A 72,089-nucleotide genomic window follows, 5' to 3' on the forward strand; every position below is an offset into this window, starting at 1 on the left:
ATTATTCCTAGTTAAGGCAACAACTTTTCACCACAAGGAATCATTGACATTTTCATTTTAAACAAGTAGCCTACATTCTTACTATGGTAATATTCATCCAAATGATGCCTGGGAATTGTGCATAATAAGCATATTACTGTCTCAGGAATTACACGAAATAATCAAGTCAGTGGTCCAGGTTAAGTACTCATGACCCTTATCCCTGAAAATGCATTGTCATGAAAATGAATTAGTACACTAATTTAACTATTGAGTCAGTGTTATTGAAGTCTATTCAATTTGTCATACTCAGTGATTATTATTAAAAAAAGAACAAATGTTCACACAGCTTCATAATTCATCAAGACAGAGTTGAGTACTTTGTGTCTCAACTTTATGTCTCAGCGAGACAGTTTGTCTATTTGGGAAGTTTTCAGTGAAAGCTGTGGCTTAATCTTATTACCACCCCATATGTGTTCTGTCAGGGCCCCACAAGTAGATACATACATTTGAACCAGCACTGAAAATAAATACATTTCAAAAACAAGGTGTGATTTCCCTGTTGTCAGATCTAAAGTGTGAGGCTTACAACCTTCACATTACACAAAAAGTACCTCTTGAAATACTTCCGGAAGGATTTGTCTCTGAGGCCGTATAAGATGGGGCTGAGAAACCTTGGCAAAATATGAATTATGAGATACATGATGAATTGCTTATGTGGCACATTAATGGGAGAAATGTACATGATCAAGTTCTGTAAATGAGGACCGATGTAGGTTGACATGCACAAGAGGAGTTGTGCAGCATGCAGGAGGATGGTGTTGCGTGCTTTCCTGGCATCTTTGTTCACAGCCTTGGCTGCAAACAGGATCTTAAAGTAAGTGAAGACCAGGATGAACCAGACAAACGACAGGCAGATGGCATGGGAAATGTCCCTCTTCTTCTTCATGAAAGCGTGGCGGAAAAGCTGGTCCCGGTGGCAGAGGATGGTGGACAGGAAGAACTGATTGGACTCGGTCACCAGGAGCAGAAACAGATCTGACAGGACGGAGATGGCTCCCATGGCCCAGATGATGCCGATGAGGATGTAGGTCCTACTCACGGTGCAGATCTGGGTGTGGCGCAGTGGGTTGCAGACAGCGATATAGCACTCAAAGGCCATGCCAGCCAGGTTCAGCGGGCTGTTGAGTGTTGTGAAGATGACGATTATCAGGAGAATGCAGCAGAATGAGGCATTTACTTTGAAAAAGATGTAGCTAATCACATGCAGCAAAGCACTAATGATCAACTGGATCATGTCATTGAGGACCAGATGGATGAAGAGGATGTAACGTGGGTTCTCTTTGAAGATCTCATGCCTGAAGAAGGTGTGGCCTAAGGTGCCATTGATGTAGTTGATGGTGATGCAGAGTATCACCACAATCACATTCTTGGTCACAGCAATCTCAAATGGGACCTTCACCATGGAGAAGGACATGTTCTTTTGCATGCTGCTGTCTGCTGATATGTTCATGGTTTGAGTTCCGGAATCCTGTGAAGCAACAGATACTCCATGTGTACAAACATTCTTTTTGTCTGTAAATCACACATTACAGTACGCAAAAGATAATAATTATTAATTAATATCATGTCAACAGGTTCCATGTAGCTGATTTAAGTAGCATCAACATTAATTTAGTAAACCCAACAATGTCAGTTTTCATGTTATTTGGAACCTGTTGACATAACCAGACTATGTATGTACAGTGAGTATTTAGACAGTGGTACAGTTTACAATTAGTTTTGGTCTTTGTACCCCAGCACATAGGATTTGGAATGAAAGATATATCACCTTAAAGTACAGACTATCACTGTTATGTTCCTGTGTTCTGTCTGTTCATTTATCATTGTTTATTATTGTTATTCTTGTATTATTTTTAATATTCATGTCTGGTGTTCTGTTTATATTCATTCGTCTTTGCACTCGTCTTCCCCTGTGATGTCTGAGTCTGAATGTTTACGAGCTCAAGTCACTCCCCTGTCTGTGTGCTCCACTATTCGGATGTTTACGGTAGTTCCGGAGTTCAACCTTCCTGCCAATCTTGCATTCCTTACTTCCTGCTTTCTCTCCATTTCATGTTTGTACATAGCAGTAATATACTGATCCCAACTAACATACAATTTGTACAGTAGTAATTATACTAACACACTAATATGTTTGTCAAACTAACAAACTAACATTCACTAGTTTTGGGTATTTGTAATTTAAATCACGCAACTAACTTACTAACGCATCTCCAGTTTCAATTCTGTTCTCTAACTCCGCCTCCCTATTCTATCACTGATTACTTGCTTAGTTTCAGCAAAGTATTCGCACCTGTCTCTCCATATCCCTGCATCTCCTGATTCTCTGCAATTGTCTACTCCCTAGTCCGAAGCCGTTTGTATTACATGTGTCTTTGTGAATCCAGTCTGCGTTTTAGTTTCCCCCTCGTTATTGTGCTATTACCCTTTGATGTGTCTCACCTGATGTTCAGTTGTTAGACCACCCTCACTCCCATGCCCCGCCTAGTTTGTCTCATTCCCCTGTGTGTTTATACCTGTCCTTTTCAGTTGCACCTTGCTAGTTTGTCTTGTCGTGTTTTTGAGACCTTGTTTGTTTTCCTGAGTCTTGTTTGTGTGTTCAATCGCTTCCTAAGTGTAGATATATAAGAAGGATTTTAGTAGCTAGTCTTGATTCTGGGATTTTGATTACCTTGGAAGTCTGATATTACTGTTTGTCAACACGGGAAACAGTGTAGTGCCAATAACAGTCAAGGAGGCCATTATGAGGCTCAGAAATCTGAAAAAATGTCAGAGACATAGGCCAAACAATAGGCTTACTAAAATAAGCTGTTTGGAAAATCATTAACAACTAGGAGAGTACTAGTGAGCCAATGACGACCCCTACAGTTGATGGCCAAATAATTCTCACAATAAAGAAGAACACCTGTCCAGATCAGAAACACTTTTTGGTAGGTAGGTGTGGATGTGTCAGTGTCTATTCTGTACAGAATACTTCACAAACAGATCTGGAAAAAGATCTTGTGAACAGATGACACCAACTTGTATAATATCTTATAAGAGTATAAAACAGTGTTGGCAAGAGCTAAAAGCTAAAGGGACTGCCCAAGAACCAAAGCATACCCCCACCTCAGTGAAACATGGTGGTGGGGTTGTTATAGCTGGGGCGTGTATGGTTACCACAATTACTGGCCCACTTGCCTTTATTTATAAATTAAATGCTGATAGCAAAAGCAGAATTAATTCTGAAGTGTACAGGAGAGCAAGTTCAAATGTCTTCTCTGCTCAAGTTCAAATGTCTACAAACACAGTGGATGGTGCTTCATCCCAAACATACACCCATGCTCTCTTTTTCCTTAGGAATGTTCCTAGCAGTTTCTTAGGTAAGCCTATTGTTCGGCCAATGCTGTTGACCCTTTTTCACCCTTATTTCTCAGCCTAATAATGTCTTTCTTGACTATCATTGGCACAACTCTGGTCCTAATGTTGACAAATGCAATAGAATTAATGCAAAAGCCTAGAATTAACACTAGATTACTAGCTTTTACCTGCACTAAGATAATTATTGAATACACCTACCTAATCATAAACAGCCGAGAAGCCAATTGTCCAGTTACTTTTGGTTCCTTAAAATGGGGGACTATGACTAAAAAGGGATGTAAACCCTCCATAGATCACCCGATATGGACGTAAATACCCTCAAATCCAATATTTGGACTACAGAGCCAAAAGAACAGAAATTATGCCACTATCAAAACATCTTAGAATGCACAAAATATTGAATACCCCTAGAATGCATGACATGGGTCCAAATAGACCCATATTCATTTCAGATTTCATTTGATGTATGGCTCTTTGCTGTATCTCTAAGATAAATTATTTTCATCGTGTATTGATACAGAAATTCATTGAATATCTTGTTTTGATCATAAAAGTACTAGCCTATGCTTTAGTGTGTATGCGTGTGCGTGTGTCCAATATCAGGAGGTTACAGGCTACAACCATGTTGACCTCAGAGGATATCATCGAGCTACAGTATGCCGATGATTCTGCCCTGGTTGCCCACACACCAGAGGCCTTACAAAACACCCTCTCAGCAGCTTTAACTGCACACAGGAGAATGGGACTGACCATCAACACCCAAAAAACGATAATCTATAATCTGTCAGCACACATTTGGACCCATGTTGTGCATTCTAACCTATTGATTGGTACTCAGACAGTGATGTATTAAAATTGTGTGTTTTGGAAAGGTACAGTATGGTTGCTTAAATCTGTGATACACTAATGTGTTGTAAAGACCTTTGTGTGAGAAGAATAAACATGATAACTAGACTAGTACTAGACAAAAAGCTTTCCCACAAGATCCATAAAAGAGGATCTAGCATTCTTGAAAATTGATAAGAGTCATAACTCACCTCTGTCTTTTCACCGTGAAGAAGGAGAAATGAGCATTAATACAGTAGAAAAAATAATTTCAATGGTTTGAACCTATTGTTTTATATAATTACATAGGCCAAAAAGAAACTGGGGACCAATTAGGCTAATCCGGTAAGGGAGCGGGGTCCAAGAACCAAACGCGACCAAGTTGGGTTCTTCAAGTTTCCCACAAGAGAACCACTAACATTTTCTTGGGACATCCCTAAAGACAAGGGATGCACCCCAGAGGAGGGAGGGGAAACAAGAAAGGGATAAATAACTCCCCGCTAATTAGCCAACCAATACAACAACCTTTGAAAACGGTTGAGAAGTCAAGTATACTAGCCCTAATACTAGCATACACAAACATCAACAATCTAATTCAAATTCAAGCTCTGCACTGAGAGACAACTCCAACGACCGTGTATTTAGACTTACTGAAATGCCAAAAATATTGACTAATTAATTAACAAAACCAAGACAGTGAGCATCTCGACTCCATTGTCAATGCAGAATTACTAACACACACAAAATCATTGACACTCTAAATTCCCTGATGAAACAGGATTACTTAAAAAGAGACATACATGAAAAACATTAACCTTCTAAGTCAACTTAGCAAGAAGCAGGAATATTAAATACAGATGATAGTTAACTTTGGTCACTTTTGCTCTGTTTCTTTGTTTCTTTGTTCTCAAAAAAAAAAAAGGCCCTCGTCCTTATCTTTGTTGTACAGGTAGCAGTTTAAATTGTACTTCCCTCTAGGGTCTTTCAGCAAACTTATCCCTGGTTATGGGTATGCACTTTGTTGTACGTCGCTCTGGATAAGAGCGTCTGCCAAATGCCAATAATGTAATGTAATGTAATGTAATGTAAAGGTAGGAAGTAAGACGGGCGGTCTCCCATGACCATGCATTTAGTCTCGGTGAAACCCCACACTAATAGCAAACATAAAGTAATATTGACAGAACTACAATACACTTCTCGGCTCCACTGCCAGTGTGGGAGTCCTAAGAGGAAGCACACTAAATACACAAACATCCACAAAGATCTCCCGCTAAGAACTCCGGGCTATTGGAGATTCACACCCGTGACGAGCGACAACTCCAAACTTGCGTATTTTACATTAATGTAATACATAGAAACAAACCTGCTCTAAGAAGGCAACAAAGAGCATAAGTATCTTGTGCATGACATCTGTGTGCAAGAAACCTAAATACACAATCCGCCACCGAGATCTGCCACCACAGATCCCCAGATCATCAGGGGTGCACAAGACTCTAAAAGGATGTCACCTCGAACGGCGGCATCTTGAGCCTTAGTGCTAAACACACACACACACACACACACACACACACACACAACAGACATAAACGATGACAACAACGGAAACAATGAGTATGGAAAGTGACCAAAAGAAACATCTCGCTAGACCAAAGTAAACGCAATCCGGCTGTAAAACTTAGAAACAGCTCCCTACGGGAAATGGACAGACAGCAGCGCCAAGAATAACCTCTACTTACAGATAGGGGAAACATTGATTTATCCCTTAGGCTTGATCAAAGATGAAAAAAGTCTGAGCCACTCTTAACCACTGAGAGAGGGCCTCAATACCCCTAGGTCCAGAATAGCTCAGCCTAATGCTCCTTCCTCCTAAAGATAACTTTCACAGGCGGAAATAAACTAAGTGGACGAACAGCCAAAACATGCAAAAAATGGTGCAATAAACACAAAACCCCTACACTTAGCTAAGACTGATGGGGTTGTCAACTGTTGTGTGTCTGACATTTGTGCACAAAATCAAATGTGCAGGTTAAAGTGCACTTAACTACCTTAGGGTACTATCCTCACTACCCTAAGGTAATGAAGGGTCAATCACAAACTGTCAGTCACAAACTTCACAATGGAAAAATGCAAAATAAAACAATGTGAAATGGAGAATTCAACAAACAAGCCCCGATTCATTGAGAAATGGGACTTAAATAGAAAGACACGTAGCTGACCTTCATTTGCAATCAGACCACACGTGAAAGACAATTGGACTCAATTGGAACGGATTACCTAATCACTGTTCATTGTCAAAGTGAAATTAATGACCAAATAGGCAGAAATATGACAAGGGTACCCCTTGCAAAAAGGTAGTGCCTCGAATGTCCTCAGAATAGAAGTACAGAACTGTCACAAGTGCAGAAAATAGCAGCCCAATGCATGTACACAAATCTGCACTTTTCTAAAACTGAACGGTTCTAAAAATGACAGAACTCTTGAGATTGTAACAACATCTTTTTGAAAATACATATGAGAGATTATAGAGAACTTGGTACCATTCACCAGTTTTATCTTCTTCTTTTTTCTTAAGTAGGAACAACATTTACAAGTGGTCCAGACCTGTGGTACAAATCATGTAAACAATGCATTCCAGAGAGGCTTGAAGTCATAGCTTGAAGTGCATGTCAGCCCAGCTCACCTGTGTCACAGAACTCGAATCAAACTTTCAAATTAGGCATTGCAGATCAGATATGAATCTAGATTCAGTAACAGCATTGCTTATTTCCCACCTCAAAGGTTTTCAGGAACGTATTTTAGTGTACTGTTTAGGAGGAATAAGAGAAAGTGTATCAATGGTCTGCCATGTTATGTTTTGCCAAAACCAATACCTCCTTTCTTCTTGCTAATCCCATTGGCCATCTATCTGACAGAACCCACCTAAAGCACTGTAAACAATGTACTATAATGGACCTCTTCATTTAGGACAGTTTAATGAAGTTTGTTGAATCTGACGTGGCACAGTCGTACGAGCCCTTCAAGAGAAAAAAGTAAAAGAAATTGATAAGAAAATGAATCTGCCCCAATGTTTCCAGAATTGTGCCTGAAGTCTACGATCCGGATGCTGGGTATCTTCCCTGGTGATGCTATGCCTGGTCTCTTCAGCAAACGATGCTTGTTTTGGATCATGGTCCTGCTGCATGACAAAGTGTTTTCCTTCAGATGCATTTGCTTGGATCTCTGCAGATAAGATGTTTCTGTCTCCTTAGGCATTAATCCTGCTGCTGCTGTCAGCAGTGACGTCACCAATAAGCAAAAGTGAGACAGTTCAAGGGGCCGCCATACATGGTTAAGGCATAAGACTACCTCCACCATGTTTTACCCATGAGGTGGTATGCTTTGGATCATGAGCTGTTCCTTCTTTTCTCCACATTTTCCATCATGGTGCTACAGGTTGATCTTCATCCCATCGATCTATCACACTTACTTACAGAACTCTACAGGGTTTAATGTGTGGTTTTGTAAACTGTAACCTGGCCTTCTATTCTTGAGGCTTGGCAGAGTAATGGAGTAGATGGAGTACTGGAAGGGTTCTCTCAATATGGGCGACTGATCTGACTCTGTGGGTATATCACTAAGGAAGTTAGCTGGAAGTTCACGATGTAAAACCTACCGAAACCCTTCCAAAACTGGGACCTTACACCTAAAATTAAAAACCATAAACAGCTGTTCTGGGTTTTACTCTGGATAATCCTGCTTCCTGATATGCCCCCCAGGTCTGTGGTTGCCAGCATCCCAAGTCTGCACAAACCTGCTGCACCGAGCTGCTGCTTTTGTAAGTTTCACTCGAATTACAGTTGCAGTAATATACAGTGGTGTGAAAAAGTGTTTGTCCCCTTCCTGATTTCTTATTTTTTTGCATGTTTGTCACACTTAAATGTTTCAGATCATCAAACAAATTTAAATATTAGTCAAAGACAACACAAGTAAACACAAAATGCAGTTTTAAATGAAGGTTTTTATTATTAAGGGAGAGAAAAAATGGCCCTGTGTGAAAAAGTGATTGCCCCCCCTGTTAAAACATAACTTAACTGTGGTTTATCAAACCTGAGTTCAATTTCTCTAGCCACACCCAGGCCTGATTACTGCCACACCTGTTCTCAATCAAGAAATCACTTAAATAGGACCTGCCTGACAAAGTGAAGTAGACCAAATGATCCTCAAAAGCTAGACATCATGCCGAGATCTAAAGAAATTCAGGAACAAATGAGAAAGAAAGTAATTGAGATCTATCAGTCTGGAAAAGGTTATAAAGCCATTTCTAAAGCTTTGGGACTCCAGCAAACCACAGTGAGAGCCATTACCCACAAATGGCGAAAACATGGAACAGTGGTGAACCTTCCCAGGAGTGGTCGGCCAACCAAAATTACCCCAAGAGCGCAGCGACGACTCATCCAAGAGGTCACAAAAGACTCCACAACAACATCCAAAGAACTGCAGGCCTCACTTGCCTCAGTTAAGGTCAGTGTTCATGAATCCACCATAAGAAAGAGACTGGGCAAAAATGGCCTGCATGGCAGAGTTCCAAGACGAAAACCACTGCTGAGCAAAAAGAACATTAAGGCTCGTCTCAATTTTGCCAGAAAACATCTTGATGTTCCCCAAGACTTTTGGGAAAATACTCTGTGGTCTGACGAGACAAAAGTTGAACTTTTGGAAGGTGTGTGTCCCATTACATCTGGCGTAAAAGTAACACCGCATTTCAGAAAAAGAACATCATACCAACAGTAAAATATGGTGGTGGTAGTGTGATGGTCTGGGGCTGTTTTGCTGCTTCAGGACCTGGAAGACATGCTGTGATAAATGGAACCATGAATTCTGCTGTCTACCAAAAAATCCTGAAGGAGAATGTCCGGCCATCTGTTCGTGACCTCAAGCTGAAATGAACTTGGGTTCTGCAGCAGGACAATGATCCAAAACACACCACCTCTGAATGGCTGAAGAAAAACAAAATGAAGACTTTGGAGTGGCCTAGTCAAAGTCCTGACCTGAATCCTACTGAGATGCTGTGGCATGACCTTAAAAAGGCGGTTCATGCTCGAAAACCCTCCAATGTGGCTGAATTACAACAATTCTGCAAAGATGAGTGGGACAAAATTCCTCCACAGTGCTGTAAGAGACTCATTGCAAGTTATCGCAAACGCTTGATTGCAGTTGTTGCTGCTAAGGGTGGCCCAACCAGTTATTAGGTTTAGGGGGCAATCACTTTTTCACACAGGGCCATGTAGGTTTGGATTTTTTTTCTCCCTTTATAATAAAAACCTTCATTTAAAAACTGCATTTTGTGTTTACTTGTGTTGTCTTTGACTAATATTTAAATTTGTTTGATGATCTGAAACACTTTTTCACACCACTGTGTATATATATATATATATATATATATATATATATATATATATATATATATATATATATATATATATTGTGGTAACCCGCTGGTAGAGAGAAAAAGAGAGTAGAATTGGTGGGGAAAAAAATTCATTTATTATAATAATTTTTTTTTTTTTTTTTTTCAGTGCTCGTGCCTTCAGGGTACTTCTTTAGTGTCCAGAACAAACGAAAAAAATTCCCTTCTCAAACACAGGAATATGGTCACAAAAAGGAAAAACGGCAAACTAGAAAATAAGTCCATGCTCCAAAAAATAGGGATTTCAAAAAAACGGTAAACGGCAAACTACGGGGGACTTCATGCGGCAGGGTTCCCCCGCCTGTGTCTGCTGTGGGGCCGTTAACTCTCCGTGGTGTCCCGGCCTCGGAAGTCCTCTTCCCCCACCTAGGCGTCTAGGATTTAAATGGACAGGTTAGTTGGCTTCTAGCCGGATTGATGGGCTCACGTGAATTTCACTCGCACTGGCTCTGCGTGTCTCCTCTCGTTCGCCCCTGAGCCCCGCTCTGCTCCCGAGTTTGCCCTTTTGTAGGATGTTGATCTCCCCTCCAACTCGGTGCAGCTGTGCCTGGTTAATTAGAGAGGTTAGTGGGGTGCATTCCACATGCGTTCCGGTGGTGCTAACCTTGGTGCTGATTCTTTCTGGCGCGGCTCTCTCCAAGGTGCCGGTCCCTTAAATACGTCCACGGGAAATATTCCCCGTGAATTACTTTCCCCAGCTCCTGGCGCTGTCGCACAGCCCGCTCCCCTTCAGTGGTGTACTGATCCTCGATGGGAGCGTTACTATAGAGGCTGTCGAGGACCCGGCCCTAGGCCCCCCTGATGAGAGATTAACAGGGGATGGGTTAAGAAGGAATGCATTGTTAACCCCTCGCACACGCCATTGAGGTGGTAGTAAGAACGCCCGTAAGAAGAAAAATATGTGGTTCAGAGATAATGAGCAGCCATACTTGTCAGTAGAGGAGTCTGAAGTCGGGGGACTTAGATTTAGGGTTTTAAGGAGCAAGGTTAAAGTTCTGACTGAGAATACCCCAACCCTACAGGGGAGGGGCACAATGCCTGGCTAAAGAGAAGAAAAAAAAAGGAAAACGGAAGGGATGTCAATACCGAAAGAAGATTAAGAGGCTTCAAGGGCCTTCCTGATTTTAGCACAAATAATTTATCGGATAGATTCAAAGGACTGACTGTAGAAGAGTTGGAGGATGATTTACACTCAGCTATTGGCTGGATGTCCTTTGTAGATCCCTTAAGGCACCGCAGAGAGGGGCACCTGAGGAGTGTGTTGAGATGGTGGAGGGCACTATCTTCTGGCTTGTATGAAGTCAAAGTTTGGAGAGAGTCCAAGGAGAGATTATGACAGGGAGACAAATACCAGTGATGAATAGGTTCATTAAAAAATTACATAAGAGCTAGTGTTAGCTAGCTAGTGTTTCCACTCGTATATTGAGATGGTGGAAATTCCCAACCGGAGGGGCACATGAGATAAAGTATTGGGGAAATTTCTTTTGAGGTATGAGAAAATGACAGTGAGAAAAACAGAAGTGATGAATATGGTCACTAAAAAACAAGTTGCATAAGAGATAAATGCCTTCCCGCTTGAAATATTGGGGACATTTCTTATCAAAAAGGTACACTTTTGTATGCAAAAAAGATATATAAGGAATAAGCTTTTAGACCTTAGGATGGCATCTTAGAATTTCGCTGTTGAAGATATCTATGGGCTGTTGAAGAGAGAGCAACGCAGGACAGCTGTAGTCAAGCTGGAGTGGCGCGCTCCCTCTGCGCGCCACTCCAGGATATGGATATGGAAAGAGGAGTGACGTACGCGGTGCGGACTCAGCCCAAGAGTTGTGGCAGCGGGACTGATGTCGAAGAGGTGTTCATGCGCATCCCTCATCATACAGAAAAGCTGGTGAAAGAGTTAAAGGGCTTTTACGACATGCTTGGAGCCGTGAACTGCACCTGGAGGCCAACAGATGGGACACGGGGTTCCTCCACGCTACAGAACACCTTCCTGCTGGACCCACGCAAGAACCTGAAGCCTCCCCCCCTAACCTCAGTGTCAGTGAGGAGAGGCATATGCTGCGGCTGCACTGCAAAACCCCCGACGTGTTCGAAGACATACCAGTGCACATCCCATACAACAGGCAGGAGAAATACGAAGTGCAAAGTCACGTCTTTCGAAAGTCTGGGTCCTGATCCTGCCGCAGATTCCCAAACCAATGCAGCTGTTCAAAGAGCTCATCAACAGCAAGAAGGAAGGATCAAATCCCGCAGAAAACGAGATGGCTATATTTAGGGCATGGGTGGTAATTATAATCTATATTACTTGTAGAAGTAGGAAAAGTAATACATAGAAGTAATACATTATAAGTTTCCTTTTATTTTTATGTCTTTTATTTTTTAGTAAGATACTATATACAATATAAATAAGTAGTAGACTTTAGGGGTGTTCGTACCCATTGTATTAATGTAAGTTCAGTAGCTTTTATCTCCGTGAAGGGGGAGCCATAAGATAAGGTAAAGGCCAAAGAGGAGGATGGGTATTTGAGGGGTGTACCTTGACTTTTAAACATCATGGTGGAAAGGTAAATTAGAAAGAGCTAAAGGGGTATATGTAACTTGCATGTGATCAGCAAACTGAAAAGATGATATTTACACTGTAATCTGTATAACTCTAATCTTTTGATTGATTATAATAAAGTATATCTTACTATAATCATATGTGATAAAGATTCTTTAGAGGAATACATTGAATACAGGACATCGAATATCAGATTTGCATCACACCCTTCACTTCGAGACTGGGCTGGAAGTTCAGTAGAACTTACCAGGGCTCCAGAACGTTCGGAGTACTTGAGTTCGTCCCCGAGACACCTCCTCGTGGGGTACTGCTCGTGGGAACGTGAGGTCTGAGCTCGGCAAGGGGTCCGTGGCGCACGACAAGGCCCTCGTTCATCCTGGACAGGGCATCCGCATTCCCCTGGAGTCTCCCGGCTCGGTGCTCGACCATGAACTTAAAACCCTGCAACTCCAGGAACCACCGGGTCACCCGGGCGTTAGTGTCTTTGCACCAATACATCCACTTCAGGGGGGCGTGGTCAGTTATTAAGAGGAATTCCCTTCCTAGCAGGTAGTATTTTAGCTTACCCACTGCCCACCTGATGGCCAGGCACTCCTTTTCCACTGTGCTGTAATTCCTCTCGTGCTTCAGGAGCTTCCTGCTAATGTAGGTGACTGGGTGTTCGGTGTCATCGTAGATTTGGGACAGGACTGCTCCCAGGCCTGTCTCCGAAGCATCAGTCTATAACACGAAAGGCTTTGTAAAGTTAGGAGTGGTTAACACCAGTGCCTGACCCAGGGCCGCTCTCAGGTCTAGGAAGGCGCGCTCGGTGTCTTCCGACCACTTCACAGTGTGCGGTTGGTCTTTCTTGGTGATCTCGTGTAGGGGGGCTGCTCGAGTGGCAAAGTCGGGGATAAACTGCCGGTAGTACCACACTAACCCCAGGAATGTGCGGACTTGTCTTTTGGTGTTGGGTCGAGGCCAGTGCGTGACCCCGTCTACCTTCTGGCTCTGGGGCCGAACGCACCCCCGTCCGACGGTGTGTCCTAAGTAGTCGGCCTCTTCCAGGCCCAGGCGGCATTTAGCGGGGTTAGCTGTGAGGCCGGCCTCCCGGAGTGCCCCCAGCACAGCCTCCAGCCTCTTCAGGTGGCTCTCCCAGTCAGCACTGTGAATAACAATGTCATCTAAATAGGCGGCGGCATACTCCCTGTGGGGCCTCAGTATTTTGTCCATGAGGCGTTGGAAGGTGGCGGGGGCTCCATGGACTCCGAAGGGGAGGACCCAATACTGGAAGAGGCCGTCCGGGGTGGAAAAGGCCGTCTTCTCCCTTGCCTGTGGTGTCAGGGGTACCTGCCAGTATCCGCGGGTGAGGTCCAGGGTGCTGATGTAGCGGGCTGGGCCCAGCCGCTCAATCAGCTCATCTATACGGGGCATGGGGTAGGCATTGTACCTGGATATTTCGTTCAGCCGCCGAAAGTCGTTGCAAAAACGCCAACTTCCATCGGGTTTTGGCACGAGCACCACCGGGCTGGACCAGGCACTTTGCGACTCCTCAATCACCCCCAGCTCCAGCATCCTCGCCACCTCCTCCCGGATGGCTTGTCTTCTAGCCTCCAGGATCCGGTATTGTCGCAGCCTCACCTTCTGCCCCAGATGTCGTGCTGGATGAGCGTGGTCCGGCCTGGGAGAGGGGAAAACACGTCCTGATGTCGACTTACCCCCTCCCGGAGATCTTGGCGCTGTCGGTCCGTTAAGTGTTACCCGGTGGTCACCTCTGGCGTTCCAGTGGTGCCCCCCTGCTGTCAGACATAGGGGAGCAGAGTCGTGCACGGGTTCATGCCATTTTTTTAATAGGTTGACATGGTAGGTCTGGAGGGTATGTCTCCGCCCTACCTGCCTTAGGGTGTAATTGACCGGGCCGACTTTGGCGACCACTTCGTATGGGCCATGCCACTTAGCCAGGAATTTACACTCACTCGTGGGGACGAGTACCATTACCTTCTCTCCGGGTCGGAACTCGCGCACCTGGGCATTTCTGTTGTAGAGCCGGGCTTGCTCTGCCTGGGCCTTACTCATGTGCTCCCTCACCATCGGCCAGATTTTTGCCATTCTTTGGTCCATGTTCGCCACATGTTCCATCAGGGAGCGCTGTCGGGACGGCTGTTGTTCCCAGGCTTCTTTGGCCAGGTCCAGCAGGCCCCGGGGCCGCCTCCCGTAGAGTAGCTCGAAGGGAGCGTATCCTGTAGACGCCTGTGGAACCTTCCGGATGGAGAACAGCATGTACGGCAGTAAATGATCCCAGTCCTTACCATCGGTGGCCACCATCTTCCTCAACATGGACTTCAGGGTCTTAGTGAAGCGCTCCACCAGGCCGTCAGTCTGGGGGTGGTAGACCGATGTCCGCAGTTGTTTCACTCGCAGCAGCCGACACATTTCTTTCATCACCCCGGACATGAAGCAGGACCCCTGGTCAGTTAGTACCTCCTCGGCAATCCCAACCCTGCTGAACAGTAAAAACAGTTCTTTTGCAACATTTTTTCCTGTTGCGGCCCGCAATGGTACGGCCTCAGGGTAGCGGGTGGCATAATCTAAAATCACCAGAATATAGCGGTGGCCCCTGCTAGACTTGGGTAGGGGCCCAACGATGTCCAGGGCTATCCTGCGGAAAGGTACATTGATGATGGGGAGCGGGATTAGCGGGTTACGGTACGTTACCTTGGGCTATGCAGTTGACAAACCGAGCAATGCTGGCAATAGTCCTCCACAGCTTTTTTTATGCTCGGCCAGTCGATCGGGCCACCAGTATATATATATATATATATATATATATATATATATATATATATATATATATATATATATAAGCATTATGGCATTATTATTATATATAAGCATTATGGCATTATGGAACAACAACGGTATATTGTGGATATTGATTATTGATATTAGCTGTGCCAGTATCCACGATATACCACAGGTTCACTTCCATAATGCTTTTATACAATGGTTACCACATCTATCTTTCAAAATTTCACTACAGAAAGACAAGACAAACTTTAAATTAATGTATTTCTAATGGAACTTTGTTTTATGGTAAATGTATTATTCCACTGAACAATAGTTTATTGGTCGCTAAGCAATGGTATTCTGAATGCTAGATAGCAATAATGTGTCCACACTCCACTATCGAAGCAACGGTACCAACGTTAGCTAACCTTAATAGAAATAATGTATCCCCACGGCATTAACATTAGCTAGCTTGCTAGTTTATATTACACCTGACGACACTGACACACACAAGTAATTTGCTTTTGTTGTAGAAGTTTATCAGGACACTGCCAGATAACGTGCAGTTATTGAAATATCTCAGTGTCGTTATGAGTCATCATTTGCTTCGCCGGGGTTTGGTGGTCTTGCTGGTATTTTGGTCTGAGGTTTTTCATTCCTGCTCCTTTCAAAATCAAAGGACACTTTAAACTCACTCATTTCATTTTACTTTACTTTGGTAGGCTACTAGAGGCGATATGATGATAACGCTAACGTTCATTTCGATTACAAAGTAGTTAACTATGATCTACAAACTCGGAGTAATTTTAAAAGGTGTGCGAACATTCTATTTAGCCGTGCGTATATCGTGGATATTGGCACGGCTGGACCACAAACTGACCAATAGAGACAATGGACTGGACCTATCCGTTGTATAATAGTTCTTAATCCCACCATATTTATCCGTTTCATGTCAAACAAGACTGTCAGGCAGAAGCCATGCAGAAGAGGGATGAAAACATGAAGAATTATTATTTTAACCGATGCATTTAAAAACATGAAACGCGATCGACCAAAATGCCTGGATGTAAACTACAAGGATTTAACTTAGACTGCTGTAACAGTCTGTAACAGACAATTAAAACAGGTTTCAAGGGATCAGCTTGGCTGTGGTATGTGGTATGAACAAGCAGCTGCATGTTCATTTGCAAACACAGATATCCAAATGATCAAAGATAAAGTCTTAATAACCAAGAGTTACTGGACTGCAGTGATTTAATGTAATCTGTAGATCTGGTGTGAACCAAAAAAGCTGAAAAAAGCTCAAGCTGAACATCTACATTCTGCTTCAGTTTGTGAGATATTTGTTAAAAACTTTTTCCGTTTGTTTTTTTCTGGCTTGTTTTTTTCAGGTTGTTTTTTTTCCAGAGTTACATGCGAGACTAAGTTTGTCGGTCTTGCGAGTATCATTAAGGTCTCTTCACCGAGGCTTGGGGACCATATGACATTTCACTCTGTCCGCTGAGCCCTGTCATAGAGACACAAAACTCTCCCTGTCCACCTCTGCCCTCATTAGGGGCCAGCCACAAAGGTCAGGCATGACGTGGTGATTGTTTTGCAAACACATTTTGGCATGTGGGGGGCTTATTAAACATACTAATGAAGTTTGTCTCGTGAAAGAGCAACTCATTAAAGGACACTGCACTGGTTCTGACAGAACAGAGAGGCAAACTTTAATCTGATGCAAGACATAAAGACACAACAACCATTTTAGTTATTTTTAACCATTCATCCATGCCCATCCAAGTCAGTGTGGAACAACATGCTGCAGTCAATTTTATTTGTTGCTTTTTCAAAGCCGAGGACTGTCAAAATGAAGAAACACATTATTGGAAAATTGTGTTTATTGCATTCTGTACCAGAATACAGCAAGTCCTCAATTATTACAAAAAGGAGTATTAAAAAATATACAAAAGTACCTGTAACCAAATATAGGGATACAGATTCTATTATCAATGATGTGGCAATTTTTAAAAAATACTTAATTTTGGATAAAGGCACCTAACAGATTGTGTACATACAGCAGGCACTGCAACTTCAGCTGCAGCACTAATGGATGGAGAATACACAAATGTGGAGACATAATGGAAACAGCACAAACCTTACATGAGTTTCCAGCAATGTTGTACAACACTCACTTCAAATACAAAGCTGCATTGAATTCTGTACCAAAGGCCTGAAAAATAAACGTGGCCAAGCTGGGTAGGCTTCAATCAATAGACCAATTCATATTCCTTCAAAGTGGACAGGCAAATATGTTTGCATTTGACATCAAGTGATCATACAACACATGTTGCTGAATTCATTACCAAAGCCCAGATATGAACTTCTGACTCCTTCATTTTCAATGGATACTAGGGTTACACAACCCATCATCAACAAACACACTGAAGAAATGCACACCCTCCAAATCACAAAGAACCATGTCTTAAAAAAGATAGTGTGTCACTTGACACAGGACAGAAACAAAGAGGATAACAAAGAGGATTCAATAATTTACTTCAGAAATTTGACCAATTATTCTGGTACAAATGTGCCTTTCTCTATGAGTGATACAACCTGTGTCTAACATTAACGTATGGTCTGCTGATAATATTTTACTGTGGTACTGAAATTTCCTTACAATGATTTGGCCACTATAATCACTGTGCACATTTTCTTGATATCCTTCCGTATTTTGACCACAAAGTGTGCATCAAACATGGGGTCATGACATTCTCTTCAAATATGCACAATTACAATTTTACGAGAAGAATCCATAACGATTTATGATACAGCCTGTTAAGTAAATAGTACTCATTGGGTAGGCACACAGCTACTTGTGTAATTATTAGGTAAGTAGGGGAGACCGTGGCACAAACGGGCATGTTGAAACATGAGGGTTTTGCAAGAATGATGGGTTTGTTTTCACTAATGTTTTAGGCTATAGCAATGTGCTTCTCATATGTGATTGGCTTGAAAACTTAATCAAGAGTTAATTAACAAATTTGTGTTTTAGCACCATGAAAGTAATGTTTTTTTTAACCAAATTATTTTTAGAATAATGGATGATATGTGATCGCCACAGACTCCAAATATAACTTGTAATGTAACCTTGTATAATCCACAAATGTAAACGGTACGGAATGTTGGATTCACAAGCTTTTGACTAAATCAGCTTTTTCCAGTCCTTTTTTTGACATTTTGTTATGCCCTGGAACTGTTTAAATTTGCCCCATAGCCGGGGCATGTTGCATCAGTTTCACTGCCGCTGCTTTCGACTGAATGGTAATTGCCAGAAATGTCCGAGAACTGTACCGATGGTCTGTAGTCATAGCAAAGATCTGGATGAAAAATATTTGCTTTAATGTGTGTATATATTTTTGAATTACGCGAAAACCTAAAAGTGTTTGGTTATTCCCTGGTCTCCCCTACTTTGATTTCAGTGGGCAAGAGCACACGCACAACTTTCCACCAGCAGTCACAGTCATTGTTGACAAGTGCTCCTGGTCAATGCCAGTATCACCCAGTATTCACAAAGAAAGTACTATGTATTTAAGGGGCTGTAAAATAAAGTGTTACTTAAAACTGCAATCAATTTGATTAAATTCATAAAACTTCAATCAACAAGGCACAGATCAGAAATAGTATGATACAAGTATATATTTCCTCTTTATTCCAATCTAAAGTTGAGAATTTACTGTCTCAGAGCTAAATAACAGTGGAATATTGTCCATATTCCACTGTTACTCAGGCAATAAGTTACATTCTTGATTGATGAAAGCAAAATATTTGTTTGACTGAAATAAAATGGAACCTAAATTAAGTTTGGTGGAAGTAGTGAAATTAATGTCATTTTAGAATGTCTCAAGGGATGTGAATCAGTGATAAGCTCACAGAAATTATTTAGAACTAAACAAGCTGCACTAGAGCAATGCTGCTCTTTTCAGAGATAACTTGCCTTGATACAGACTTTGAAAATATGGTAGAAAAACAATTTTCTGATGCATATAATGATTGTACATTATAAATATAAAAATAAAAAATGTATCAAATATGTCAGACTTGGATAGAAACAAAATAGTAGCTGGTGGGGAAATAAAGGCTTTGCTTAGATGTTACCTGCACAATCTGAGAGAAGGTATAATGTCCATGGATGTATATAAATTTTTGATATGTTTAAATGGTGCTGCACGTCTACGTGCACCAATTCATCACGTTAAAATTGTGAATTACAGTACGTGAGATAAACCCTACAGGTGTAGAATATTATTACTCTTTCATTGTTTTCTGAAACAAAGCACGCTTGCATAAGATGCTCTTGAAGGAAGAAAACCTAGGAGCATCATCCTCACTTCCGAGACAGCAGCTGGTTCTCCAGGTCCTCCAGTCTGGCTGTCATCACTGAGAGTGGAAGCTGTTAAGGTGAAGTCCCAGTATTTTTCTCCAATCACACAACTTTGCTAATTAAAACTAGCTTTCAACTTTCAAAAGCTTTATTTAACTGGTCCAATATCCAATATCAGTTAACATAATAATTAGCGATGCCTCATTGTCTGGACCTTTACGATTTTAGAAGATAACAAGAATGGGATTCTAAGGCTTTTGGCTGTTTTAAGTTACATAAAAACAAACAGTTTTTAATACTTCCTATTTGGAAATATTGACCATTTATACTTTCTTTTGCAATGCATTGCTGTTCCCATGAGACTCATTTTAATACTGTCACATCTTTGTTTTAAAGTAATCATTTTTGTCTTCAATGAAACAAGCTAAGTATTGTACAATGCATTGAGCATATAAATTGCAAGCAAGAGATATTCCCTGTCTATTTAATTTTCTGATTCTCCTGGAGTTATGGATCTATGATTGAAATCACTGAGATTATTTTTCCCCATTCTGATGGTTGATGTGAACATTAACTGAAGCTGCTGCCACACAATTGGCTAATGAGATAACCGCATGAATAAGTACGTGTTCCAAATAAAGTGCCCAATGAATGTATATGTAGAATACAGACGTTCAAGGAGTTCAAGGTCTGTCAGTTACACTCTCACAGTAGTGCCACTGTGCCCCTTTCTCCTTCTCCAGATCCAGGCCTTTAAGAGAAAAATAAACAGTTGGCCTATGAAACTAAATCACTTTCCCAAGTTCCCCTTTTCTGGACAGACACACAAGTCTCTGGACTCAAGAAAACAAGGAAGCATTTTCCAAGCTGATGAGCAGGAGGAAAGGAGAGATTAGATGCCTTTTTTCAGACAGCTACTTAAGTCTCTGTTCTAAGAAACGAATTCCTTGTGACGAATGGAACAAATGTGCTCTTTATGCCAAGTGCAACTCTTTAGTAGAGATGGGCAACAAGGGACGTATCTGTTTCTGGCTTTCTTGCCAAGTTCTGGCCTGAATTATTTAATTAGACAACATTTACACCATCTGACATATTAGCTCTATTTCTTGTTTAGTGCATGAATGACAGCTGAAGACTGTTCTTGTGGCCCTATATACAATGTTTTTGATCAAATCAATGAGTGAACCAGTGTTGTTGTATATTGTACAGTCAATTAGTTCATTTAGCCACGGTGATTGGTGGAAACAAAAAACTACATACATACCTGTACTCCAGGTCCAAAAATTGCCCATCCCTTAGGGGGTCTTAAAGGGCATACAGTAGATGGAAGAAACACATGGCAGGACTTTTACTTTCTGACCCCTGGACTTTCCACCTCAGTGCAGCTGAAGCATGTGTTCTCTCATGCACTCACCCATGAGCCAGTGACTATTTTCCACATAAAACGCAAGACAGCCGGAAATGTACCTGTCCCAAACATTAGAAAGATATCTAAACAGTTAGAGGTAAACAAAGAAAAGAATTGTGAATTAAATACAGTGCAGTCCATAACTATTTGGGCAGTGGTACAATGTGGTTCTGTTCTTTCTTCTTTTGTCTCTGTATTCCAGCACATTGGTCTTGCAGTGAAGCTATACATATGAGGTTAAAATACAGACTGTCTATACAGTAATTTGAGTGTATTTACATCCATATTGGATAATCTGTATAGGAATTACATTCTTTTTTATACATAGTCCCCCCATTTTAGGGGACCAAAAGTAACTGGACTTACTTTTGTAATCGGGCCACTGGGATTCTCAGCTGTTTCTGATTAGTCAGGTACAATCGTATGCAAAAATTTGGGCACCCCTCTTCACAAAGATTTTTACAATTTCTATCTTGGTGAAGAGAAGCAAAACTGAACTGTACATGTAACAGAGTTAAAACATTTCTGCAAATTTTGAAGCTTTTTATTTTCATGTTCACTGTTTATAAATGATAAAAAAAGGAAAAGGGCCCTGTGCAAAACTTAAACAAATTCCACCAAATATTGAAATAGAAATTCTATAGGATGTTCAAAGGTCAGTCCAGACATTGAAGTTGAAGAGAGGTTGGGTATTCCATTAAGACAACGATCCCAAGCATACTATCAATCGTGCTGTACATGCAAGGAGGCTGAAGAATATTTCTGAACTAGAGGTGTTATGGTGCTGGCTCACTTGCCTTAATTGATGATGTAACTGCTGATAGCAGCTGAAAAAATAATTCTGGAGTCTCCAGAAGCATCTTATTTGCTCAAGTTCAATCAAATGTCTCCAAATTCATTGGACGGTGCTTCATTCCACAGCAAGGCAATGATACCAGCACTATTTTTCTTCTCAATGATATTCCAAACGATTTGTCCCAGTAAGCCAAGTGTTTGGCATATGTCTCTGACTGTTTTTTCTTATTTATCACCATCATTATGGCTTGACTTTCATTGGAACAACTCTTGTCCTGATGTTGACAACACAGGCAATCAAAAGCCTAGAATCAAGACTAGATACTAAAAGCTTTCTTGTATCTGCACTAAGAAGCCAACTGTCCAATTACTTCTGTTCCCATACAATGGGGGAATGATGTATAAATAGGGATGTTCCAACATTGATTGCCTTATATACATGTAAATACTTTGAAATTAAAGGTACCAGTGTGCACTTCAACTTCATACTCATTGTTTCATTTCAAATACAATCTGCTGGAGTACAAAAGAACAGAAGTTGTACCACTGTTCAAATACATATGGAATGAACTGTCGGTGACTTTGTGAGGGCAAAGGATATGTTTTTGAGTCAGGTTCTCCATAGATGTCATGGTGGCCTGCTGGAATTCCACCAAACTCTCACAAGCGCAGGGATCTTTCACCTCGATCTCCCCCTGGCTCTCCTCTGGGAAACGGCAACACAGATGAGCAAAAAGTGAGTCCTCAAATGCAATTAAATCACCACATAGCCCTGATCTACTGCCCACTGTTGTTGGTCACCTTCCTTAAAATCTATCAACATTCTATGAGCCCTGTCTAAATGTAGCACCTACATAGTTTTATATCCCTGGTTCTGCTTTTATAATTTCTTAAGACAAACATACACAACACCCGCAGAAGTTGGCACAAAATTCTGAATTGGTTCGACCCGTGTTGTGCACCCTGTCTTAAGGTAAAGACCTTAAAACATGAAAATAATTTGAATCCATGAATATATTCAAACTCTTTTAGAAAATGTTTCCTATATGTTTCATAGTACTAGGAAAAGATGGCTGAATGAAATGAATAAAAAAGCAGGCATCAGAAGCCAATAAGCATTCGAAGTATCCCTTGGAAAGAGTAGAAGTACAGAATAAGAGTGTCCTTTTCCCGGAACATGTCGGTTCACAAACCCTTTGCTCTCAACCCCTTATTACAATTGGGCGACTCTAGGTGGTGCCAGAGACCAAACTATGTTCAGGGGGTCTGCCTGGCATGTGCCCGGTACCTGCACATATGTTGAGTTTCAGGTTCTCAGCAATCTGGTTGATGGCGGTGAAGTCAGTGGTGTAGAAGAAGTGTTTGTCCAGTGGCTCTGAGGCAATCTCCCGCAGCTCATCCTCCACGGCTTTCCCGACCCCCACCGCGTACATCGTGATACCTGCGGCGTGTGCAATTCACACATGGGACGGCCATCAATTCGCTTTCACAACACCAAACGACAGCAATCGACCTTAAAATATGTGCAAACAAAAAAAAAGTTCCTTGAGCAGCACTTATGAGCCATGGAAATACACACTCGTGGCTTAACGCACGCAATAGGTGATTTCACCCCTGTAAAAAGCTGCCGACACGTCTGAATAGCATAACTATACGCACAGGAAGGGACTGGTATTAAATGTGTGAGTGTAGGGGGGTAAATATGCAATCTCGGGCAGTGGAATGGAATTAATCTCCATGTGTGTGAGTGTAGGAGGGTAAATATGGGATCTCGGGCACAGTGGAATGGTATTAACCTCCGTGTGTGTGTAGGGGGGTAAATATGCAATCTTGGGCAGTGGAATGGTATTAAACTCCATGCATGTGTGTAGGGGGGTAAATATGGGATCTCGGGCACAGTTGGCCACCTGCATCCTTGGCTTTCTTGGCCCACTCTGTGATGTCGTCCTGAGAGCGTCCGTCGGTGAACACCAGGCCGACGCGGGGGATGTTCCTTTTGGCGGGGCGAGCCCCCTCGGACTCGGCGAAGCTGTTCTCCACCATGTGCTTGAGGGCCAGGCCGGTCATGGTTCCCTTCTCCATGTACTCCACCTTCATCACGGCGCTCTTGATGTCCTCCGGGTTCTGGTAGCGGCTGAGGGGGAACTCGGTCCGGACGCGGCTGGAGTACTGGACCAGGCCTACCCGGGTGCCGTGAGCCGACACATCCAGGGAGTCCACCACCTGGTTCACAAACTGCTTCACCAGCTCAAAGTTTTGAGGCCGCACGCTCTTGGAGCCGTCAATCAGCAGCACCAGGTCGATGTTGGCTGACCTGCAGGCTGAAATAAAGGCATTTCCCACTCGGCTTTGCTGCAGTGACAGTGGTTCTGCAACATGTCTAACTTCAGTCTGAAAATACAAGTTGAGGTAATTATAATATCTGTTTTCGGGATAGTGTAGGTAAATACACCAGGATATGTTGTTCATACTTTTATTTATGAAACTTGTTACAGGAGCCAGGTGAAATAGTGGGATGAGAATGACAAATCATGTAGCCTAGCTCTCATTCTGCTGAAAAAACACACAGGCTAATAATATGAAAAAACATAGGAGCTATTTTTGTTTTAATTTACATATGTTGAGCAAGCTAGCCAGAACATGGCATTTAGTTGACTTTTCATTAAAATGATTTTCAGTAGCCTAATTATTTTGTTGTAGTTGTAGTTTTGTTTTGTAGAATTTGTCATCTCCAATGACTGTGCATCTCCAAACACACCTTTTCTTTATGGTGTGCTACTAAGACTTAGCTGGCAATGGCTTTGTAGATCAGTGAGTTAGCAGTAATGTTAGCTAATAGACCTAGCTAGCTCAGAAGGCATTGGTGTCTGAAGTGAGTGTTGCCTGTGTCGTATTAACTTACGCACGTATTTCATGTCTTAATTCATAGCTACTTCAGCTAATTTACAACCAGAGCTAGCTATCGAACTTCAAATATTTTAATGTGACGATTTTAAATTTTAACGTTAGCTAATCAACTACAGCTAGCTACATTTGCTGATCCGTTGTTACATGATGTGCCACCTAAAATGCAACTGACAACCGAAAGTGAAACATTTTCTCTTTTATTTAGAATAACACCATATAACTAGGCAGCCTGAGCCAACTAGCTAGCTAAGCTAAATTATATCTCACAAGTTACAAGTAGGCCAATGACCACTGGCACTGACAGAAACTAAACTAACAGCATTTCAAGTCATCAATATGGCGACCAGCTGTCTTGTGACGCCACATGAGATCTATGAATAGGGAAAGTGCAGTTAAAACTAAGATGGAGTGTATGGGGAAAGTGCAAGTTAAACTAAGATAGTGCCCATAGGGAAAACACAAGTAAAATGAAGATGGTGTGTACAGGGAAATCACAAGTAAAACTAAGATTGTGTGTATCAGGAAATCACAGGTAAAGCCTAGATGGTATGTACAGGGAAACACAGGTAAAATTAAGATAGGTGTATAGGGAAAACACAGGTAAAACGAAGTTGGTGTGTACAGGGAAATCACAAGTAAAAGGAAGATGGTGTGTATCAGGAAATCACAGGTAAAACCTAGATGGTGTATAGGGAAATCACAGGTTAAACTAAGGTGCCGGTGTAGTCCTTACTGCCACAGCTCTTGCCATCCTCCTGCAGAAGCTGGCCTTCGGGGCAGATGCAGAAGTAGGATCCAGGGGTGCTGACGCACTGATGATCACAGCCGTGCTCCACTGTGTTACACAGGTTGTCCGCTGAGGGGGAGAAACAGCCACTGCTCAATCTGACTGTATCACCTTTTCATTTATCACTTATAACCATCTTAAAATAATAGTAATTGGATTAAAACAAACCATACGGAAGATTCATTCATTCATAATTCATTATCCTAACCCGCTTATCCTGAACAGGGTCGCAAGGGGGCTGGAGCCTATCCCAGCATACATTGGGCGAAAGGCAGGAATACACCCTGGACAGGTCGCCAGTCCATCGCAGGGGACACACACCATTCACTCACACACGCATACCTATGGGCAATTTAGACTCTCCAGTCAGCCTATCCTGGATGTCTTGCATGTCTTTGGACCGTGGGAGGAAACCAGAGTACCCGGAGGAAACCCACACGAACACGGGGAGAACATGCAAACTCCACACAGAGAGGCCCCGGCCAACCAGGATTTGACCCAGGACCTCCTTGCTTTGAGGCGGCAGTGCTACCCACTGCACCATCCGTGCCGCCCCATACGGAAGATGGATACATGAAATGTAATGCTTAACAGTGTAATTGTGCAATGATTTAAAATGAGATGTGTATTAGAGCCTGATTCATATTGTGCAGATCACCCAGACAACAGCATTCATCTTCCCAAAAGGCAGACTGCGTCTCATCCTGCTTGTTGCTGATAGCGAGGGAATCCTTAGTGCCGATGCCGGACCAGGGAGCCACTGACATGCTGATTCATTACAAACTACCACCACATTACTTCCATCAATCACACAGATTGGACATTACGGACTGAACATGTACAAATAATTTCAAAACTGGACATTCCTGTCAAAAACCAGAGGTCTGGCAAACCTAGTTGCTGACTGTGTCTCAGCCTGTGTGTGGTTGACTGTGTCGAATCCTGTGTGCTGCGGACTGGGTCTCACCCTGTGTGTGGTTGACTGTCTAATTTTGTGTGCTGCTGACTGGGTCTTAGCCTGTGTGTGGTTGACTGTGTCTAATTTTGTGTGCTCCTGACTGGGTCTTAGCCTGTGTGTGGTTGACTGTGTCTAATTTTGTGTGCTCCTGACTGGGTCTTAGCCTGTGTGTGGTTGACTGTGTCTAATTTTGTGTGCTGCTGACTGGGTCTTAGCCTGTGTGTGGTTGACTGTGTCTAATTTTGTGTGCTGCTGACTGGGTCTTAGCCTGTGTGTGGTTGACTGTGTCTAATTTTGTGTGCTGCTGACTGGGTCTTAGCCTGTGTGTGGTTGACTGTGTCTAATTTTGTGTGTTGCTGACTGCACGTGGCTGTGGAATGTTTGTGAGTAGCCCAAGCAGGTGGGTTTTAGGAGGATTCTGCCTTGTGTGGAGTGCAGAAAGCAGATATTGGGACAAAAGGTGTTTGATCACCCTCTGGCACTAAGCAGCTGCTGGGCTCGTGGCTAAACGGATGCACTGCTGTGTATCCACTAGTAAAACAGAAACAGCCACACACCCAGAATATCCTGGTAAAGACTACTAATGTCAAAAACAATGTTTTTGCAGAAGGTCCAGGCCCATTTTATGTGTGCAGTTATCCTCATTTTACTTTCAGAGGTTATGTTCTCTATGACAGCCATTCTCTCCGTGGGAATGTTTTTACTCTCCAACACTTACACAGGCAGATTTTCCCGTCCTCCTGGAGTGTGTGTCCCTCATTACAGCGGCAGAAATAGCCGTTCAGCACACCGACACACTCGTGCTGACAGCTGTGATTCCCAAACGAACAGTAGTCGATCACTGAAGGGAAGGAAGCATGTGAAGACATTCACTAAGCAGCGCAAAGCCTTTCAGAAGGATGGACACATTGGGTCTGGTTAAGAGCTGTAATGGTTAATTGTGTTACTTTAGCATCAAAACGCTTTAATCCCAGGATGCAGTCTCAGACTACCTAATACTTTATGAATGTACAGGTCCAATACTAAAAATGATGTCATGTCATCATTGATGTTACATTTAGTTAATATTAAATCATCAGAGGCTTGTATTGTGAAGCTTGGCCACACTGAAGCTTGGTTATACAAGCTCCTCAAAATTAGTTAATTTACAGAACAAATCAAAACAGACGAATCACCGGGGCAAATCAAAACTGTCCAATCACAATGGCAAATAAAACAAACTGGATCTAAAATAGCATCCCATGATTAACTTTTGCAAAGCGTGCAAAGCATAAGCAATCAAAACAAGCACCATAAGAAAGGATTATTACAGTATTAACAAATATTGATTCATATTTGTTAATCACTACATCATCAAAAAATAATGCCCTTTTGCCTATGATTACGTATGATGGATAAATATAGCCAATCCATTCTTCAAAGCGTAAGTAATCTAAATTAATTAATATTTCATAGAATACATAGTTTGTACAATTTGTATCCCCCCACAGCGTTTCCAATATATTTTAAATTGTATTCACAGCACAATTCATTATCTAATTTTGTTACACTGCATGTGGTTGCCAATTTATCAACGCTGTTTGTGTGAAATGAACAAGAATACAAGGCTCTGCGTTCTGTTTCTGATTCAGGTCAATAAAACTGTCTTTTTGTGAAACAACAGAGATCCATGATGTGTAATTTGCAGGACATAGTCAAATAGCTCAGCTCTGGAATGCTTAGGGTCATCTCCCAGGGTGACAGGGGTCACATCTGGGACCTTCCTCTTTACAGGGAGATAAAAAAGGCATTGTCCTTAGAAAGGCTGGATGGCCTGTTTAAACTGTGGGGTCACAGACATCATAAGCTCACAGCCCTGCTTTATAGAGCTTTTGAATGCTTTAATTGCAGTACATTGTCTTCCACAATGCAGGTCTTCCCTCTAAAAGAATATGCCAGGCATTGAGATGACTATGATGTCTGTGACGAGTATGTGTGTGTGTGTGTGTGTGTGTGGGTGGGTTCTCACTTGTGCAGGTCTTCTTGTCCTCATTGAGTGTATACCCAGAGTTGCAGTCGCATGTGTAGGAACCGGGGGAACTGATACAGATCTGCTCACAGTCATGTTTTCCCTCTGCACACAGGTCAATTACTGCCAGAGAGGGGGAGAGATGAAAATGGGTGTGGGTATGTGTTTATGTGAGTCTGTATAGGAAGTAAAAGTGTGTGTGTTGTGTGTGTGAGTACGTGCATTTACTGTATGGTGTGTGTGTGTGTGTGTGTGCATGTGTATATGGTGTATGTTTGTGAGTATGCGTGTGTATGGTGTTTGTGTTTGTGTGTGTGTGTGTGTGTGTGTATGTGCATGGCACAGTGTTTCTGTGCATGGTCAGGAAGGGATGGCAAATAGACTGTTAGAGAGTGAGTGTGTGTCCGTACGTGCGTGTGCACATACTGCACGTGAGTGCGTGAATGTGTGCAGCGGCCCCCACAGCGTGCTGCTTCTCACTGACCGGCGCAGGTCTTCTTGTCCTCGTTGAGTGTGTACCCGTCGTTGCAGTCGCATGAGTAGGAGCCGGGAGAGCTCACACAGATCTGCTCACAGTCATGTTTTTCCTCTGCACACAGGTCAATTACTGCCAGAGAGAGAGGCCAAGGGCATAGCTATTAAACACACCCCACGCAGCAACATTGCATCACATTTACATCAAATCATATGGGAAAGAGTTTTTTGGTATAATTGTGCAGTTGGCTTTGGTTCTTTCAGAATATTCCTCATTACTCTGCAACCATTCTGTTATAAGCAATGTGTAAGGGAGCCATTTCAGGTCACTTTAAAACTTTAACTGAAGGCAGCTGGCAGTAGGCTACACTCTGCTTCTTAAGTAATGCATTTTCTTTACATTGAAGGCCCACACGGAAAGAGCAGTGATGTAGGTTTTTCAAAAAGTCCCTAACCCTGCCCCCAGAGCGCCCCAGAGCCCAGTGGTCAGCTCTCTGTGCTAACTTTTAGCATCGTCATCCGATAATTACGCAAAAATGTATGTCATGTCACGTTTTTTTTTTCTTGAATCAGTATGAAACACAAATCGAAAGCTCCAAGATGATATGAACATTGAAACTATGTGTGTGCATTGAGGTCACCCCCTCAGAGACAGTCAGTCTACCAGTACTAGATCATAGTAAATGAGAACTACACGGCCTGGGAAGGAATGGCAGTGTAGCATGCAGTTTGCAGAGTCTGTTTTGTAACCAGGAGATTGCAGGCTCAAATCCTGCTGTGAACATGGCACATTTTATTTTGCTTAGCTTTTATTTCTGACCATTTACACCTGGGTTAAGGTGCCTGCTAAACAGTGCATTGTTGAAGGTATTGCACACAGATCCAGAAAAAGATTCACATCATATTAATCTACATGGAATGATCTATTCACCAAAGTTACATTTACCTGACACAGTTTAAATTAATCTTCCATGCAATAAATGGCATACAATCCCATTTAATACAAATACATTTGAAATGGTACGTACAGTATATACAACTTTGATTGTAACTCATGATCAAGACTTAAACAAGAATCCCATTTTTGTTATATTTGATTTGATTATTCTGTCATCTCTTGGGTGTCTGTGACCGCTAGAGATCCATACGTTTGGAGGCAGCCCACCTGCACACGTTTTGCCGTCATCGTTGAGCCGATACCCTGGAAGGCATTCACACTGGTAGGAGTCAGGGGAGCTCTCACAGATGTGCTCACAGCCATGGTCAGACTCCAGACACAGGTCCATCCCTTCAGACATAGCAAGCTCAGAACAACTATACCATACCATACTGACAGAAATAACTACATAGTTACATTATTGGCATTTTGGCAGACGCTCTTATCCAGAGCAACGTGCAGTTGATTAGACTAAGCAGGAGACAATCCTCCCCTGGAGCAGTGCAGGGTTAAGGGCCCAACAGCTGTGCGGATCTTATTGCGGCTACACTGGGATTAGGACAACCGACCTTGTGTGTCCCAGTCGTTTACCTTAACCACTACGCTACAGGCCGCCCTAGTCCTGGAAACAAGACAAGCCATCATAGTGGTAATTATAGGCCAGTCTAACGTGCTCAATATAATGTTATGTAATAAATAATTAGTTTATATTAATTAATATGTTTATGATATTATACAATACTACTTACATACAGAATAGACAAAAATAGATTTCAAAATCGGATATTCAAAAAGCCTTTAAAATTATTGTCATCAAAACCAATTTTCTTAATTGTCTTCTGGAATTTAAATAAAACCGTGGATAACATATCTGTGCCGAATCCAATCCTGAGCAGAACAAAACATTGTGCATTGTTAGGTGTCCTAAATGTTATTGAAATAATAACATCTAGTATAAAGTTAGGAGGTGATGAACTCAAACATCAGCCGAAGTGCGGAGGCTAACAGGGCCATTTTGACCGTGGCATTATCTTACCACAGAGCTTGTCCTGGAACTGCAGGCCAAACTGGTGGATGAGGTCGAAGGACTCGACCAGGAAGACGTGGTCCTCATGGGGCGGGGAAGCCATGGCGCGCAGGGAGCCCATGTCAGCCCTGGCCACGCCCACGGCGTAGATCTCGATGCCCTTCTCCCGGGCGGCGGCCGCCACCTCAGCCACGCGGTCCTGCGGCCGGCCGTCCGTCACGATCACGGCCACGTCGGGCACCCGCGGGCGCGCGCCCTCCTCGGCGGAGAAGGCCACGTTCATGGCGTACTTGATGGCCAGGCCCGTCATGGTGCCCTGCGCCAGGGGGATGATCTCGTTGATGCCCTTCACCATGTCCTCCAGCTTGGTGAAGTCCTTGAGGGAGAAGACGTTCTGGACCTGGCTGGAGTACTGCACCACGCCCACGTGCGTGCCGTCGGGCCCCACGTCCAGCGTGTGGATGATGTCGATCATGAACTTGCGCATGGTCTCGAACTCGTGCGGCCGGACGCTGCGTGAGCCGTCGATGATGAACACCAGGTCCACCGGCCCGGCCTTGCACTTCTGCTCCAGGACACCTCAAACGTTTGTAAATTGTGATTCAAGCATTAAAACCATTGCCAGTGTAGAGCGTAGAATGTAACTACATTAAATTACAGACGGTCTTATCCAGAGTGACGTACAATGAAGTATTACAATACTAAGGTTTGCAATAAGGGATCAATGAACGGACAGAAAAAGACCAACAGAAATGCACAAAGACATCGACAGTAGACATGCAGATAAGTGATAGATTCATAAATAGATTGACAGTTTGGTATAAGATGTTAACCTGCTTGTGGCATGGCGTCAGACAGGATGCTGAGGGAGAGGAGCGACGCACAGATCAGTAGCAGTCTCATGTTCAGGGTGCCGGCTCTGGTGTCTGGTCTTGACAGATGCAAACCGAACTGCGTGGAAAACAAAACCTCCATTCAAAGCAAATTCTCTTAACGAGGCAACATTCCTGCCCGGCCCTCCCCATAAAAGGCCTAAACAGATGGCTTGGAAGCAGAGCTCCACCTAATAGATGGCCGGCGAAAGAGGATGTGCTCATGAATCATGCACAAGACTGCTGGCAAAGTTCAAAGAGATCAGGAAGTAATGACTACAAAGTAAATGTCTGACAAGTGATTCTAAATATAAATGGCCTGGCATTGTGCGTTCACACTATTTCTATTAGTTTATCAGTGACGGGCACCGAGATATGCCGGAAGGTTCCCAGGAGCAGCGGGTTTCATCATCAATTGGCTTTGTGTTGATCAGTTGATCCAAATACGCACTGGGAATTAGTCTGGAAATAACATAGCCAAGACCACCAGCGCTACAAAGGCACCATATGTTTTAAGTCTTATTGTCAGGAGCATGTGTGAGAAACCACAGCTTCGACATTACGAACAGGACTACAACCATGAAACCAGTGTGGGATGGAGAAAATATTATCTAGTAAGATATACAGAATACAGGGCAACTTATACTTTTTTTCATATACTTTTTTGGAAACCACTCCTTTTTTAAGTAATATGACTATTGTAGTTATTTACTGACCCAGGATGCTTGCACAATACTATTTAGTGGCATGAAAATTACACAGCACTAAATTGCTTTTAACAGTTTTTAACAGCTAAAGGCCCTGTGTACAGCAAACCAAAAGGTTGCCCACACAGAGTTGAGTTCAGCAGGAGGCGTCACACATAGGAGGGGTGGGGGGGGGGGCATAGGAGGGGGTGGGGAGGCTGGAGCAGAAGAGAGAGGAGGTGGGAGCAGAGAGCTCTTTGTCCCGTTTCCCCGGGGGGCCCGTGGGTCGGCACACAGACGGCGCGGGCCTAGGCCGGAGACCCCAGAAGGCTGCGGCCTCACTCAGCCTCCTCTGAGACTTTGTGCACAAGCCAGAAACTGTTTCAGGAGGTTCCTACTGAAACTAAAGCCTGGTTCCCCTTCTGTAGGGACTACAAAGAGCCCCAGTGTACCCCTGCCCCATGCGGACACTGTGCTGAAGTGGCCCTGTTCACTGCAGGCCCCTGGCTGCTATACAATGTAAACACGCACAAAAAAAGTATCCAGTACGGGCTACCGTACACTTTCGGTCCCTACTTGTAGTGCCCCCTGAACGAACGCCATGAACACTCAACGCAACCGGTTCCAGATTATTCGTGATGTAGTCACTAATTGAGAGTGAACAAAACTATAAAATAACAAATTTATTATCCATTGATAAATGATGACATAACCCATGCGATATGACAAAGAAGGCAAAATCCACATCCAATAACCACACAAAAATGAAAATCCACAGTCTTTGCCTTGTATTAGCCTTTGTTATTGCATCTTCAAATGTACCTAAATCACAGTTCTGTAAATAATTATTTGTCTCCCAAGGGTTGTGAGACAAATAATGTGCATCCAATCTCCAATAATGTATGTCCAATCTAAGTCACATGATCGGTTGTATATCACAGGTGCCTTTCACAACATGTTTCCCATTACCTTTACCAACCAAAACATTGTGTGATCCTTCACATAATCCACTCCTCCAGAATCAATGGTAACATAAGCAGCTGCAGAAGGCTACAGGCTAACCATGTTTATGTTCATAGTAGAATGGAGTTATATGAGGCGTGGAAGACCCGGGAAGTGTTCAGGCTTTGGCCTCTGAGGACTCGGTGAGGAACAGCGTGAGGCTGCAGCGTTACCATGAGAAACGACTGGGATGTCAGCGGTACTTCCTCCGGAAAGCACTGAGGTTAATGCAACTTCCATGCCTAGAGTAAACTTATCAGTTATACACTTTGAGCCAGGTTGCTCACAGACGGGCAGCACTGGCTGAATCAACAGCTCATTGTACATAGCCAAATCAGCCAAATCAACGCCTACGTTCTCTGGCACCACAATGTCCACTGTCTACTTCCATGGGACCTCGTGAAGCACGACTCAATTATCCAGCTAGAATTCTGGCTAATCGTAGCCCTGCTTTCCGCCCCTTCTCATTCGGCCTTTATCTCCAGTGCTGTTTGGAGAGGGGGCAGAGGTGTGGGAACGTTGCACCTGGGGAACAGGTGACAATCAGAAAGCAAACACGCAGAAGGACCGCTCCACACACGGACACACCTCCGCTGGACAAGATGAGAGATTAGGACAGGGAGGGGCGGACGGTAATGGGAATTCATGCTCATTCACTAGGGCAGAGACGTGGAGCCCGGAGCGATGCTCCCCAGTCCTCATCAGGTGCAACACCGGGTCAGCCGCAGGTTGGGTTAGAGACGCAGACCTCCACGAATCGGGGGTGCGACCGGATGCTGACCATGCAGGAGAGAGCGGCTGGACTCATAGTTCCAGAATTTTCTGGACTGAGCATGCAGCACCACCACAGAGGTGCCGACGACGACGGCGGCAATGGTGAGAGGCTCTGATTTTCATTTCACCACCACCTACTGGAGAGATAGTCAAGCCTGGCACTCAAGGACAGCAGCGCTGCTGGGTTTTCATTCTTCCTCTCTTAGGCCTGGTAGACCAGTTGGGTGGGAACTCTGGCCAATTGCTGACAGAGAAGCAACAGGACTACTTGAGGCCCGGATTTGAGGGTTGGTGGTCTACTGGCTCCATTAAACTGCGCATGACAAAACAATACAAATACAAGGAGAACAGAGGTGGCAAAATATGCAGCGGGCCTACACAGCTGGCATCTATATCTCAATACTGTGAGTAAAGAGAGGATGGAAGTGAGAGGAAGAGTATATGAGTCAGAAGAAAAGAGGCAGGAGAGAGAGTGAGCGAAAGAAAGAGAGACTGAGCAAGGGAGCACATAAGACAGAGAGTGAATGACTGAGAGTGGGGAAGAGTGAGTAGGAGCAGGGGGAGAGAGAAAACAACGTTTCACTTCAGTTCAGCCCACTTGAAACAGTGCAGCACAGTTATTCCCAGGACCCAAGGGAAGCTGTTTAAATGTTAATATCTCTGCCGTACCCCAGGGGATCTCAACTGGGCAATTCCTTCATAGTATAAGTATTCTACCCTGCTTAATAAGAGAGAGTGAGTGAGTGAGTGAGTGAGTGAGTGAGTGAGTGAGTTACAGTAGCTAGGGGTTGAATGACAGCTACACAGGAGACACCAGCAGCCTCTTGTCTCTAATAGATTTAAAGCAGATGTGAGCTCAGCTATTTCTGGGAGCTTTTGCACACCCATCACCAGCCAATCAGTGTACACTTTGGTGAATGAATGGATAATTATACTCAAATATAAATGTGTATTCTTTAGATTAATTTAATTTACAAATAATTCACATGTGATGTTATCTTGAGTTGCAAATTATTAGCAAAAAATGCAATTCTTCCTTAACATACATTTGTGATATTACTAAGAATACAAAACACAATTCGGCAAACCAGTTCTTATATTAAGGATGCAAGAAACTAATATTTTTCTTTCAGAAAATCTTTACAAACAGGAAGAACGCAAGTTTGGAGGTCATTGCTATATTCTTAAATATGTGGAAATCGCACTAGTAGACTACAGACTGGTTAAATCTTGAACAATTTCACAGCGGCATAAGCACGCGTAGCACAGCCTAGAGCTAAATCATATTGTTAGTGGTTGTTGGTTTAAAAATAGAAAAAACAATGTCTAATATAAGTGATGTGCAATAGTAAAGACAGGGCAATGCCTGCAACAACGTAGGTGTTATATACAATTCTTTCTAGCGACAGATCAAGCATACGTCACCATGTTAACGTTCTCACCACAATTATCGTGGGTTAATCTGCAGCACCAATCTACAGTAGTAGTCTAGGCGATTACAATAGATTAACAGTAAACCAGCAACCACAGTCAATCAAGACGTTATAGACTACGTTCAAAAATGATAACTTAATAAAAGTTTGGACAGCGGCTGCATACAGTTAGGGTTAGTATATAGGACTTCAACTGATTAAATATATATAACAAGTACTTCATCAGTTGAACGCACATATACGTAATGATATTGCGTGCAAGCGCTTCATATTTTAGAGTAAATCCTGTTAATCCTTTTTAGTGCACAAATTAAATTAAACTTGTCATAAAGAGCAAAGTCCCTTTCTCCGTATCCGTTAAACTGTACTCTCTGCTGCTAATTCCCAGTCGCTGTGCCTGCATCCCTTGACTCCGCTGATTCATATGTACCTGGGGACTCGCTCACTCACCTTGGCACTCTGCGTGGGAGAACGGAACTGTCACCACTACCTGAATGGAATAGGTAACGTACTCCGCTGCAATTGACACAAAATCCAGGGGAAATCAGTGGTATCCAACTGTGCACAACAACCCGTAGAACAGACTAGAGCCCCTTTCAAATTAAAGGAAAAGTAGCTAACAACAGTCAAAAAATACTATTGGAACGAACAATGCATTCACTTGTTTGCTGAAGTTGGGATGCTCTCTGGTGTTGTTCATCCATGGAGTGGTGGACTGGCAATTGAAGCAGGTATATAATCCAGTCAAAAGGGGTTAACTGTTTAGACCCCTCCCCCTGTGAAATAAGATCTTTTTGGAAGGGGAAAGCTCTTGTTTGGTCTCGTGGTGTTTTTGATTTATTTACATTTTCATAAGGGCGGGAGTAGCAAAGGAATTGCCTTAAAATAACCAGTCGGTCGCTGCAGCCCTCGTCAGATCGAATTTTTATTTTACATTTGAAATATTTTTTTAATTAATAATTGTAATAATTGTAGTATTAGGTCTGCAGACTGGATATTTTTAGTTGTTGGCATTTTACAAACGGCACTGAAATAACTAACAGGGATTTGAATGAAATGTCATTTCATTTTAAATGTGGTTGTGAAATAAATGAAATCAAAGCTCCATCGCCGCTCATGACCAGAACAATGATGCAGACACAGCCGCAGCGCCGCCCTCGCGCACCCTCCGTGTGAAATGCCGGTAGGTCTGAGTGCCTGACACTGTGACCCCTAGGTGGAATTCCCATCCACCCTACCCTTAGCACTGTGGTGCCAGTGGAGTCGGTATACAGGAGTAGGCATTTCAACTATTCTGTAAGTCCTGTTGTCCTATATGTTTTTACAGACTGTCGAAAATTTTATGTGCATATTCACAGCTTCATGCAATGTGATTCTCAGCATTGTCTTGGGCTATTTTAATCTTTGGCCCTACTACTATAATGGCCGCACTGGCACCTTGGTCTACAACTAACTTATTAATGATTCATGATGTCAGATTGAAAAAAACAGCTAATGGATGTTATTAACACAAAATCTGCAGCCTAAGTCAGCTAGGTCAGCTTACTGCCTATGTCTAGTGATTTCCCTGTGCTTTTGTTGTGTTAAAAATAACTTGAATTATTTGAAAGTCTGGTGATCTAACACAGCCTTTAAAGCCTACTGTTGCTGATGATTTCCCAGGACCAGAGAGCCCCTGAATCCCCTGTCTGGAATTACGAATGTTCAAGTGTTTGAATGTTTAAAATATTATGTTGCTCTCCAGGATCTTTTACCCTCTCCAGTTCTTCATGACAATTGGACTGTTGGAATATTTGAGGAAATGTTCTACATTCTATGAATAACGAGTCACATTCCAAGACTGAACCCTAATATGAAGGGTCAAAGATCACATCTACAGGCGCAATATTGTTGTGGCACTGGATTCTTTATCAGCAGATTTAAGAAATGAAGGCCACCACGTAGTTTAAAATGTAAACAGATTACATTTTAAAATGAAAAATGTATCATATATCTGCAGTATTATATCCTGTTTTTACTGAGGTGAGGGGGACTGGGGTAAGATGAACCAGGTATTTCAAACAAGCCACCGTTTCATTATTTTATTTAGTCTCAAAATAAATCACAGGTCGTCTTTCTGACTAAAGTGCCAAGGGTTTACATAGCAGGATAAGCATCACATAGATACTGTATGTATCAATGGATGGCAAACTACTTTTAATTAAATTAGTACAGTTTACAGCTTATGGCTTTATTAAAAAGTGTATTTTTAGTTCAATTTGCTATTGTTTGGTAATGAAGTAAAGGTGGATGGTGAAGCACAGTATGTGACTCCACTGAGCTTGTCTAACATTCACATGTAGATGGGTATGCTTGTCCACATTACTGGTCTTTTTCAACTAGCTTCTTATCGTTTATTTATATCTTTTATTAACATAGTGTAACTGCTTAACAGACTAACAGCTGGGGTTCTTATGCCTCACAGTCTGCAGCTGGTCCGAGATGAATTGTTCATCTCTCCTGGCTGGCTCACCAACTAAAAATAGTCTTGGGAAGTTTTTTGTTTCTTTTTTGTTTTGTTTTTTGAGATGTTTTTGCAAATTAATGTGATCATGGTTAGGAATTGACAGCTGCATTAGTTGGGTGAGGTTATCAGATTAGAATATATGGCGCCACAAGAAAATAATGGCCGCAATAAGTCTACATGATGATGGATCAACTTTCACTATGCCCAATATCATCCCTTCTATCTCCATCCCCAAGAGAAGGAACTGCCAAAAAGTTAGAGCTGCTATGCTCCATCCCTGCATTGAGATGCTTTATGAATACAGGCCTTCCGTACTAATTAAAATCCTACCTAAAAATCCTTGATTGATGACCTTGCTATCCCTCTTATCCTAACACTTAAATGTAAATAAAACCACATGTCAGCTGATTTTTCAACTCCTTGGAGAGATTAGACAACGTATCTTGGTCACCCTCAAAATGTATAATAATTTTTTTTAACTTAACATATTTTATTTTTGGACTATTCAAATCTAGTAATGAGTTGCATGTAGAATAAAGCTGTCCTATATCAAACAGCAGTATTTTGTTGGTCTTGTTCTGTAGAGGTGTCACAGACGCAGCGTTGTACATTTATTTTCATTTATGCTGTTTTTTGGGCTTTGACCGTTAAATCATGAAAGCCTGTTTACATTTCCATTTCTCTTTGATATTATGTTATTTCTGTACATTTTCAAGTTAATGGCACCACGCCATTGGCTCCAATATTTTACACACCAGTTGTTGAAGGGAGTCATAATCGTCAAGGTTCATTTTGAATTATGTGGAACGTTGAACTCCACTACAATTGTTATTTTTTTCCAGGCCGAATGTTTTCCTCAGGCTGGGTGCTGGATTTAGTGTACTGTAACTCTTGAAATGAAAACCAAATACATGGTACATGGACATTAGCCATAATGGAAATAAAAATGGAGTTAATACAGGGGGTCCCTCTTGCCTGATAGAATAACAGGTTCTTGTCTGCATCACACATTTCAGTGTGGAAATTATTTCAGGTATTTTGTTTGTATATTTTCCTTCCTTTACTTTTCCACATCTGTTACAGCATATGTGCATGCTCACACATGCTCTATTTTAGAGTACTGTAGTTGCATGGGTCGGCTTGTAGCGGCTTGTAGCGTAGTGGTTAAGGTAAATGACTGGGACAGGCAAGGTCAGGGGTTCAAATCCCAGTGTAAATGCAGTAAGATCCGCACAGCCGTTGGGCCCTTCAGCAAGGCCCTTAACCCTGCATTGCTCCAGGAGAGGATTGTCTCCTGCTTAGTCGAATCCACTGTACGTCGCTCTGGATAAGAGTGTCTGCCAAATGCCAATAATGTAATGTAATGGAATCTCCCTATGTTTTGAAGTACTGTGTTCACATCTTCTATCTGTGTCTGTTCTCCAGTAAATTACTGTTGTCCCATGTTCTATGTAGCTGGCTGATGGGGGTGCAGATCTAAACTAAGCATGGAGAAAACCTAGGATATTCTAGAAATGTTAATACTAATGCGAACAAAAATTACATCTAAACATAAAAATGACAAAAAATAATACATGCTGCAAACCTGTTTTGTGGCAGTGGCTGTCAGTGACAATTCCCTTTTCCTTCAGTAAACTGGAGCAGGGCTTGGTGCAGCAGTCTGGACTGAGCAGAGATTCTGTCTGTCAGTACCTGCAGCTTCGCCCAGACCAGACTGTTCTGATCCTGCACGCCAAGGTGGCACAGAAATCCTACGGCAATGAGAAGCGGTGAGATGCTATCCACCCCATCAAATGCCCCCAAATGTATTTATATCTTTTTATGTTTTACCTTAAACTGGCTGAGTAGCCTTGATTGAATCTAGGGACATGATCTAGGTTAAGGACAGATGCAATCAAATGAAACCTTAAGTTACTTTGTTTACTACGTTCTGGTAATTACTAGAATGATGATACTGTATGATGTGAAGTTAGTTTAAATCAGGGGTGCACAACTCCGGTCCTCGAGGGCCGGTCTGCGTACTGGTTTTTGTTCCACCCGATTGCTGATCAATAAAGGCTCATTTTCAAGCAAAGCCGAGTTCATTGAGATACAGCATTGGATTAGTCTGGAGTGCTTTATGAAATTAAACGCCCTTTAAAAGTATGTTCGATTGAATCCGGTCCTCTATCTCTGGGGTATTTGGAAAGGCAAGTTGAAGTTTGCAACATTTATTTTTGTGAAAAAATACAGTCTATTAAGCCCTACCAAGCTTGATACCAAGTGTTATATTACTGCTCTCTGGTTTGGTCATCTCGATTCACTGGCTCCAATTGAAGCCCCTCCTACAAAAGAAGACAATTAATCAGAAGAAGTATAGCATGTGCCCACTGGTTTGTTCGCAATGCCCATTCTGTGGAAATCGGGAAAACTTATCTCACAACAGACTACAGACCTGGTCAAGCTCACAGTATCGTATGAGTGACCCTATGAGCCATAACCTGCCACCCTCATTTCTGACCACTGCTGTCCAAGGCAGTGTTACTGGACGCAGGGTTTCTGCTTCTGCAGGTTTTTCTGCCCTCCACCGTGCGTGTACCTCAGTGGCCTTGGGTGGAAGCTGAGGCAGGATCGTCTGAAAGGTCAGAGTCCTCCCCGCACCAAAAACACATCAAATCGTATCACTGCAGAAAGAGCAGCCCATCAAAGGTTATTCCTACAGAAAGAGACACATAGGGTATCACTACTTCTACAAGACATCATAGGCTGACACTACAGCTATGAGACGTCACAGAGCATCGTTACAGCTATTCGTCATGATGAATTAGTAACACGAACACTGTACATTGCAACACTAAGGTGTTTTCAAAGTGTGCTGAGTCTGAATGTGTGTATTCTGTCTCAGCCAGTGGCTTAGGAGACTCATGCTGTCAGTTATATGGATACATGGGCCTGGACAACACGGGAAGTGCTCAGGTGGACACCTTTAAACTCACCTTTGAGGAACAGCCTGGTGGAAAGGTGAGAGACAGAGAGAACTCGGTAGTTACAGTAGCTAGGAGTTAGATGACAGCATCACAGATGAGAGATTTGTTATTTTGTGGTCACCTATGAACATCAGCTCTCCCAGTAGGCTCCTGTTCCCGTAGATCTAGCATCTACCATCTGTTGGTTTTCACTTCAGGCCAAATTTAAACTATCTTGACCAGCTTGGGCTGGTTTAAGCTGGAATTTTTTGCAGGGTTTTCTGACAACTTGGATAGCAATGATAGTGTAACAGAAAACCAATGAACATACAGCCCACACATATGAGGACGTGCTTTGAATTTGTCTTGCAGAAGTTTGCCTGTGCGAAGGCCCTGTACATATCCGACGCAGATAAAAGAAAGCACTTCCGTCTGGTCCTGAAGCTCTTCCTCAGCAATGGGCAGGAGATCGGCTGCTTCTACAGCAGGCTCATCAAAGTGATCTCCAAGCCGTCTCAGAAGAAGCAGTCCATGAAGAACGCTGACCGTGAGTGTGGGCCAGGCGGAGGGGTCATGGCCGCTGGGGGGCAGAGGTCTGAGGGGAGACCCTGCCGCTCCGTGTTGAGGCGGACAGCTGACCCATGGTAGCATTCCACCCGTCACATCTGCTGTCCCCTCCCATGTTAAAACAAAGCCGCCATAAACGCCCGGCAGCTGGGATCACACAGGGGCTCCTGTCGAATTTCACACATCGCCAAGGGAACGGATGCATACATACATTTCTTACATACAAAGCCATGTTCACTGAAACATCAAGTTTTTACTAATAAAGTAAAGGTTTAATAATAATAATAATAATAATAATAATACATTTCATTTATATTGTGGCTTTCACAAACCCAAGGTAACTTTACAGAGTAAAGGATACGAAGGGCAAGATTCAACAGAACAAGAAATAAAAACAATAATTACTGAGAAGCAAACCAGGGAGAGGTATTTTCTTCTGAGGAAGTGTCGCAACTTCCAGGTTGAAAAGGTTAAAGTCTTCCACAATATTTTGTTCCAACTACCTCAATTTGCTAATTAGCACGATTCTTCAGCCAGAAGGTAGAACTAATTGGTGAAATCAGCTGGTTATGGTTGGCTGAAACACATGGCAGGACTTTTACTGTCTGACCCCTGGACTTACACCTCTAGTTCAGTCTATGTGCATTATTATTTTTTGATGTAGCTCTTCAGCTCAGTTGAGTGAGTAATATATTCCCCACATAATGGACGTTGAAGGCACAGTCATTTCGTTGTGCTGCCATTCCATATTATCAAGTGTGTCATTGTGTGTGTGTGTTTGCTTGCAGTGTGTATCTCATCAGGTTCGAAGGTGTCACTGTTTAACCGGCTGCGTTCCCAGACAGTCAGCACGCGTTACCTGGCGGTTGAGGGCGGGGCCTTCGTCGCAAGCGCGAGACAGTGGGCAGCCTTCACCGTCACTCTGGGTACCACACAGCGTTCGGCTCGTCCTGTCCATGCACTCAAGATATCACAATGTTGTGACACCCTTGTTTAAGGGTGGCCTTTTGGCATATTTACAGCTCAATTCTGTCCATTGCAAATGCATTTTGATTTGTCTAAATTTGTCAGTGAATCCATACAAAGCTGGTTACAATTCCAATATCATCCACCAGAGGAAGTTGACCAAATATCTCAACAAATGATTGAAGTTTAATCATAAGGTTTAACACAAGTATAGTCATAGGTAAGTCTAATGCTGTAAATATATTAATCATATTTACAGCATTATACTTGTAATCTGTCTGTTGATAGAATGCTTATCCCAAATGCTTATGTGTGGTTTGGTGTTTATAGCACTTGTATAATATGACAATGACTGGAGAGCAGTGGATGAGTGAAAATCCCTGTGTGCAGTTGACGACCAGCAGGCAGAGCAGGGGGAGTATTCACTGCGAGAAGGCTACATCTGCTACGGCTGCGTACTCCAGCTGATCTGCACAGTCACAGGCATCGCACTGCCCCCTATGGTAAAATCACTCTCCCTAGAGCGTCACTGTCATTGGCACTGCCTTCGATGGTAAAATCACTCTCCCTAGAGCTTCACTGTTATTGGCACTGCCTTCTATGATAAAATCACTCTCCCTAGAGCTTCACTGTTATTGGCACTGCCTTCTATGGTAAAATCACTCTCCCTAGAGCTTCACTGTTATTGGCACTGCCTTCTATGATAAAATCACTCTCCCTAGAGCTTCACTGTTATTGGCACTGCCTTCTATGGTAAAATCACTCTCCATAGAGCTTCACTGTCATTGGCACTGCCTTCTATGGCAAAATCACTCTCCCTAGAGCTTCACTGTTATTGGCACTGCCTTCTATGGTAATCTCCTTGTATATATTATTATATATTTAAGATAACAATGTTTATAATATTTAAGATAATTATGTCAATGATGTAGTAGCATGTCTTTGATGTATATTTCAGAACAATGTTATGTATTGTGAGGTCAATTATACTTTGGTGCTCTGGGCTTGCACATTTTTGGAAGTAATAAATCACAGGGACAACAAGAAGTCATTTTGCAATGCTTTGATGAGACGTTCACACACCGGACTGTCCAGCATGTGGTGTAATGTTTTAGAACTGCGATCTAGGGATGTCAGGGTCAGGTCTGATTCCCAGTTGGGCTTCTGCATTTCTGCTGTTTGAGACTCTACCTCAGTTGCTCTTTTTGAAAATCCAGCTGTATAAATCAGTAACAGGATGTATGGGTTAAACAATTGAAATGATGTCCCCAGAAACGGTTGTCTGCTAATGCAAAATGCTTTATGCCACATTGCACCCTGGCCTTTATTTAAGGTGTTGTCATAACATGAGAAAGTGTCCCTATTGCAAAGTTGCAAAGGTTTCTTCTTGAAAAGCCGTGGGTTTCATGTATGAAATGACAAAATAAAAGTAAAAGGTTAACACTTTACAATAATGGTACACAACTCATGCTGAAATAATGCATAACTCATGCATGACTTATCATGATTTAATGCAAGAATTAGTGCATGATTAATGTAAGATGACTCCTGTGGATCAATAGTAATTCCTATATGTTTGCGTTGGTTGCACTTCCATTCAAAATAGCGCATTTTGAACTTAAATATCTCACCCATTTCAAAACCTCAATGCCATCTTGCAGGTCTACTACAAGGGCAACAGGCTTGCCAACTAACATCAGCCTGCTCTCCATCAAGGTATCAGCACAGATATTTGACAGCATGCTACAGCCCTGTAGTTTATATTCAGTTTGTGCAGAACAAGACTAATTTAAGCCCAATTATTTGCATAGTGTTAACATGGCAGCATATTATTATTTTGTTAAATTCAACAGATACAATATTAATTGTATATATTATATAAATTAGATATATTATATGACTTTATAACATTTGTTCCTATGGTGAAAATAAAGGTGATTTGTGCGTGACGCTTATCATTGAGTGACTGTGAATGCACAGTAGTTAGCCATAACTTATTTAATTGGTCAATTACTTTTGGACAAATATGAATAATTATGTATAGGCATTGCACATATATGTGCATACTGTAGGCTATATATCTGGTTCTATGTTTTTATCGAGAATGACATACAGTCAGCCTATATGAATGAGATCATAGCAATATAGGCTATACTCTATACTCTACAATATACACTTTAATGCAGGATCATTCAATCAATCACAATAGTTTTTAAAATTGTATGCTCCGTACTGACACGGTTTGTGGGCAAGCTATGTTGAAAGAGTGAAAAGATATATGGTCCCAAATAGGACAGATTGAACATGTTGGAAATAACGCATGCTTTAGAAAAGTGCAAAGTATATTGTGCAAAGGGCAATAACTATATTGCCTTGATCAGCCGCTTCAAAACAGGATTTCAAGTTCCCCGGTATATCTGCCATACATTGGCATTTCATATGCATAAACTATTATCTTCCCAGAATGTAAAACAACCACTCTGCATTGTGTTTTATTTTGAATGTGTTTCAACGATTTGTGATCAACCATGAAAAAATCGCAATGAGTCATACATTATTTCAACATGTGTCTATGTGTTAGAAAATACATTTTAAGAATCTTATTGGTACCTGGTCTTTCATTGACTAGCTTTGTGATAGCAATGTTCATTTGCAGTCTGATTGCTGAACATGACTAGCTCTTATTGTAGTGCTTCTGCAAAGAAGACTTTATATTCCAGGCGATGCTGATTACATATTATGTATTATGTGTACATGTATTGTACAGCTGCACAAATTGTTTTGGTTAAAGTAATTGAATTGCTGACTAGTTTGTTTTTTTGAGCTTGGGTATGTTTTAATGGCTGGAGTTAGACATGTTCTGCACCACGTTTCCTCTATTTACACACGCTGCCTGGGGCAGGGCTGTGGTCAGGGAGGAAGGAGAATTTGCTGTGGGCCCCCATGGTGCTGCGATATGGTGTCTTGCTGTAGCTTTCAATGCTGAGCACTGATATAGGCTCAGTGTCTGTCTGTGAGCTGGTCAGTTATATAGGCTCAGTGTCTGTCTGTGAGCTGGTCAGTTATATAGGCTCAGTGTCTGTCTGTGAGCTGGTCAGTTATATAGGCTCAGTGTCTGTCTGTGAGCTGGTCAGTTATATAGGCTCAGTGTCTGTTTGGTCAGTTATATAGGCTCAGTGTCTGTCTGTGAACTGGGTGATGATATAGGCCTAATGTCTGTCTGTGAGCTGGTCAGTTATATGGGCGCAGTGTCTGTCTGTGAGCTGTTTGTGATATAGGCTCAGTGTCTGTCTGTGAGCTGGTCAGTTATATAGGCTCAGTGTCTGTCTGTGAGCTGGTCAGTTATACAGGCTCAGTGTCTGTCTGTGAGCTGTTTGTGATATAGGCTCAGTGTCTGTCTGTGAGCTGAGCACTGGCACAGGCCCAATGTCTCTCTGTAAGCTGGTCAGTGATATAGGCTCAGTGTCTGTTTGGTCAGTTATATAGGCTCAGTGTCTGTCTGTGAACTGGGTGATGATATAGGCCTAATGTCTGTCTGTGAGCTGGTCAGTTATATGGGCTCAGTGTCTGTCTGTGAGCTGGTTAGTGATATAGGCTCAGTGTCTGTCTGTGAGCTGAGCACTGGCACAGGCCCAATGTCTCTCTGTAAGCTGGTTAGTGATATAGGCGCAATGTCTCTGTCTATGCGATGAGCACTGATATAGGCTCAGTGTCTGTCTGTCAGCTGGTCAGTGATATAAGCCCAGTGTCTCTGTCTGTGAGTTGTTCAGTGAAATAGGCACTGTCTCTGTCTGTGAGCTAGACAGTGATATATTGAAGTGACTGTCTGGACTTTGGGTCTCACCAACTCGGTGTGTGATGGGGACGAGAGTTAGTTAGTCTTTTGGCTGGATCAATGGTGTTGCAGCTTTTGCTTCTGATTTCTGCACAGGTGATCCGAAAGGTGAACAAGCAGCATGCGATTCTGGACGTGGATGAGCCTGTTTCTCAGCTGCACAAGTGTGCTTTCCATTTCAAGGGCAGCGACAAAATGTACCTGTGTCTCTCAAATGACAAAATCATACAGTTCCAGGTAAATATGAAGGGTTAAAAGGTTTAAACCATAAACCCACATTTGGTGGGTTCAAAACAGAAAGCAAAAGTTTAAATCTAGCCATCTAACTGAGCTTACACGAGCAATATAAGAACAAAGTGGACTCCACTAAGCTAGTTTAACACTTACAATTGAGTTCTGTATACAGGTCTACAGGGTGGTGCTTTTCTAAATAAAATGCTAGCTTGTTCTGTGAGATAGTCTTAGTCAACAGCAGTTTGAGGAACCACCTAAATGAGCAAGAGAAGTTGTCAGTTGCTCCATTCATCGCGTACTCCATGAAGCGTGGCAGAGCCGTGTGGAATCTGCTGTGGGTGGTTTCCATGGGACCGGGAGAGGAGCCGCAGGATTTTGAGCTCGGTGTGGTCTTACCAGGCAGATCCGTGCCAGAAGGATCCCAGCAGAGAGCTGCTGAATGACGGCTCCTGTTGGACCATCATCGGCACGGAGACCGTGGACTACACCTTCAGCCAGAGCCTGGCGTGCCTTCAGACCTCCGTCACACCCATCCCCGTCATCAGCGCCCTGGAGGTCAGTCCTGCCCAAACTCCTGTCAGTTTCTCAGAGTGTGTACACTCTCAGAGAAAACGATCAAAAAGTGCAGAAAAAAGTATAAATGCTTGTTGCTGGGGTGGTACCCTATATGTACATTTGGCCATTGGATAAATAATTAATTTGTAACTTTTTTGTTCGTAAAAAGTTTTTTATTTCTAGTTAACAGTATTTTACTTTCCAGGGTACATTAGGGAAATTTGGTCCTTGTACCTCTACTGTACCCTTATTTCCGAGAGTGTACCAGGAATGCTCTCAGCCAAATTGTGATTGGCTTTCGAGTCTCAGTTTTGACTGATTTTGTCTGCGCTGACAGCTTAATGGAGGTGGTCATGTGGCTATGCTGGAGATCCAAGGGGAGAACTTTGGGCCACATCTGAAGGTCTGGTTTGGAGATGTGGAGGCAGAAACCATGTTCAGGTGAGGCTTGACTGGAACTCATGCCTCACAGGACAAGAACATACAACTGGCGTGACATCACTGCTGGAAAAAACAGCTCAAGATACAGCAGGTTGAAACAGTTGACTAGTTAATTACAAACTCCATACTCAACATGGTCGAATGGTTAAATACCCTTTTCACAGCATCATTTACTATATGTTTATGTTTTCTTTTGTACGGAATCAATTGTATTTTTAGTAACTGAAAAAGTCTAGCAGTAAGACAAATGAATAATTAGCTTGTTACATGAATATTTCTCCAGGGATATATTCCGATGAATCCCAGCTCAAAGTGGCTTCCATTTGCATAATAATGCTAAACATCCTCCAGAAACATTTGCAATGTCTTCCAGCAAAAGTCAGTACCAGAACTAAACACAGCATATGAAATGTTCAAATTGACTTTTAACATTTCTCAGACACATGCCACATCTGCTGTGAATAAAGAGGTTTAACTTCTTTAAGGTCATTATGAACCAGAGGGACACCCCAGAGAAGCCCCCCATGCATGGACAGCAGAAAACTTGGGACTGGGTGAATCAATAAATCATCCTCACCAACTAAAAATATTGTCACTGTTTATCAGTTAATTTTCTCAGTCGTTCAATCTCTTGAGAGGTAAATAAGTGAGATTTGGTCATGCTTTATGGCTGAGATCTGTATTCACTTACATTTCTCCTTAACTTTTATTTTTACATATAAGTATTATGCAAGCAGTGTTTTTACTGTTTGCCAAACTGCGGAGGAAAAAAAGATTTTTAAAAAAAGGTCAAAATTAAGGACAAATGTTGATTGAATCCCAGCCTAGAAGGAGTCTAACTTCACCAGCATTTCGCCAGCACCCTTCCAGCAACTAGGTCCTGGCATCATCCTATTCCGTTAACTACATAATTGGGTTAGTTATTAGGCAATCTATTTATTATTAATATTTTGGTAAACTCTCCTTCCTGAAGCAGGGTATTCATTACAAATGTTTAATAAATGATTAAATGAAAGGAGTATAAGGACAGAGCATAAGAGAGGTTGTGTGTGATGTGGTGATGTCACTGATGAGGCGATATCATTGCTTAAGGGTGGTTATCACTGTGATGAGGTGAGGTCACTGCATTCCTCTATCCTGCCCCCCAGTGGCAGAAAAAGCTCACCACTACAACCAGGAGGGCAGAATCACTGCCCTCTGAAAATGCACCGATTCAAACAGCACCTTAGCTTACCTCATGCTTTACTCTGAACATTTTGCATTCCCTATTTCCCTCTTGCACCTACAATGGCATCTGATTTTATATTGTAAGATAATGTATGTACTGCCATCTCCCCAAAAGGGACTACATTGATGGAGTTGCTCTCCTAATTGGTGGTAGATATGAGCTCAGATAAAGAGGCAGGCTGTATCCCAGTTAAAGGGGAGGGCAGTGAGTTAAAGGGACAGGCCACACACCTAACTGCCAGAGCCAGGAAGAACTGGGTAACAACTCAGCTCTTCCTTTCTGTAAAATGCCACTCTTTGTAACAGTACCTATTTTTCTTTCAAATGCCCCCTGAAGGGTTAAAAATCTGCCCTATTCTTGTAAATCTCCAAGTTGTCATGAAGGGTATTTTCTGTGTTGTTGTGTGACTGCAGGTCACCTAAGTCAATGCTGTGCGTGGTGCCGGACGTATCTGTGTTCAGTGGGGAGTGGAGGTGGCTGAGACAGTCCATTACTGTCCCCCTGTCCCTAATCCGACTGGACCGCCTCATCTACAGCAGCACCTTCAGCTTCACCTACACCCCCGAGCACACACCCCCGCCTCTGCCCACAGCTACCCCTGTGTGCCCCGCTGACTCCGACTCTCTCCTAGACTCCATCCACCAGGAATTCACGCGCACCAACTTCCACCTTTTCATGCAGAGTTAGATCAGTGATTCATTCAAAGCTGGCTCAGTGATTCATTCAGAGCTGGCTCAGTGATTCATTCATATCTGGCTCAGTGATTCATGCAGAGTTAGTTCAATGATTCATGTAGAGCTTGATCAGTGATTCATTCAGTCTTAGTTAAGTGATTAATTGAGAGCGACTCCAGTGATTCATGCAGAGCTAGTTTAGTGACTGCTACATGTAGAGTTAGTTCAGTGATTCATGCAGAGCCAGCTCAGTGATTCATGCAGAAGTAGTCCAGAGATTAATACAGAGCAATCAAAGTAATTTGTCCTGCACAGTGATTCACCAGCCACAGGTAGAGCCAACTTAGAGATTCACTTCACTCAGTGATTCACTGCCCTGCTTATGTGGACTAGTGCCGTGTTTCTTCAAACACTTTAAACAAAACTTTAAATGAAAACACATTGAGGCAAAGCGCCAGACTAAATGGAATTTAAAACTGAGACGTTTAAAAGAGAAATGATTGACAGTGAAGAATAGAAAGCAATTCATAAAGAGAAATTCTAGAAGAGGAAGCCTTTCCTGGAAATAGGACTGTGGATCATTAGCAAAGAGAGGATAAATGTGTGGGGAAAAATAGCCTGAAGTGGGTGTCCGCTCCACGCTGTGAAAAGGGCCCATGGACCTCACTGTATATTATGTTCTGAAATGGAGAAGAGAAGGTCAGTGCAACAGAGCTATGATTTTATGTGGCATAGCTAAATTGCTAGCCTGAACATTTAACGCAATTGGTATGCCCAATATACTTAATCATTATTATATGAGAACTGCAGCTCTCACAAATAAATAAATAAAGTTGAAAAGTGGTTCAGTAGCAATGATACCACACACCGCTGACAAATACAGGAGAGATTAGTGGGGCCTAATTACAGTGCTTTTGGGACAGTCAGTGTTATCCAAAGTTGTTTAAACTACTCACAGCACAGACAAAAACTCTGAGAGAAACATGGCTTTTAGCAGCTCACAATCCAGCTATGTATTGTAAAATCTGTATCACAGCACTCAAATGAATCAATTAATTTATCCATTGACTGGAAATAATTGCTTTAAAATATAGACTATAGACTTGAATTGTGTGATTACAACTATTCACATTTCAGTGAAATTAATCATATTTGATTCATACAGTCTTTAATTTACAAAATATGTGTATTTTTAATATTCATGTACAACACATTAATCATTCTGTCATTGGGCCACCCATATAAATATTCTCTCTGTCATATACAATGGATATATTTTGTAGGGGATGTGCTATATTTGAACATGCTTGGCCATCTGTGATATTTTGAGGTTAAATATTTGCACAAATGTAATGAATGACAGTGGCTGTTTCAATAAACGTGTAACTAGCAGTAATGATTGGGGTTTTTTTCACTACATTCAGGAGACAAGAAGGAAACGTATTTCTTTTCCACTCAAATTATGTAATTAGGTCTTTTTGAAATACATTTTATTTATAAACTTGATAATATTTTTATGACACTAGAAGTGATTGTTGCTGAAAACTGGAAGATTTACAGAAAAAGAAAAAAGAAAAGCATATCTGGACTCAAGATAATATCTGAGAAATTGATTTCTACCCCTAATATCTTATTTATTGCAGATGTGCATTAATCAATGCATTAAAACAGTAGTTTAGTAGTCCATTAAACACTACACTAGTAAATGCCTATGGAGGTGGGCCTATTCCCTAAACACAGATTATTGCTTAAGCTATCCATTTACACTATCGGTGATTACTCTGTTATTTTCTACCAATCTCTTGCATTACAATAGTAATAACTGGCTATTGTAAGCCAACATATCACAAAAACACTGCTTGATATACTTGATATACGTATCTTATTACAAAGTTCACATGACCATTGTGATGTTTTGGTCTGTGTTAAAGGTATTTTATATATATGTGTATCACACTGAAGAGGGTTACTGGGGTCATCTACTCTGTAATTTGGTGCAAACTTAATTTAAGTGCTGAATTAAGTGCTGAATGTTTTTTTCTCTCGTTCAGAATCACTTTGAGAGAAATAAATTCCTCTTTAGCCATTTTTGCAGATCTAATGAAGCATTCCTGTGTTATAGGCCTGTCTTACAGACAAACAGTGCAAGACTAGCATGTTTGGGATTCTTTGCAGGACTTTATTATCTGCCTATTTATGAAAAGGAAAAAGTTCAAGCAGCAAACCGCAGTTATGATAACCGAGACAATTATGAGTCCGGGGAAGATTACAGGGTGCAGAGGGCATGCTTGGCTGTAACGACACAGCTGGAAGAAGGACCTCAAAGCCAAGGCAGATATCCATCACTGGACCCGGGAAGACCAGACGGCTAACAAGCAAGAACAATGCATCCTTTTTTCGTAAACTATCTCTGCTATGTGAGTAAAACATACAAGACCCAAAGCTGACAACGTTTTGTTTGTAGTTTGTTTTCCAACACTCGCCAGACACATGTTACTCCCCCAGCTCAATGATGGATAATATGTGTGTGTCAATGCCAAATAATGAAAGGATAATTTTGGTCTCAACTGTAAAGTTAGATGAAAGAATTCCTTTCAACTGACTTGAATGATTTACTCTGTGGCATAAGTTGTGACTGTACTGCACATTTTTCTGGTAACACTATTATAATTCCATTCCAACTATTACATAGCAAATATTTCAAATTCATACATATATAGGGCGGCCTGTGGCGTAGTGGTTAAGGTAAATGACTGGGACACGCAAGGTCGGTGGTTCTAATCCCGGTGTAGCCACGATAAGATCCGCACCGCCGTTGGGCCCTTGAGCAAGGCCCTTAACCCTGCATTGCTCCAGGGGAGGATTGTCTCCTGTTTAGTCTAATCAACTGTACGTCACTCTGGACAAGGGCGTCTGCCAAATGCCAATAATGTAATGTAATATATAAATTGGAATAATTAGCATGTGCATTGTAGTTATTGTAAAATGAGTCTGTCCTTTCAGTGGTCTAATACAGTCAAAAGGGCAATGAACATCATGAGTCCATGCCAACTGATTCATGGATGATTCCCATACTTCTTACTCACTCACTCAAGTTGGAAGCGCTTTAATGTTTTTGTTACCTGATCACCATTCCCTCTTCTTACCTGTCTTATTTAAACCCCTCAGTTTGTATGTCTCGTTGCCAGATTGTTATGTGTCAACTCCATACTTTCCAGCTTTACCGGATTGATTACTGTTACGACCCGTTTCGTCCCCGACTTCCGCATTTAGATTCTCTTGTCGCTTTTTTTTTTGACCCGCAGTTTATCGACCTGTTTTTGTATATCGGCTTTTGTTTGTGGATTCCGGTTTTGTCTGTTTAGTTCGCCTGTTATCGACCCTTCGCCTGTGACCACGGTTATGTTTCGGATTATCCCAGATATATCTGTTTGCTGGAGTTTTGACGCATTACCTGGGTCAGACTGCCTTATCCCTGCTGAATCTGTTTGCTGGCTATTAACCCTGTCTTTCTGACCTGCATCTTTATAATAAAGACTTTTATTATAAACTGTATGCCTTGGTCTTGCACCTGGGTCGCTTGTTCTATGAACCAGATACTGCATCTGTATCCAGTAAAACATAATCATACTGTATTTTATGTTTATGCCCTGGCACTGGTCTTGTCCTCTGCTTCATTGGGCTGGCTGCTGCAATTGTGTGTGAAGACCAGAATGAGCCCTGCGTTGCTTATAAAAAGATAATCAGGCAAGCACAGGGTGACTGATATACCATGTGATGTAAGAGACCAAAACATTTAATCATTCTTTTAAATGTCTGTTTTTATGGGTTCAAAGAAAAACAACTGTGTGTGGTTGCGTAATATGAACAAGAAGCTCTGTATGTTTACCGACAGAATGAAAGCCTGAATATGATATATATTCAGGAAATAGGGCGGTACAGTAGGCCTGTGTTATGTTTTTCCCTTCTTTGTTAATAAGATAAATGTGTGTGATGAAAAGGCGAATGGCACAGCACATTCCCTCTGTGGCCAGGCTAATCTGTGTCACGTGATCACGTGTGGATAAAGAGGTCCATAAACTGATACCCCAAACCAAAAGAAAACTGCTGTGTAGGAGGGAACAGCAAAGGAACCCACACTGGGCCTCTTATGCCCTTTCTGGCTTGTGGAAATGGTTTCCGACAGTCTGCGCGTAACATCGGAACCTTTCCCCCCCCGACCCCTGAGATGTGGGGGCAGCAATGCCCCGTGCGCACCCCTCTTCACCCCTTCGCTCGGTGTCAGCACCTCTGCGGGTGGATCTGGGCTCCGGGCTTCAGGATCTGACCCTGGGCCTCCGCGCCGCTCTGTCAGGATAAAGAGCTCTCTGTCCTCCTTACCTTCTATCAGCCGGCCCCTGTTGCCCTTTCATCACCCGGGTATCAAGGCAGGAGCACATTGTCTCCCTGGTTAAAATTTAAAGAATGGAATGGCAGTTTGAAAGGGGTCTTTTTTTTCCAGAGGAAATCACTTGAAAGAGCCTGAAGAAATATCCCAGAAATGTGGGTTCCCCTTATGAGCGCCTGTCACGGGGAAGTAAAAACCACACGCCGAGATTTACGGAAACGCTCAAAGTGCTCGGCTGCGCTCTGCGTTCTGATTGGCCGGTGGTTTCTGAAGCCGTAAACTTATCGTGCCTGAAGGACCACCTGTGACTTGTAAAATCTGCTAGCCTCTTATTGAACTTTTACATTGTTTCAGGTTGGGAGGCCTACAAAAAGCTGAAGAGTTACTTGTCATTAAGTGATTCTTCAGTCTTCGATGACATGTGTAAATACAGCTAAACCATTCAGTCTTTCACTGGTACATGAAACATTTTACAGATTTTTAAGCCACGGATGAACAAAGCAAACAGCACTTTTCACTGTTTGCTACAGAATATTTTGTCACTCTTAGTAAAGGATTATATCATGTTCAGTGTTCAGTGCCCAGGGGAAGCAACATGGCATGTACAAGATTTATATCTTGGACATACACAATCTGTGTCAATCATGCCATTTTGTTCTTGCTGCAAGGGGCTAATGTCTACACTCACTGAGCACTTTATTAGGAACATTTTTACTTTATTACCTACTTATTCCAGCGATTATCTAATCAGCCAATTGTGTGGCAGCAATGAAATGCATACAACCATATAGATATGGGTCAGGAGCTTTGGTTACTCTTCATCAACCATCAGAATGGGGAAAAAAAAAGATTTAAGTGACTTTGACCATGGAATGATGGAATTGCTAATCCCCTGGGATTTTCACGCACACTAGTCTCCAGAGTTTGCAGAGAATGGTGCAAAAAAAATCCATGAGCAGCAGTTCTGCCTTGTTAATGAGAGACGTCAGAGGAGAATGGCCAGACTGATCAATGCTGACAGGAAGGTGACATTAACGCAAATAAACACACATCACAACAGTGATACGCAGAAGAGCGTCTCTGAACACACAACGGATCATAACTCTAAGTGAATAGGCTACAGCAGTAGAAGTCTTAAAAATAAGCCTAATAAATACCCAACAAAGTGCTTGGTGAGTGTATATGGTATATTTTAGTTCTATGTTAATAGCAAAGATGTGGAAACAGAAGAATTGCACTTAAGAAACTATATGTACCTGAAGGCAGGAAATGGCTGAAAGATAATGTGTTTCTGGCTTCAATCCCACAAGGCCTCTGACACGGTAGCTTAATCAAAGCCAGATAATTATACCACCCTGGGTGATGTGCATGGATGGGGTAGGGGGGTACACTGTAATTGTAGCCCCTGATCCCAGTACACTCTGGGAACCCTTCTCCGCAGTGTGCTGCACTTGTTTGCTGACCGGTAAAGAAGCCCATGACCCACACATCTGCTGCAAATCAGACACAAGCTCTCTCAAAGGAAGAGTCCCCGCTCCTAAAATAGATTGCCCATGATACTGAAGAAGAAAAAAAAAACCTATGGCAGAGCTGCAGCTACCGGGAACCAACTTGCGCTCCTGGGAATAATGGTGCTATTCTACGCCGTGACGCCCAGCCAGAGCCGTCAGGTAGCCTGGCTTTCGGAGAAGTTAATAAGTAGGTAGCGTGGCTTTCGGAGAAGTTAATAAGTAAATCTCTCCTCACATCACTGTTCCATTCCGGCACCCCACTACCGCTGGCATTCTGACGGGAGACTCTTTCCTCACAGGAAGAAGGTCCCCTTTCAGTGTCAATACACCTCCCCATTCCCCCACCCTCTCAAACACACATGCACGCATGCACACACACACACACACACACACACACACATTAGAGCTGGGGCAGTGAATGCAGGGGCTGTCAGGAGCCACTTGTGTGAAAGGTAGAGAAGTCTTGGCCTTATCTTTGGGCACATGCGCACACTTGGGAACCCAAAGCAGCTCTATGCTGGAGAGACCCCGCAGCTTTTTCCCAACCATCTCTAATTAGTGTCATTTAATCTGTCACGTTACCTCTATACTTCCCCATTGCTGGAATTGAAACTGATTTTCTGCTTTCTCACAGGGTAGAAAGACAAGAAGACGTTTTGTTTCAAATGTTTTAGAATTCAGACAACTTTTCATTAATGTAAGGATAAGTAAGCACAACGTTAACGATGGTCTTCCTATGTAATGGAGAGGAGCAATTACAATCTCTTCAGCAGAGTTTCAGAAGTAGGAGGCTGGCGTGTAGGTCTGCACTTAATGAGATCATTTCCAGCCTCAGCACAAGCTGCTTTGTGTTTGCCCCAACAGTGTGGATTTTTCTTTCGAGCTTAAGAGCCATGTTTAGGACTCGGCAAGGACTGGAAAGAGACAGTGAGAAAGACCACACTTTAGGCTAGGAACATGCAGGAAAGAATCTATTAACTTCTGAATACTAGAACAAACATGACGACAACCTATAACCAAACTATCCATAATTTTGTATTGTATTGTATTGACTAATTTGAGTCTATTTTGGGAGTTCTAACATTTAATGCACCTGCAGTGCACAGTTAAAACGAAATTGAGTTTTGAGTGCTGTATCATGTAAATAAAATAGGTATAAAGATAAAGGCATGACATATTGGCTGAATTGGTACTTTAGGATTCCTATTTATATAACAAAACAAGTTTGAACATATGCTGTATGTAATATACAGTAGTGTGCAGTAGATTTGGGCACCCTTGGTCAAAAGGCATTTTACAATTAATATCTAAGAGAACTGTAGCATACCTGACCTCTAAATGGTACGTTAAACATGACGCATTTCTTAAAGTTTTAAAGCAAATAATTAAAAATAATTTTAAAACTATAACAGCTAGTAAATGCTTTCTGTAGCCAGCTAAGAGTCTTTCAATTCTGACTTTTGGAATTTTCCTGGCAGAACACCTCTAGCTCAAAAATATTCTTCGGCCTCCTTGCATGCGCGGCATGTTTGAGATATTTCCATAGATTTCAAGATATTCAAGTCTGGGGACTGTGGTGGCCATTCTAAAACTTTCATCTGTCTTTCCTGGATGTACTTCATGGTTGATTTTGAGGTATGCTTTGGATCATTGTCTTGCTGGAATGCCCAAATGTATGTGTTGAGTTTGGCCTTTTTGGCAACTCAGCCATGTAGGTCTTTGTTGTTTAAAGTATGTTGTATTGTTGTCCTGTGAACAGCTAGACCTGTGTTTGCTACTCTTTTTTGCAGCTTTTTTGCTGTGATTTGTGGGTTCTCTTGAGCATTTCTCACCAGGTCTCGAGCCATTATATCTGAGATATTTCTTTGTCTTCCAGACCTTGCCTTACCTCCAACTGTTCAATCTTCCATTTTCTAATAATGTTTCTGACTGTGGAAAAAGGCAGTTTGAAACATTGTGAGTTTTTTGTAGCCATCTCCTTCTTGTTGGAAATGAACCATCTTCATTCTGATATCCTTGGACAACTGTTTAAAGGAACCCATGGTTGTTAACACCAGACAGAACAGCAACTGGTGTGTAAGGCAAAGATATGCCACTTTAAAGCAATGTATGCAACTTTTTTTGGTCTGTTATTAGAAGGCATGGAGTTACTTCTGAATAAAAAGTTCAGCCCTGGAATTATACTTACCTGAGTCATTGAAGCCCTAACGAGGGTAACCTCGGTCTGGGCCTTAGTAATCATCTTTTTAAAAAGTAACAAAGAATAAACCAAAAGGGTTCCCAATCTTTTGCACAGGGCCCTTTCCCTTTTTTATCATTTATAAATGATAAAAAATGGAAATAAAAAGCAATCTTGCTTTAAAATTTGCAGAAAGGTCTAATGTTGAACTCCATTTAGAGTTCAGATTTGCTTTCGCAAAAAGAAGATTTTCGCACCCCACTGTAAATGAACAGCAAGAAACATTTTACAACTTCTTTCTCTCTCTCCTCTGTCTGCTTTCTGTTTTGAGTGCTGCATTTGGGTGGGCCTATGCTGTTATTCTGGGTAGGAAAGAGAGGGACAGATCAGTATTTTTTGCAGGCTATAGGGGTGGCCAATCCATGTTTGTAGCAAGGAACAAATGGACAGTGGTTCAGTATCACCAACCTTTAGACATCTGTTTCAACAACATGAATATTCAACATTTCATTATTACACTCTTCAGAACTTTGTAGTTCTCACAAATGTAATGTTTTTTTGGAATTCTAAAGATGAAATTAAAAAGAAATTCCATTCAACCCCCCGTTTGTGTGGCCATTAAAAAGTCAATCATGGTGCAAGCATTTGGGCTGCAGGGACAGATTAAACAATAATAATTTATGTCACATGTTAAACTGTCATTTCATTGTCTGGATTTTATGAGAGTGACAATGGAAGGCTGTTCTGATAATATTTTCCATTTACCTACAGGAAATATAACAGTGATATTATAACAAACCCTTGTGAAATAACCTTTATTTGAAATTTGCATAATATACTGCTTTGGCCTTGGTGGGAAATCAAAAAACAACCCACAAAATGGACCCAAATAGATAATATATATAAATATATATATAAATATATTTGGAGTACCTCTGTATATTCAATTGTATTCAAATGTATGACAGTATATTATTCAATACATTCCAATACATTTTCGCTGAGTAATGGTACACTTTAACACTGAGAACACTGTAACACATCTGTCTGTGGAAATTACTCTTTTATTGTACTCTTTGAGTAAAATATCCAAGACTAGTCTGTGGGCCTCTGAGCCCCTGGGACATGAGTGAGGAGCGCTGTGTCCGTGGCGACACATAGATCATAATTATCCATTTCAGTTCAGCCGTAAAGAAGAGAGGGAGAAACCCTTTGAATCGTCCCTGCATGTGCGGAACAGGGGCCTGGAAACGCGTGGTTCCCCCTTTAGCCGCGTGAGTTCGGCAAAAACGACAGTGTTTTCATTTCAGGGGTGATAAAAAGAGGGTTTATGCCCGGGAAGCTGCGGTGAAAAATAATCTCCACCTTGGGCTTCGTCAGCATCCGCCAAGAATAACAGAGTGCGCTCCTGCCTCTGTACGAGGATTACTGTGTCTTTCTTTGCCTCCCTCCCTCACTCACTCTCTCGCTCCATCTGTGTCTCGTTTCTTCTCCCACACACGACAGCAGTGCTGAATCTGAGCTTCTGGAGAAAGCCTTTTTCAGAGAATTATATAACGTGTTAATGCGTCTGACTTCACGCCACTGATATTAGCTCCACCAGAAGCAGATACAACCCTCTCAACTCATTGACTTACTACCTGGGCCCTGGCAAGCTCCCCTGTTGGTAGTTTAAAGGAACCAGTTGTAATAACATCTTTTGAAAAATACAAATATTAAATGTGCAGAGCTGGGACTGTGGTGAAGGAAAAACCATCTCAGCATTTTCACAACAGGAGATACAAGCTGTTATATGTTACACACAAAATAAACTATTTTAAAATAATTGTTTAAATTAAATGTTAATGTTAAGAAATGTTAGAATATAGCAGTCATCTTAGCATAATGTTTATACTAGAAAGTAAGTTAGTGTGGGTGCTGGTTATATTGGGGTATTGCACATTTGAGGGCTGCATGTGAATCCCCAAAGTGGGCTGTGTGTGCTTTAAAAATAACATTTAATTGATAATCAATTTTGTGTCACATTCCGTGCCCTTTTTCCTAGTTTCCCCATTTTCTATGTACTTGCTGTGCTCTTGCACCGGTCCTTGTTTTCCCCTTCTCCCTATTACGTGTCTCCTCATCATATTTTCATTTCCTTCCAGGCAATTGTCTCACTTGTTTCTCCTTGTCCTTCATCAGTGTTGCTTATAAGCCTGTGTCTGTCGTTCTTTGCTTGTTCGTCTTGTTTCCTGCTCATGCTTGTCACCGTTGTTCTAGCCTCTGCTTCCTTGTCCTGGTACCCTGCCTGTTCTTTTGCCCTGTTTGTTTTTGTTTTCAGTCCAGCCACCTGCCTGCTACTCTGCCCTTTCCCAGATCTGCCCCGAACCATCCTCCAGCATCCATCTTCGCCCTACTCCTGCCTCTGAGTTCTGGATTCCCACAGCTTTGGCCTCCGCCTGTCCCTCAACGTCCGTCTCCCTGATCCCCAGTACCTGGTTCACTTGGCTCATGACCCATTGTCTGGGCTTTATCACGACCTCTGCACGTCCCTGTATTGCCCTGTTTTGCTATTGCCTGACCCTTTTCCTGCCAATCTACATTAAAGCCTGCTGTTTTCACATCATCCTGAGTCTGCCCTTGGTTCCTCTGTCCACGATCCTGACATTTTGGCCATGAAAAGTTAAAAAATCAAGATCAATCACAGATTGTTTTTATTTAAGACAGGATGAGATAACTGTGCTACTATACATGACAAAACTATTATTCATAGTTCACCAATATTATTGGAGTTAAAATGTAAGTTTATTTGAGATATATATACTCAGGTGCGTAAGGCAAAGAGATTTTTTTTTTAAACCAATGTCTGCAACTTTTTGTGGTCTATTATTCTTATAAATCAAATGTAAGCATGACTTGAGAAATTGGGAAAGGGCATCTGTGGAAACCAAAAGGGAGCGCTATATAATTACACAATCCATGAAATTGAGTCCTAAGTTTAGACTTACGGTTGGTTAGTAAGACATACAGATTTTCTTTTTGTATAACCAAAAAGCAGCGGCTTTGCTAGTTTGCTGCAATAAGACACATAGTCAGTGCCCCCACTCACTGGATGTTTCACAGCACATATTATTAATCCTTCATAAAATGCAACATTACCACAAAATTGACAATACCACAATAATCACCTCCCAGCCCAGAATAATGACTCCACTCTTATATGCTTATATGGTGTCTGTGTAAAATTCTCCAACTCATTGTATTCTCTTTACCCTTTTCCCCAGAGCTGTCAGTGCCACAGCCGACCAAACAGGGCTTTCCTGGAACTTCAGAAAACACTTCTCTGTTGACTTTCAAAATTCTGAACCTTCCTGACCAGTTCAGGACACAGTGCGGGGTCTAAGGTCAGGTCTGGTGGCAGTTGATGCTGGATAGGGCATAGAGTAAAAATAAGCAGGGGTTTTATGTCTGTACAATCCTCTAAAAACCACATTACACAGGCGAGACGTGTGGTGCAGTCTGTAGGGCAGCTGACACTGGAGCCATAAGTGATTCCCTCTGTGCAGGTGGGGGTTTGAGGCTTTCTCAGCTGTGGTTGCTTCTCTATTTGTTGAACTGTCTGCCTTTTACCTGCCTGAATAAAGCAAAGTTCATAGGCCTTTAAAAAAATCACACAAACACACATAATAATTTGTAAATAATTTAGCGAAAAGTGTAAAATGGTTTTAGAAATGCCGATAACTTCAGCTTCAGTATCTTCAACCTGTAAACCACCATCCAGATCTGTCTATTCCATGACCTTCAGGTGCCTGGCTCTCCCGTCTGGTCACTTCACCCATTCAAGATGGCGGCTACTGGACAGCAGATTTGTTGGCCATTTTCTGATGCAGTTGGAAGACCCGCCTGCTTCTGCACAAATCAAATGAAAGCAGTTACAGTAAGAGTCTACTACACTATAAGCAGCTCTGGATAAGAGCATTAGCTCAATTTAATGCATTCTAATGTAATGAATGGCAGTAATACCAAAACATTTTATCCTGTCTGCATCTCTTGTGCCCCTTTCTTGCCTACCATTTTATGTATTATACTTGGACACTTCCTGATCTTCCTTTGCAGTTTTTGCTGCTCCTGTTGAAAGTCTGCAAAGCACAGCAGTTAACATGGCTGATATAGAACTCTCCTTATTAAGGAGACGGCCAGTACCTTGTGACATTTTTAAAAGTTTAATGCTTGTCGGAGCGGAAACCCCTTTCATACCATTAGACCACTGACTGAATCTAGAGCTGGAGCCTCAAGGTCGTGTTGACCATTCTCAGAGTGAGAGGCTCGGCCTCGTGTTTGAAGACCCTTAATGTGTGTAACCACGAGGTAAATGGGTCCCACCACTGAATTTGATACCCAACTGTGTGCTGCTCCCCCTGGGTTCCTGTTTTGCCCAAATGGAGGTGGATCACATGGCTTGTCTCATATGATCAAGCATGTGGATTCGTGACAAAGAGGTGCTCTCATTTGGAATTGCTCCAGGAAGCCCTGTTCTGCAGCTAACTGGCCGTCTCACAGGTTTGTTACAACACAGCCAGCATTCCCTGACTGGGAAAAGTGAGACGGTGAGAATTCTCTCATCTCGGTGACGGTCCCAGCGCTCCCATTATTCTCCGGCATTCTGAGAAAGGACCGAGAGGTACCAACACATTCCACTTTCAACCCAAATCAAGTCATTAGGCTGAGAGGAGGACTTCACTGCCACCACGGAAACCGACTGTAACTCGAGGAGCCGATAATTTTGTCTGAACTGGTCGTTTCAGAGGCTTATATCCAAGCTGCGCACAGACACGTGATTGTGGAGATCAGAGGAAGGAGCTTTTCATAGAAACGCTTTGAAGGCCATTCTGTACAATACAGTACAGTATATCATATCCAGATAATTTCCTGAGTCAAATAAAAGTTCAAATTCAACTTTGTGTGATGTTGTAATTTATCCTTCGATATTGTATATAAGCTTACAGATTATGTTAGAAGACACCAGCTCACATTCATTGTCCAAGATTATTTTACCCTGGACACACATGAGCTTAAGTAGTTAAAGATTTTGTAGCATAACAAGTAAGTAAAACGGTCAAATAGATATAAAGATATAACTAATGTAAGGATAGGTTTTAATAGCACTGGTGACAATACGTGGATATGAAGGACTGTAAAACCCAGCTGACTCTGTGAGGAGCTGCTGTCCCAGGTAGTAAGTGTCTCCTGGCTGGAGTTGCCCTGACTTCTGGCCAGATTTGTCGCGGAACCAGCCTGGAGTCGCTTGCTATCTGGGGTGTCAGCTTTGATAATTTCAAATGCTTGTTGGTTTGCTTGGTGCTTATTTACTAAAACTAGACTCTGCTAAATGTAGCAGTAAAAATGAATCAGTTGTTTACACTTACAGTATCCTTCAATAGGATTGTTTTTTTGCTTTTTGTTTTTATATATAAGGTTCAATTGAAAAAACAAATTAGCTTTGAGTACAGAAAGATGAGGTTTTTTTTAACATGACATGTTCTGATTAATGAGTCCATTTATTCAGTCAATGTCATTTTCACGTCTTCAAACACAACAGAGAGAGTGAAAGAAAGACAGCACCACGTTCCATGAGATATGCACCGTACAGTACTCTCTGCTCAATTTAACACGGACCAACTCCCAAGCTGTTATTATAACAATAAATAATAAAAGACATATTCTAGTGGTTAAAATGAATGTAATACATAAATCAATCAGAGTAATGGATTAGACAGACTGTACTGGAGCATGTGATGCTGTACTACTGCATAATATAATATAAATAATGATGTTCATGTTATAATGACACAGTAACATCATAGAGAATAACAGGGACTATTCTGAGTAAGCTTGGATGGTTATCATGTGTATCATGGTGCATTGTCTCAAGTATGCTAATGCTTTTCATCCCAAGACAAAGATGCAGATCCAGTTATGATCAGGTTGTGGACTGGCAAACAGTAAAAAAGACTAATAGACTACATGTAATTTTCCTATTGGACTCATATAAACTCTTTGTCGTCATATGAACTGAATTAGCCCTGAACATTTCACTGTGTGTCAACATTCCATTTGTTATCACAAAAAGGAGCAAATATTTCTAGCATGCACTGATTATGTGGCTGTCGTACTTCTTGGGAAAGTGGGAAAGCTTTTCTCTCTATTCTCCTGAGTGTTATAAGTCTTTTTTAAAGTGCACAGTATGCAGGGCAAAAATGGAGGAAAAGAGTTTAGTTTGTGGCCTGACCCAGATGAACTTGCTTTAGTGCTCTTTTCTATTTTACCCACTGTTCCTACCCCTCTACAGCCTCTCTATTGTCCCTCTCCTGGCCGACCCATTGTCCCTACCTCTCTGTGGTCACTCTACAGCCATTATTCCCCACTACCCAGCTTCTGTTCCTACCATTCTGTTGCTCCTCCACTGCCCTTGCCTCTCTACTGTCCCAACCCACTGCCCTTGTCCTTTCCCCAGTACCACTGTCACTGCTCCTGCCCCAGTCTGGTCTGGCTGGGAGCCCCCGGGGAGGGCATTCCTCAGGAGCATCTCAGATCAAATCCGTTTCCACTGCCGAAACCACAATAGCACCCTATACGGAAACTCAACTCGGGCCTTAGTCAATAAGCGCCTACTCTCTTCTTTCAAACAGAGCCGTGTCACATTCCTGTTTACGAACCCTGAAGGAAACCCAGTTTCTGCACACACAGCTTTGGAGGAAATATTTATTTTTTACTAATGCCACAATAAACTGAAGAGTGTCCAATCCTCTTCTGTTAATCAGACTAATCCAATCAACGCCCTTATTTGGAGTTTTCAGTGCGTAATACACAGACAAAGTTTGGTTTACAAACCCCCCTCCCCCCCCCCCCCCTCACACACACGCTGTGACTCATGTGTGACCAGTCTGTACACCCAGTGCTGAAACATATAAAGTGAGACAAAGTTACTTACAGTAAAAGCTGTCTGGTGTGGAGCAGACTCACTGTTCAGAGCATGATGGGAAATTAGTCACTTAATTTACCTTCCCACACACAGAGATATTGTGTTTGCATTAGCCTGTCATTGTGTTTGCATTAGTGTTTAAATGGGGTGTTTAAATAACAACAGATTTCCCTCCAGCTCAGACCCCTCTTTAAAAAATTAAACAAAATAAAAAGTATACGCCTAACATGTTATTAAAATACAAATTAACATGCCTTGTGCGTTGTAAAAGACCCCTTGTGTCAAGATAAAAGCTGTCATTGTCTAAAGGAATGGTGAACCGTATATAAAGCTAGGCAGCGTTTCCACAATTTGAGCAGTGGCACAAGAGTTTATTTTCACAACAGTTTCCAATCTGCAGATATGTGGGGAAACAAGAGTTTATTTTCACAACAGTTTCCAATCTGCAGATATGTGGGGAAGCAGGCAGGCCATGGTGTAGCACCCCTCAGAGCCTGACAATGATGTGAGTGTCCCTGCCTGCCCCTACACACCTTCAGTTCCCCCAACACAGTACACTGGGATTCCCCTAATACCCCCAACACAATTACACTGGGGTTCCTCTAATACCCCAACACAATTACACTGGGGTTTCTCTAATATCCCAACACAATTACACCGGGGTTCCTCTAATACCCCAACACAGTACACTAAGATTCATCTAGTGCCCCAGTATGGTACACTGAGATTTAGCAGGCAATCAGGATCAAGAAAAGCAAGAAAATACACTTGAAGTAACTCCAAAGCAGCGTGTACACTGGTGTTATGCCTCCATTAGCAGCACTTACGTATATTACTCCAATCAAGAAAAGAACAATATGAAAACTGATATTTGTGTGAAAAATTGGGAATTAATGCTATGAAGTTAATCTGTTCATATTTAAACTGGATGGCTCAATCTCTGGACTGTGTGGATTTCTGGAGGCACGGTGAGATTGTACCACCATCTGTTGGTAAAATTTGGTATTGGAAATGTGCTGGCCTGCATTGAGAAGGGATAATTACCCAGAAATATAAAATGCTTCAAAAGAAAATCCAAGGTAATATATAAAAGTAATATGCATGAAATTGCAAAAATCAGTTCTTAAATTTGAAGTCAAAGACAAATACACATTATACAATGTTATACGTACACATTTATTCATGCTGCTTTTTATCTTCAGGTATCACTTTGCATTGTTCATGCCAATACTGAGAATACCTGTAAATTTGAGATATGTATTAGTACCCAACATTCAGAGTATTTATTTTTCTTACTCTCTCACATTTTCCATTTTTCATTGTAAAAACCAGTGTAAAAAAAACAAGGGAGGTGAGTTAATTGTGTCATCTGGTACATTAATTAATTTAACATTTTTAATTAAGTGCTGAATACCAGCAGATCATGCAATCCTCGAGGACCAGGGTTGAGAATCCCTGCTTTAAAGAATAATAATAATCACAAATACACATCCTCTAACAGTCATAAATTTAATTTGAAAGGCTCAACAAGAAGCAGGATGAATGATCCACACCCTCCTACCATACAAATTAAATTGGGAAGTTTTTTATTTAAATGCACAAATAAATTGTTTCTTAATTCTTTATAACAACTCCATGCATGTAATGTAATGTCATATGCTACGAACAACTTTTAACCGTTGCTTTTAACCTTAAAACAAACAACTTTTAACCTTAAAAAGAAAACTGGGCTGTCACTCAGAGACATCTCACGTGAGTGAGACATTTGCAAACACTGGTGTGCGAGGGGCAGTGGAGGAGTCAGGACACTGAGTTTGATAAATGCATCTGACCAGTCTGCAAATAACAAAAGACACAAGGCTGAGTGTTCTGTCTACAAGGTTGCAGCACCTGCAAACGAAACCTGTCTGGAAATAAAATGTGAGAAGTGTGCTACAGTAATAAAAACAGGATGGTAGGGAGCACGTTGGACAAGATGGATTGAGATGAACAAGACTGTATTAATAAAATAAACTAAACAAAATAAATAAAACAACGTCAAAGAAAGTGCATTAACCTTAGACTTATGCTAGCAATTCATCAGTTTTACACTGTTGGCCACATGACTAAAATAGCCACCATGAGGACATACTTTTGCTGGCATAGGAGCAGGCAGACCCAGACTCCTGACTGGCCAAATGTGTCACTCCAGCGTACTGAGACAGCGAAATTGTTTTACCATATAAACAAGCAAAGTGACAAATAAACTTCTTTCATAAGGGATGATACAGCTAATCATGCACTGAACTTGTGGGCAGGTCCTTAGCATGATGAATTACCAGACAGCTCCTGTATGTTTTTATAGCTTTCTTTTTATAAAAAGGTTATTGTTTCTCCGGTAAAATTGTCATACTTCCGAGTGAACGCTGAAATATACTGTACTACTGCATCTAATATACAGTTGATAAAAGACACACCTACATGCCACATCTTAAGAGCACAGCATAGCACAGAAACCTATGCAAAAGGGCAGTTACAAAAATGCTGTCCTTTGTGCTTTGTTTGGACGATTTAAGTGAATGTGAAAAGTTTTATTGCAATTCATTTTGGTAGAGTTCAATACAAATGTTACACTGTCCTGGAAAAGAAATTACTGGCTGGCTACTTTCAGTCAGGCTTGTGTTACATGGTGCGGTTATGTAATGTGCAAACAGCTGCAGCGGTGGACCATAAGTGAACTGATTGATTATGCATTTATTGTGTTATTATGTTTCACAATTACAGCTTACGATACAATATATCGCTTTATTTAAGACTGTATAACATGTATATTCTAGCAAATTACTCATATTTGTTAGCCTAGGGTACAATTTCTTAGCACTCTTCATAGCAACATGACCTCCCAAATCACATGACAGGACACGAGAACTTTCGGTGACGTACAGAGACCGTCATGTGCGTTGTACGTCAGCGTGAACTGCGTTGTTGCAGAGTCACTGCGAGTGTTTCGAGTGTAAACAAGGGGTTGGTGAAAGAAAAGTCTAGAACTACCATCTATAATATTATTTTCGCATTATTTGTCGTAATATTTAATTTACCATAAAATAGGTGTGTTTATTGCCAACATGGTGTGATAATAGAGGACCACTGTGCCAACAGGGGAAATGCAATAGTTGGTTATTTAAGCGAGGTGACCGCGAGGAGACGAATAGATTCCTCGGCCTGCAGTGTCGCAGCGAGGGACTGAGAGGTCCCTGCATGTCCAGGCCTGTCTCACTCTGGACGGCAGGCGGGGCCCCCTGAGCCGTGAGTGACCATCTTTGGTTATTAGTTAGTAGTTACCTAGACATCTTACAGTGGTCGTCTGAAAGTGTGACCTCGTCAGGCAGCTACCGAACATTTTCTACAACATTTGGCTAACTAGCTATCATGGATTGGCTCTCAACAATTTTACAGAGCCATTGCTGCAGTGTGTTTGTCCCGCTTGTCCCTCTCGTTGTCAACTAGATAGCTTTGTAGCTTGCTAACGTCAACGCGCTGACCACATACGATGTAACGTTATATGTTAACGTTAAATTCCCTCCTGTTTTCTCAGCTGAGTGCCATTGGCTAACTAGTTATCGTTATCGTCAATATGTGTAGCTTGCTAGCTAACGTTAGAGTAAAGTAGCACTAACGTTTGCGCACTAGCTTGGGAGCTAGCTAGCTAACTGTCGATAATTATGTTACAGATAGCTGGCCAGCTCAGTTTGGTAGCTAGATAGCCATTACTTTCTTGTGAAATGTGTTTACACATGAGTTCTAGCTACATTTGTACATTGGGCTACCATGAGCTAACTGTTGAGATATGTTTACCTTTTTCTTGATTGGCAAGGAATTATTTAGATAGCTTGCTACAATGCTAGCTAATGTTATCTGTTATCTAATGTTATAATGCCACCTAATATTATCTAGCTAGGATACAACTGAACAAAGTTAAACTAGCAACCGGTACCTGAGGTTACAGATCCAGCATTCGGTAACAATACATTACATTTGAGTTTGTATTCTAATATGATGGTTATGTCTATGTAGCTTGCTTCACATTACGCGATTAATTTGCAAGAGATAGGTGGCTAGCATGAACGTTACTAACGTTAAGTTAGATGCGACAAGGACGCACTGAACCGTGATCGATATTCATAGCAATATTTGTGACTCTAAATTAAACTTTTAGCAAGCTACTCGGTTAGCTAATGATATAACGTTAACCAAGCAAAAGGACCGTAAGTTAGATTTAATTACATTCTTACCCCCACTAGAACTTTTAGTTTAGTTATGTAGCTACTGCATTTATGTTTTGTCAGTGATACTAATAATATTAGTTATTGTTTATTTATACGGAGACTTAATGCATAGTTCTAATAGTTTTTAGAATAATTAAATTTCCCATCTGTCATCCAAAATCGAAGCAATACAATACAATAAACTGCAAAATATTGCTTTGATCAAAGCACAAATAATGCAAGTCATTTTTTGAGCTTGTGTAGGTCTAATGTAGTGTGCTAATATGGTGTATACGTAGAAATGGTTTAATTTGGACACTGCTGCAAGTCCAACCACATTAGAGTACTTTTTTGTTCCTACAATTGCCACTGATGAGCTTTACTCTGATTTAACATATTTCTGTGGCGAGGGCTTTGAGGTGAATAGACATGCTTGAGACAGGTGTGTGGAGCTTGATTGTGTGCATTCTCTGCAGCATCGTGGCTGTTTCGGTCACGTCGTTTCGACCATGGCGTCTGAGGTGAAGGACTGCGAGGAGGAGACTTTGCAGACCGCCTTCAAAAAGCTCAGAGTTGACGCAGAAAGGTTGGTATACTTGCTGTAATTTTCACAGTGAAAACGTAAATGCATCCGGAAAAGATAGACAATAGCGGTCCCCGGTTTACATGCTGTTCCCCCTTCCCATATAAACATACAAAATGAAGTGTCTGTCAAAAGATTCAAATATTTTCTTTTAAAGTATAATATTATATATGAACTTAAATTAAACTTAACTAAATTCACAACTACATGTCACTTATCCGACTCAATGTGTTCAGTCAAGTCAGTTAAGTTTTCAGTTTGTCAACTCGGATGAAGTTATATTTAGCTACATGTAGATATTTATATTTAGCTACGTGTAGATGTAGCCGAAGGAAAATTCTGCGTGATTACTCAAGCGCTTCAGTCTTTCCATTAGCACACCTCTAAGGCATATTTGTGTATGATGTAATTTACCCTTTAGGTCCTAGCTTCACGAGTCACATTATGTCATTGTCTGTCACCTCAGCTCACCTTGTGGCTTTGGTTAACACTGCCTTGCACTGGCTAATTCTGCTGTTGTATTTGTACTTTTTCTTTTTGTTGCAATACTGCTGGCATTTAAGTGATGTATCACATTTGTCAAGTATTCTGCACTTTGTTTGAAATAAATAAGACGTCCCAAAAGGGCCTTAAACTTAAATTCATAGCCATCAAGCTTTTTCTGAATTTCAGAACTTTTAGGGCAAGGCTGCTATGGGTTTGCCAGTGGAAATTTAGGGCACCAAGGACAAATCAGAAGGCCAGAATCTAATTTCAACACGAGCACATTAAGGCCAGAAAGCACACTCTTAATGTGCTTATCCCATTTATACAAGCAAAAGTTGCACAAATAGGGGCAAACAAATGTAAAAGTGTTTATACCAAAACATGTTCCTTTAACACTTCCAGTCCCAAGCCCAATATGAAGTGGTTCCACCCAAATCCCCAGGGGTTTTGGCTTTGGTTGAGAAAATTGAGAAAGTTGTTAAAAATGTATTCAGTTTTTAATAGGGGCTCAAAACGATAGTATAGCAGTTATTTTGATTGGTTGAACAGGAATAATGTTGGGATCTTACAGTAGCTACGCTTGAGTTTTGCTATTGTCAGAACTGAAAGGGTTAAAGTGATAATTCGCTTTCTGTTTGCTGCCTGCTGGTCACTTGCTGGGCTGACCACTCTTGAGTGGAAATGTTAGCTGAGAAAACATAATATCTGTAAGGGATAATACCTTATGAATGAGTCAGTTATGAGGAAATAGCCGCCCGTCAGGGTGGTGTTTGCGGAGGGCCGTTTACCACCCTGAAGGGCAATTACTGACTCTTTCATAGGCTATTATCCCGCTCATACCACGGCTAACTTGCCAAAGTAATGTAGCTATGGACGATTTATTTTTAGTTTTGAAACGAGTGTATTAATTGAAACACAAAAATAGACCCTGTTGTTGACTAAATTGCTTTGCGCAGCCTAAAATTGCCTGCTGTGACTAAAAGCTAATGTTCCTGCATCATCGCCGAAGAAAAGTTCACAAGCTCACAATCTGCGAAAGGAAATATAGCGTTAGGCTATTAACAAAACTAATGTTAGCTCCCTAAATAATGGCAAGTAATTTGTAGAAATTTCCAGACACGTCTCGGCCAATCAGAACTCCGCATTTCCCCTAGGGGGTCGGCATTTTCCATGCTGTGGTATAAGGAATATTAACGCATGTGGTTCTTTTCGATTTCCCTCATTTGGAATATTGACACAGCCTGGGCAGGCTTTGATGATAATTTTCTGCACGTGACGCTACTGTTGCTGACGTGCCGCTGTGTTTTTCAGCCCCCGGGCCGCGGCGCGGATCTGCGAGGCTTTGGCCCAGAAGACCGAGGGAGGCAAGGCCAAAGGGGCCTGTCCCAAGGAGAACTGGCACGGGTACGTTTTAGCCGTTGGATAGTCACAGTTTGATGTGATCCGGTGGAATTGTCGGTGCTGTTATTTATTTTTCCTCAAATCGTAGAACGCCTTCAAGATTGTATTGTAGTATTATCCATGTTATCTGATCCTGTGAGGGGAAAACTACCCCAAATCAATGTAAATGTGATTTTGAGATGAGTTGAGATTGACTATGTACCATTAAAGCTGGTTAGAAAAAGAAATTGGCTTGGTGTAAAATAATTCCATTAAAAGATTTGCCACTCTTAATGAGTAAGTGCGCAGTAGTCTCACAGGCGTTAGGCTGTGCAGAACAATAGTGGAAATAGATAATGGAACTTCCAATATGATGTAAGTGAAGGGAGAGGGAGCCTCTGGAACTGTCATTGTTTAGGTGCCTTTACGCGGCTGTGTCAATAATGCCAGTGTTTGTTTGTTTTTTTAAACGACAGATGTGTGCGTAAGACCTCCAGAGGAACCGTGAGGAGTCAGAGGCGGAGAAGATCAAAGTCTCCCATCCTCCACCCTCCGAAGTTTACCTACTGCAGCTCCAAGATGTCTCCCCCGCCGGGCCACCTGAAGCACAAGAGCCTGGGGGAGGCGGACGCCCCCGGGGCGGCCCTGGGGGTCCCGGCCAAGAAGGAGCTGCTGTCGTCGGGCCACGCCTCGCCCGTGTTCGGCGCGGCGGGGTACGAGTCCCGCGTCCGCGAGCTCCGCTGTGGGGCCTCCTCCCCAGAGGTCCTCCTCAGACCCCCGTCCGACGATGAGGGGGCCGCCGAGGGCTCGCCCAGCGCGGGGCCCAGCCTGCTCCTCCCCCCGGACAGGGGGGACTTCCAGTCGCTGTCCCGGCTGCAGGAGAGCCGCTCGGAGGCCTGCGCGTGCGCTAACGCTAACGCTAGCGCTAGCCCTGCGGAGCCGTGCCGCTGCCGCAGCTGGGAGGGCGTGGA

At 42.1% G+C, this 72,089-nt stretch overlaps 3 protein-coding genes across 3 annotated transcripts in view; 2 read left to right on the plus strand and 1 right to left on the minus strand.

Annotated features, from left to right (window-relative positions):
- Positions 1–19,371: 19,371 nt before the first annotated feature.
- Positions 19,372–31,572, minus strand: matn4 (matrilin 4). The gene is made up of 11 exons (XM_061219650.1): positions 31,503–31,572; positions 30,679–31,248; positions 29,871–29,993; positions 28,716–28,838; positions 28,232–28,354; positions 26,942–27,064; positions 25,212–25,334; positions 23,479–23,892; positions 22,860–23,012; positions 22,173–22,277; positions 19,372–19,430 (listed from the first exon to the last, which is right to left on the minus strand). Exons 1-11 carry the CDS (start codon positions 31,570–31,572, stop codon positions 19,372–19,374), a joined length of 1,986 nt encoding a protein of 661 aa, XP_061075634.1.
- Positions 31,573–33,864: 2,292 nt separating this feature from the next.
- On the plus strand, positions 33,865–49,400 carry rbpjl (recombination signal binding protein for immunoglobulin kappa J region-like). Its single transcript, XM_061218787.1, has 12 exons — positions 33,865–34,105; positions 35,825–35,939; positions 39,574–39,711; positions 40,493–40,563; positions 40,827–40,942; positions 41,260–41,434; positions 42,243–42,380; positions 42,811–42,923; positions 46,352–46,492; positions 46,889–47,044; positions 47,382–47,485; positions 49,127–49,400. Exons 1-12 carry the CDS (start codon positions 33,865–33,867, stop codon positions 49,398–49,400), a joined length of 1,782 nt encoding a protein of 593 aa, XP_061074771.1.
- Positions 49,401–67,377: 17,977 nt separating this feature from the next.
- oser1 (oxidative stress responsive serine-rich 1) overlaps positions 67,378–72,089 on the plus strand; it is a 5,715-nt gene continuing 1,003 nt past the window's right edge. The window contains exons 1-4 of the mRNA XM_061218601.1: positions 67,378–67,710; positions 69,146–69,255; positions 71,050–71,142; positions 71,595–72,089. The exon at positions 71,595–72,089 is cut by the window's right edge and continues 1,003 nt beyond it. Of these exons, the coding sequence (XP_061074585.1) occupies positions 69,179–69,255; positions 71,050–71,142; positions 71,595–72,089 (665 nt within the window). The 5' untranslated portion in view covers positions 67,378–67,710; positions 69,146–69,178. The remainder of the gene's footprint in view (positions 67,711–69,145; positions 69,256–71,049; positions 71,143–71,594) is intronic.

This window comes from Conger conger, chromosome 14 (assembly GCF_963514075.1).
Source record: "Conger conger chromosome 14, fConCon1.1, whole genome shotgun sequence".
NCBI lineage: Eukaryota > Metazoa > Chordata > Actinopteri > Anguilliformes > Congridae > Conger > Conger conger.

Bases quoted from the DNA above. Each gene is read 5' to 3' on its own strand.
- matn4 (XM_061219650.1), bottom strand. From the start codon at position 31,572: ATGAGACTGCTACTGATCTGTGCGTCGCTCCTCTCCCTCAGCATCCTG. The intron at 29,994-30,678 runs GTAAGATAATGC...CTATGTCTGAAG, and splicing joins GTTCCAGGACAAGCTCTGTG to GGATGGACCTGTGTCTGGAG. The intron at 22,278-22,859 runs GTACCGGGCACA...GCCGTTTCCCAG, and splicing joins GAAACTCAACATATGTGCAG to AGGAGAGCCAGGGGGAGATC.
- rbpjl (XM_061218787.1), top strand. From the start codon at position 33,865: ATGGGAATTCATGCTCATTCACTAGGGCAGAGACGTGGAGCCCGGAGC. The intron at 35,940-39,573 runs GTAACGTACTCC...CTTTTCCTTCAG, and splicing joins CCACTACCTGAATGGAATAG to TAAACTGGAGCAGGGCTTGG. The intron at 47,045-47,381 runs GTCAGTCCTGCC...CTGCGCTGACAG, and splicing joins CCGTCATCAGCGCCCTGGAG to CTTAATGGAGGTGGTCATGT.